This window comes from Leptodactylus fuscus, chromosome 2 (genome assembly GCF_031893055.1).
Source record: "Leptodactylus fuscus isolate aLepFus1 chromosome 2, aLepFus1.hap2, whole genome shotgun sequence".
NCBI classification, from domain to species: domain Eukaryota; kingdom Metazoa; phylum Chordata; class Amphibia; order Anura; family Leptodactylidae; genus Leptodactylus; species Leptodactylus fuscus.
This window is the reverse complement of record NC_134266.1, coordinates 145,213,051-145,278,740: the sequence shown is the minus strand read 5'-3', so window position 1 is coordinate 145,278,740 and position 65,690 is coordinate 145,213,051. Positions and strand designations below refer to the sequence as shown.

Sequence of the window (65,690 nt, the reverse complement as noted above, 5' to 3'; positions counted from 1 at the left end):
ATGTAAAAAGAAAGTTGATGTGTATTTTCTACAGCAGCTTGCGACAGAAAACTTAACTTGTGTTATTCCTCAGGTTCCAGCGGATGTGTATTGTTGTGTTCATTACTTTTACAAAAGTGCCATTGTCCATTATGTTGTTTTTTTTTATGAAGAGTTTTCATTTAAGATGCTGTTTTGTGAAGCAGACAAATTCATTGTTGATGATGCATTCCTGTTTTGTTTTTGTTTTTCTACCATTAAGTAACCCGAGATTAGATTTGGGGCAGTTGATATGATACAAGCCTCTTAGACATAACCGTGGAACATAATGTACTGCTGATGGATTTCACAATATAGAAATGATGATCAAATAGAGAAGTTCTCTTCACATCGAAAAGCACCCATATGTACAGTAACATACCGATATGGTAGATTGTTTCACTGGGAACTCAAATCCAACAAATAAGCTACATAAACCGCTCCAAGTAACTACTATGTAATATCACACTACACATAAGGCCTAGTTTACATGTTACAAAATATTACTTTCCACATTACAAAAAGAGGGAAACAAATGTGTCTGTTTAGCCTGATAGTCCCTCAGTATTATTCATTTTTGGGAAGGGGCATATTTGGGTTTTAATCTACTTGATCATTTATTGCCTAATAAATGAGCCAATTCTAGATGTGTCCGGCAGCATCTTATTACCATTCCACATTTCCATAAACTTGAACATGTGGCTGAATTCAGCATGACTGGTTACAAAGGATCCATTGGAGAGAGAGGTGACCAAAAGTACATCTGGCAGACCACCAACTTAAGCCTATGCCAGGCTTAAAGGGACTATATCATTATGACAATCCTTTACTGTCAGATGATTACCATAATAATGGCAACTAGAACCCTACTAACTGCTAAATTGTCTATGACCACCTAGAACACGATTCCACATAGTATGAGCCACTCTTAGCATATCCTTAGTTTGGCTCATAGAAGAGAGGTTCCTGATCAAAGCATGAATATGTCCTAATAGAATATATGGCCACGTGTTGTCCTGATTAAAAAAAAAAAAATTGAGGTATTTATTCGTGCCATGGCTTTGTTAGTTTACATAGATAAAGGTGAATACTTGCATTTTGCGCATACAAAGGTTACAGCAGTGCAGAAATATAAAAAACTTCACAAATGCCCAATTTTAGTGGGATGTGATTTTTATTTTTTTTTTCCTCAGTGAACTTCCCGAATTACAAAGAGTGCCTTTGTGTTACAAATCTTCAGTAACTGTATCAAAACTTTCTGACTGAACCTTGCATGTAGTCACTTGCATTCATTGTTCTGCTCACTTTTCCTTCTGCCGTTATGTTAACTAGAGGCAAAACTATGATGTTAAGGCAACAGAATCAATAGGATCCAGTCGCCAAGAGGATCTCCATTGAGGTTACTCCCCCTGATTATACCCATTCAAAACTGAAGTAATGGATGTAATTGCACCCATGAAATGCCTCAAATTGTCATGCGACCCCTGTCAGCACTGTAATATGACTGTGAAGGATTGCAGAAAGAGGGGGCAAATGAGCAGCATGGCTATTTAGTGAGTGCAGTTCTCCCTTCTGGTTAAGAGGTATTAAAGGGTGCAACTTTAAAGGGATTGTCCAGGCAAAATCAGCCAGGGGCTTAAAAAAATAAAATAAAAATCATACTCTCCTTTCCCCAATGTTCCGGTGTCCTCCCAGCAAGTTCCACTCCTGCTGAATAGGTCTTTTCTGGACATCCGCTGAAACCACTGATTGGCCTCCGCACTCACATGACCCACTGAGGCCAATCAGCGAATGGCATACGATGTCACTATATGTAACACAGGTCTCTTCCTGAGGCCACTGATTGGCCTCAGTGATCACGTGACTGCTGAGGCCACTCAGCCACTTAAGCAGAACTCTGAAAGAGACCTGTTCAGCAGAAGGCCCAGACTGCGCTGGGGGGACACAGGAGCTTTGGGGACAGGTTTTTTTTTTGGTTTTTTTTAATGCCCCTGGCTGATTTAAAAGTTAAAGGGGTTGTCCAGTTTTTATTCACCAGACAAACAAAGTATCAATTGTCAAGTTTTGTCTCTAAGAAATATTCACACTGCTTTTGTTACAATGCACCCAATGATTGTATAATCTAAGGATAGCTAGTTTGGGTGGCAAGGCCGGAACTAGAGAAGGGTTCAGCAACCTTCGGCGCTCCAAGGTGCTGTGAAACTACAACTCCCAACATGTTCCATTCACTTCCATTGCAGCGCCAAGAACAGCAGAGCAAGCATGCATGCTGGGAGTTGTAGTTTTACAACAGCTGGAGAACCAAAGATTGCCTACCCCTGCACTTAAGCTTCAGCAGCCTGACAGAACTGTCATTAAAAGCTTAGATTGTATTCAGCCACTTCCTTCCTATAGTGCCAAATCCATAAAGTATTGCCGTATTCCCTTATTTGAATTAGGACACATCATCTCAGTATTGATCCGTATAAAACATCTCCTAGAAACAAGGCCTTCATGCCATTCAGGTGCTTTATTGTTTAACCACATTTGAACTGGATGTATGTATCTTTGTTTAATAAATTGTCTGTATATGACTTTTTTTTTTTTATAACGTGTATATTGTAACAATTGAATGCTTCTATTCTGAGAATCTTGTGATAAATTGCAATTTTTACATTGTGTATTTTGGGTATTTTTTCACAGACGATACCTTTTTAGTATTGCTTTGTTTGGTATGTAGTATGAAATCTAAGCACTGGTCAAATTGTAGAGCCGGACCAAATAGTGTGTAGTAGCTTTGGCTGCCGTCTATAGCTGGGACAGGATGGTCAAGGCAAAAAATCTAGTTCTTGTATTTCAGCATAATATGAGGTCAGGAGAGAAAAATAACAAAAGAAATGGACAGCACCCACTAATGGCAAGTGATTGATAAGCCGTACTATACTCCTTAGAAGGTGTTACTGCTTTACTTGGCTTCTCCTTTCTTCAACTTAGGTTTTCTTCCTCCTTTGTATCTGAAAACCCAATTTACTTTATACCTAGATATTCAGGTTTCAAAAGTATTTATTGAAATATTGCAAGAACATAAAATGGAGCAAAGGAGAAGGCAGTTGCAACAGAAATGCAAAGTGATAAAAGCAGAACAAGGGTACTGCAAAACTTCTGACATCAGCATATAAATAAAATAAGGGAAAGGAGGAAAAAGGGTACCAATACCTAAAATCATCAAGGTGGTGTGTGTGTGTGTGGGGGGGGGGGGGTTAGCGCTATAGTATAATTAATTGAATTGGTGGTACCTGTCAAAGAGATCCTACCTGTAAGGGGAGGGTTTGGAAATTTACGTACACTGTCGTATCTGGCAATCAGAGCTGAAGGCAGTATAGCAGTATGACCTGCAATGAAATATCTGTTGACCCAGGGTTCTCAGACCAGATCGAAAGCTGGGTGGGTATTGGAGATGGAGGCATTAATTTTCTCATAGAGAAGAATGGTGTCAATTCTCCAATTAACATCAGCACCAAGAGAAAAGGTTTTCTCCAGTTGAAGGTGGTGTGAATTCGGGCAGCCATCCGCATGTATTGCGATTAGTTTACATTGGACATATTTGAGGCTGGTAGGCTTAAAGAGAGCCTTTCATGTCCTCAAGCACATGCGGTTTTATATACTGCTAGAACAGTGCTCTGAATTCAGCGCACTGTCGGCTTTCCCATTATGAGTGAAGAGCTATCCGTGCATTTACCGATAGCACTTCACTGCCAGAAGGGTGTACCTAACATCTAGCTGGGAACGCCCCTCCTGATAGTACTGTGTGTAGCAAAATGCTGTGAGGGGTTGTTCCTTACCGCCCAGCGTCATTGTATATAAAACCACATGTGCGCAAGGACGCGAAAGGTCCTGTTTAAGGCTAAGAAGAAAAATAGGGGCCAACAAAGGAAAAGACTGTTTAAAAGGCACCAAATGTGGAAGGTAATGCCTAAGGCATTACAATTTACAACCCCTAAAACAGAGGGGTGAGACTGCAGGGTAAGAGCTATGTAATCGATGAGGATTTCAGTAGATTCTGTGAAGGACTTCTTAAGGGGGTTCCATAATGGTGACCTGCCAACTGCCTTTGCTAATAGATGTACAGTACAACAGTCAATCCATTGGGCTGAGGTCAAGGTAGAATCTAGGTCTCAGACCATCATAAAATCAAGCTTAGTGTCAGGAGGTGGAGAGTTACTGTATATACTCGAGTATAAGCAGAGTTTTTCAGCACAGATTTTGTGCTGAAAAAGTTCCTCGGCTTATACTAGTCATTACGGTAATTTTCTTATAGGAGGCCAGGAACGTAGACCCCACCCACTGTTCAATCACACGCCAGGTGACGTGACCATGTAAGCTCATCCCCGCATCGGTGTGTGTCTGCTTTTTGACGTGCTAGCAGAAGTACCGTAAGTACTTTTGCAGTTTGAAATGTAAAGCATCGCCACGCTCCTGGCAGGAGCTTGGTGATCCTGCAGGCCCCGACACCAGCCACAGTGTCTGTATGCTGGGTCTGTAAGTGCAATGGCGCCGCTCTGCAGAGTGATCGCCATAGCAACCGGATGTAACGCTTACAGAGGTAATACCGAAGCTTATGCCTGCAATCAGAGATCGCAGGCACGAGCTCTGGCAACTCCGCAGTAAGAGTTAGGGTGCGTTCACACGGAGTAATGTGCCACATGATGTGGCACGTATACGGCGTGTGAGACTTTGCGCGCTGTATACGCTCCCATTGATTTCAATGGGAGCCTGGATCGTATAAGCCGCGTTATTTTGCGACCGCAAAATCACGGCCACAAAATAACGCGGCGTATACGATCCTGGCTCCCATTTAAATCAATGGGAGCTTTAACGGCGAACAAAGTCTCACACGCCGTATACGTGCCACATCATGTGGCACGTTACTCCATGTGAATGCATCCTTACAGCGGAGATGTCCTCTTTCCCCCACCGGCCCCATACCTTTAAAGTAGCAGGCCGACCTGTTCCGATGACAGCCGGGAGCTTAATGAGGGCTCCCAGTCCTGTCATCGCTATATTACTATTTCGGCTGGACTATGACCATCTGTAATAGTAATGTATAGAATCTCCCATAGACGGCAATACACTTGTATTGCCGTCTATGGGACTTGCAATCAAATGATTGCAGGTTCAAGTCCCCTAGCCGGGGCTAATAAAATAGTGAAAAAACAAAAAAGTTTAAAAAAATATATAATAAAAAAATCACTCCTTTCCCTAGAATACACATAAGGGCGGGTTCTCACCAGCACTTGATCGCCGCTATGCAGGTTTCTATTTTCTGTCAACATTCAATGTCCGCCAGTGAGTGCCCATAAGTGTCTTCTGCTCTCTGCGGCGAAACCTTTTTTTTTTTCCCCCACCGTCACAAAGTCCTGCATGTCCGACTTTGTGACCGGTTAAAAAAAAAAAAAAAAACCGGTTTCGCTGTAGAGAGCAGAAGACACTCACCTGCGGACACTTTTCAAACCCATGAATGGGTTTGAAAACTGCCTGCTAGTGTCCTTCTCCTGCCCAGTTTCTCGGGCAGGAAACGGAAACCTGCATAACGGAGATCGGGGGCTGTTGTGAACCTACCCTCAAAGTAGAAAATTACTGTGAAACACATACACAATAGGTATCCCTGTGTCTGAAAGTGCCCGGTCTATTGAATATAGGGTAGCTGCAGTGCTCCTATTCTGTAGGGAATGGGTTAATAGGAGCTCTGCAGATATCCTATATTCAGCCAGGCTGAGTTCCAAGTAGGGGAAAAAAAAAACCCAGTCCTCAAGCTCAGGGAAGAGGCAGACAGGCAACCAAAACACACACACCCCTTCCCCAGCATCTACTGCACCCAAAAACTCTGGTCATTTTTGAAATTTTCCAGTAGCTGCTGCATTTCCGCCCCTCAACTAATACTTGAGTCAATACGTTTTCCCAGTTTTTTGTAGTAATATTAGGGGCCTCGGCTTATATTCGGGTCGGCTTATACTCTAGTATATACGGTAAGTAAGTGATATATGAAAGAGAGACACCCCCCCCCCTTCCCCCATCTCCACTGCAATAAACAACTCCACTGCGATAAACAAAACTAGTGGTGAAAATCTCTGGGTTAAGTGGGGTGACGCAGCGTAGAAAATGGAAAACCTGTGCAGTCTCAAATGCCTTTGACGAAGGGAGAATGTAATAGTGAATACTCTTTGGTGAAAAACTCATCGGTTTCAAAAGATGTCATTGAGATAGCAAAACCAAGTGTATCTCCACCAAACCCACACTTCAGTTACACTTACAATTATTGCATGGCAAGGTTGCCTACTCCTGCACTATATGGAGAAAGTATTGGGACTGTGCTTTTATTTACTGAATTCAGACATTTCATTCAGTCCCATTGTCACAGCTGTATAAAATCCACCCATGGCCATGCAGTCTGCCTTTGGAGACATTTGAAGAACAAAGCCTCGTTCTAAAGTGCTCACTGAATCTCAGCGGCCTACTGTAATAGGATGCCACCATTGCAACCAGTGACATTTCTTCTCTCCTAGATATTCCGTGGTCAAATGGACTGTCTAGGGGGCCATTAAAAAAAAAAAAAGGAAGTGTATAGAAACCACAGCCATAAAGTGGACAAACAACTTTAAAGCTCCAAACCTCAGCACACAAACTACACCAAGGGCTTCATGGCATGGGGTCCCATAGCCAAGCAACTACATGTAAGCCTTACATCACCAAGCTCAATGCTAAACTGGATAAATTATTTAGGTTTGGAGAATGGCAGCAGAATGTTACCTGCCCAATTGCTTTGTGCCAACTGTACAATTCAGTAGTGGATAAAGCTATGGCTGCATTTTTTTTTTCCCCAAGTTGAGCAAGCCCAATTCCTTTTGTAGAAGATAAAATCTCTTGTGCCTTTTATTACCTTTGTTGCATTCCTTTGACCTCTATCCAGGTCTACCACCACCCGGATAGAGAGCAGGGTTCTAATTGTTTTTGTAGGTACCACTTGCCATACTGTTCTGATGCAGCATTCCAGATTTCACTTGATGGGATATGATTTTGCTGTTGACATTAAATATACAGCTTCCATTGAGAGAATGATGCAGAAAGTAGCGCTATGTGGCCAATAGAACTCCTAACTTTTTGGATTTGATTTTTGGATTTTGACCACGAAAAAATAAAGCATAACTCCTAAATTCTTCAGTGGTTTGTTATACAGTTCACCTAAATCGGTGCAGCGACCATAAACACAATCTAGCCTTCTGCTGGCTATAATAAGAATATTTTGTATATGTTTTAGGTCTTTGAGTACTTTGTCTTGGAACGTAACACAAGGCACAAGACAGTGAGTCATGAACACATACGAACATTTATTTTAAATATGCAATGTAGCTATTCATATTAAATACAGCATATAAGCAAATCTTGGCAGTAAAAACAGCTCCGGCCAACCCATCAGTCTAGTAAAAGCTGCATAAAATGTGCAATCTGCTTAAAAATAAGTTGTTTTGTGGCCCATTACAATTTACAAAAACATAGTAGATATTGTAGCTATTTGCCTTTAGTCTTCCCAGTCCCTTCCCACATGTAATAAATTACAAAGTTTCTTTTTAAAGGTAAAGATATTCACTTGCTGGGTGAGTACATATACTTACCTTTACAAAATTACTAAAAAAAACTGATGTCTTTAGACTCTCAAGTGTCAACCAGATGGCGTAAGGATCCGATCTTAGAAGGCTGTATGGACTGCGCTTTTGGGCACATACTATTTCCTAGGGAAAAAAGCTGCCAGCCTTTGCTTTTTGATCGGAAGGATGTGTATCTCTTGAGAATTCACTTTCTTTAGCTTCATGCTTCTGTTTTTCACTGGTTTTCGTAAGGCGTCAGTGTTTTCCCTTGCCTCTGCCTGACTCTTCACATCGTAGCTCTGCAAGACAGTGTCCTGTGGCGAATCTCTCTTAAAGGAAAAGTTTTTTGTTGAGACACCAGAAAGTCCTTTTATTTTTCCACAAAATATGGCGGGAACGGCATCCTTCACAGAAACGATGACTTTTGCGGTCTGGGAACTACTCACCAGCTCAATGTTGTTGGACATTTTCGGCTCATAACCAACTCTACTGCTTGGCTCAGAAACCCATTTTTGTTGGCGTAAAACTTCAATTGTGTTGGTGCAGATGACGCGACTGTCCTGTTTCTGGGTCAGTTCATTATGGACTACAGATGGGTTAAATGCTGTGGCAGAGAAGCTCTTGCTTGTGGATGGATTTACAGGATCATATTGAGATATACTTGATGTAGATGTGCCAGCTTGAGTACTGGTACTTGCACATCTCTTGTGCACAGAGACTGACAGGTCTAAAACCCCATCTTCCTGGAGTACCTCAGTACTTGTATCATTATTAAGCAGGGGCTCCATTTTCATAGAAAGATCAAGTGCTTCGTTTTCATTATTTATTTTGATGACGGAGTGTCGATGGAACTGAGGAAATTCTGTTTTTGCTGTGAATTCAAATGGTTTAACTTCTTCTTTCTCTAGGGTGGTTTGGGTTGCTTTACAACTTTTAAGGATTTCTACTGTAGGTTTAGAAACGTCCACATTTCCTTTACAGTCTTTTTCTGTCTGTGGCACTGGTATCGGGATTGGTATTGGTATAGGCAGAGGCACTGGTAGGGGAACAATGACGGGATATGGTACCAGGAGTGTGGCAGGTGGAACTAAAGGAGATAAAGGGGAGTTGAAGACTTGAGGGGGGACAGAGTTTATATTAGCAGATGCATAATCTGGAGATGAATGACAAGGAGAGGACGTCCCTAAACTTGGTGGTGGAAACAAATCTTGTAGCACAGCGGAAAATCCTGGGGTTTGGAAAACTGGTGGCAGTACAGTTTCCTGTATTGGACTGGAAGTCTTCTGCTCTAAAATTTGTGGCTGACCAACAGTTGTAGCAGTTGTTACTGGGAAAAGGTGGTTTTGGATGGCAGGACCAGAACATGGAGGAGCTTGAGGCAACACCAACGGGGAGTTCAAGTGCTGAAAAACATGCTGCTCTAAAAGCACAGGCAGTGGTACAGGACCTTGTGTTGTTATAACATAGGGTGTGCTGCTGTTGTTTGTGTTCATTTGGGGTGGTGTGCTACCTGCAACCTGCCAGTGTATTGGCAGTACAACAGGACTCTCACCTAAGCAAATAGGCTGAAGAACAGTTGCAGCCACCTTTAGTGCAACTCCACCCTGGGAATCGGAAGAGGGGCTGAGGACAGGGGCAGCTGGCACAGTTACAAGAGGGGAGAGTGCTTTTTTCATCAGACCTGAGGGATTGATATTCCAGGCCTCTGCAGTGATCAGCTGGGTTACCCCGTTCTCCAGTTTGTTTGGAATAGTCGAGGGGCTACTATTTAAGTCCATCTGCAGTTCTGGTGTTTCTTTATACAGTTCTTCCATTTTTATGCTGCTTTCCCACTTCTTTTGGGTTAATTTTTACTAGTGTTTAAATGACATGTAGAATCTTCTGTCCATCCAGCCATGCAGGAAAAGTGCATCATTTTAATGCCTTTAGAAGCAAACAAAAAAAATATATTAAAATTTTGAAATGTAAGTATTTCTGCAGTAATAAATACATTTATAAAAATAGAAGTAAAATTTGTTACACAGATTTCAACACAACATCCTATCCTATCCTACTAATATTATAAATGTGAAAGTTTGTATGTTTGTTACTCAATCACACAAAAAACACTAAACAGTTTGTAACCTCAATTAACACATAGGCTACTTTTTATCTCGGTAAATGACATGGCTTCACGACTGTTATGAATTTATGTTCACATACTATATTAAACTGCTCCTGCAGCAGCCTTATCTCAGATTCTGATAACACCAGGTCTGTTATCTCTCTGAGTAAACATTCAGATAACCCTCAGTGTGTTGTGTACATGCATTTGCATATTATCTGATCTTCTTCAGGCAGCATGCTGACACACTGGATGGGAAAACACCTTTAATCCAAATTGGTACTTTGGCAATTTTAAACATGCCGGGAAAAATAAAATCTAATTTGTCACAAAATTCTAAAACAAAGACAGTTATGAAGGTAGCCAGAAGTCAACAGAGTTCTCCTCAAGTGGAGCTTAGGGGGAACATCGATGCCAACAACATGCTCATTATATGACGTACCAGCGAGCTGCTGAGATGCCGGAACAATCTCAGGCACGGTGCAAAGAGAGAGTTCAGTGGTAGGCAAGCTTGAGAGCTGCCGAAACACCGGAGCTTGCGGATCATTGACACCAACAACACGCTTATTATATGGCTTCCCAGGGAGCAGCTGAGATGCCGGAACAATCACAGGCACAGCATGAGGAACAAGTTCAGCAGCAGGACAGTGTGAGAGCTGCCAAAACACCAGCAAACCATTGATGGCAGCAATTTGCTGAATATAGGCAGATCATTAACACAGACGAAGTAGCGGGCAGAGGCTAGTATATATAAGTAACTTTACAGCAACATTACATAAACATCAATCTTCAACTGTTATAGATCTACAAAACCTTCCCCTTTGTAAATGGAGCTGTAGTGTACATGCTTGGTCACCTACATCTAGGGAACTGATGAAGCACTGTCCTCAACTATCCATGTCCCTTTCTCTCCTGTATTCAGCCTATAGAATCACTCATGCCATGACAACACCATACACTAACACTACACAGATAAGCAATGTGAATAAATGTTCATCATGTTCACTGTCTAACATGTAAGCTGGAAGTGCTGATAACATTTATTAATCTGGCTGTATTTATGGCTGGGAACCAGGAAATTGAAGAAGGTGGCAAAAGCTTAACAAATCCCCCCCTTCCTTCATGTTGTATTATGCCGTCTGTTTAGGAACGTGGCTTTGTTCATACCTAATTTAATTCAGCTTTTTCCATCCCGGCAGACTTTGTGTATCTGTACGCCTTTACCACTTGAAATGCTTGTCCACACTTACAGGTAAGACGGCACTGTCAAGAAGCTCTCGTAGCATAACCCTGCACACAATAACCCGTGCAGGATCTTATTAATCTCCGGCAGAAAAACGAAGGCGCTGGCATATTAAACTTGACACATATCACAAATTAGCAGTGTTGTTACCACCAAATAACGTGTATGACGGATGCTGACAGGCCTCTTCCTGCAACAGAAACAAATGAAAATCTTAAAACTTGTTAGTGACCTTTTCAGTGTCAGTTTTTTAATACTGTGATGACCTTCAGTAAATGCTAATCTCGCTTCTCAGCTAATCCACACGTCACATCAATCCAGAGAGCAAGTCACTACTCCAGACACTGGGTCACCTTTATCAATCCAAGTCTGACACGTTCCTGTCTACATTTGCACCAGAATTCCTAGTGCACAGCATTTACAATATATTTATGACCAGTGTGCACCAGTAAGAAAATAAAAATATGCCCCAGAATGGGCGAGGTGTAAAATTGTCTCACTTTACGACGCATTTATGTAAGGCTGGCAGTGTCCGATGCTAATGTCCGCACAAGATTTTAGCATCAGACACTAGCTGCGTCTGTTTACAATTTGCATTATTTTATATTGGATATTATGTTGTGTCCTTTACTCTCTGTGGGTGTCCTTAAGTGTCCGTTTACAAAGATGTCCGATTTTTCAAGCGGACAGTTAAATCCTACATGTAGGACATCTTTGTAAACGGACACTTAAGGACACACATGGACAGGACACAACATAATATCCCTTTTAAAATAATGCAAATTGTAACTGGACACAGCTAGTGTCCGATGCTAAAATCTTGCACGGTCATTAGCTGTGGACACTAGCTGTCGGACACCGACGCTAGTGTGAACCCAGCCTAACAGAAAAGAATGAGTATGGCGCAGATTTCCTGTGCAAAGTAGACCAAGTTTAAAATGGTGTGAAGAATTTACAACAATTTACTTTGTGCACCAAAAATTCCTATCGTCACATATTTGTCTCAATAAGCGAGAAATGATTTGTGACTGTTTATGTTATGCTATTATGTCTTGCGCCAAATATTTGTCTCATGGTGAGAGAGAATTTTGGAGCTTCTAAAATACTCCCTATTTATGTAGGTCATACGACAGATTCATAAATGTGTCTAAAACTACTACTATATATATAAAATCTGTAAACCAAAGACGTAAAGTATAACTATGTTGTGGCCTGATTTACTAAAATATCACAGATGGGTACTGAGTAGATCAACAGGGGTCTATCAGCCACTGTTCCACATCTGTACATGTCCCTTAGTGTAGCATTGGTGTCTTACATGTGGACAATTGAAGGAGAATGACCTCTGCTCCTTGTCAGCTTCAATCCAAGACTCAATTCTATTCTGTACTGTACACAAGAGAGTTCTTTCTGTATTGGTGCGTGCTTAGGGCTGTGTATATTAATGGGACTGGCAATATGTCAATAGCACTGTGTGTGATGGGTCTGGCAGTCTCAATGCAGCAACTAAGCCAGCCCCCTGTCTATGTGTTATATTGCTCTCCATACTGCTGGGACATTGAGATGTAATTGTGCTGTTCTGGATCTGGCTACATAATTTTATGGACTTAATTTACATTGGGCTCAGAACTGTGACTATGACTGCACTGTGACGTTGTCTCAGAGCTGGAGGATGGAAATTAGAATCTATGATGTCTGCCGTGGACAAGACACAGAAATATGTCTTTCTCATAGTCAGAAGCTGCACCAGCATCCTATAAAACATTATAGAGAAGTGCTATTTTTCTGCTGGTTCTTGCTACAGCTGCTGTGGTTTTTAGGCTTTGTAATGGAAAAGTTGCAACTGCTAAAAATTGACATGTGGTAGATATAAAATCTGCAGCTCAGATGACTCTGCTGAGGGATTTAGTTGCAGTTTATGGATAAAATGTGTTTAATCTCATCCACAACGCTGCTATATCACAGCAGGATAACTTTTGGCAACTTTGCAGTGGCAAACCACCTATGATCCCTGCCCATGTTGCCCAGCCCTTAGGATCCATTCACACGGAGGAAAATGGTGAGGAATTTGGTGTGGAATTGCAGTGCCTCCCATTCACTTCAATGTGTTCCTTTTTTGCTAGCATATTCTGCTAGCAGAAAAAGAAACCCACTGAAGTCAATGTGAGGCTTTCTTTTCAGCACTGGGGCCGGAAACGCCTCGATTTGTCTGCGGCGAAAACGGCATGGTAAAAATCACGGTGTTTTACAGTACTTGCGAAGTAGATGGGATTCATGCAAATCCCATGCCCACTTTGCGGAAAAAAATCGCAGTGCAGACATGCTGCGGTTTCCAAAACAGTCGTGGTTTTGAAAATCGCAGCATGTCAATTATATCTACGGAAACGACTGCGGCTTCCCCGTAGATATAATTGTAACAGAAAGTCCGCTGAGGAACACACCGTGAACTTTCTGTTCAAAGTACTGCGGGAAGAACCGTGATGCATTCACGCCGCGGTTGTTCCCGCACTGCTTTAGCATTGCGTGTCCGGCCCGTAGAGCCTTAGTGATATATTGTTTGCTTGGAAATAATTTACAGGAAAAAAAATGTATTTACGGAAAATAAAGTTTATTATGTTCTGTAATAATGTCACCTAAAAATCACATTGGTGATTATCAGATTAAAATAATAGCTGTACATGAATCCTATGATTTGTAAAGTGCTGTGGAATATGTTGGTGCTATATTAATAAAATAAATATCTAATATTATAATTTAAATATCAAATACATTTCTCTGTGACACGCACATTTACACTGTGGCTCCACGTTACAAAAACATAGTGTTTTTGCTGCGGTGCAAATGATGCCGCAAAAACGCTGCATTTTGCAGTACCTGCAAAGTTGTTGGGATTCTGGCTCATCCCATCCACACATTGCAGAAAAAATCCTGTTTTTGAAAATCACAACATATCAATTATACCTGCGGAAAGAATCAGCGCTGATAAAAAAGACTCCCATTGTCTTCAATGGGTTCTGTTCAATGTGCAAGACACATTGAAATCAATGGGAGGCTTTTTAACCCATTGATTTCAATGTGTTCCGTGCGTTAAACGGAACCCATTGAAGTCAATGGGAGTCTTTTTCATCAGCGCTGATTCTGCCGAGAGTTATCGTGCCAGAATCAGCGCCACTTTACTCCGTGTGAATGCCCCCTAAGACAGACAGATACCAATCCGTTTTTACTGACCCACATACACCACACACTTGTTGTAAGCAGGAGGCCTAAATGGGCACAATACTTTCCTGTGGCCCTGAATCTCATATTGTTGCAGATTACATACTAAGGCTTTGGGCAGACAAAACCTTAGGTATTTTTGGCAGTATTATAATTGATATTTACACATATAGCAAGTGTACTGTAATACGGAAAAACAAATGGTCCATTTCCCAGATATTTTATTCTCCAAAAGATAAAGCATGCAAGTAATAAGCTTATCTGGAAATGTCAGCGTTGCCGAGCAGACAACTGTGCACTTTATGGCAGCGCTTTGAAGGTTATACAACACAGCACACAAGTTCATGTGAGGTTCAACTGTTCCCTCCTTGACCAAGCAACTAAAGCAGCTGAGAAGGAATTTTATTTTATTTGCAGGATAGATGAAACTGGCGGCAGGGAAGCTGACCTGCTTGCCAAGCACAAAGTAAAATGTGCTTGTTTACAACATTCACCTTCACAATATCTGGTTGTGGTTAAAAATACCCAACGCCCCAGAATACGGAAATGTTGTTAGAACTTACAAAAGACAGTTTTCAAATTACTATAAATAGTCCAATTTACTATCATAGTCCATTGTCATGACATTGGTTTGAGGGGGGATCATAGGGTCAGCAGGAGTCTCAGGTGTCTTTTTGATGCTGTTTTTTTTAAGCCAATGCCATCATAAGGATGGAGTAACGCCCGGCTCATTTAGACACGTAAACACGTGTCAGAGCGAGGTGCTTCAAAACAGATCCCATTGACTTCAATGGGTGCCGGCTCACGAGTGCTACAAATTGAAATCAATGGGTTATAAAGCCTCCTATTGATTAGTCATCATAAGTCATCTGGCCAGCTGTGCCTACAGTAAGACTGGTGTGTGTGTGTGTGTGTGTGTGTGTGTACACACAGTATATACAGTATAGACCAAAAGTTTGGACACACCTTCTCATTCAAAGAGTTTTCTCTATTTTCATGACTATGAAAATTGTAGATTAACACTGAAGGCATCAAAACTATGAATTAATACATGTGGAATTATATACTTAACAAAAAAGTGTGAAACAACTGAAAATATGTCTTATATTCTAGATTCTTCAAAGTAGCCATCTTTTGCTTTGATTCCTGCTTTCCATACTCTTAACATTCTCTTGATGAACACATATACAGGCAAATAATACATCACTGAATGTAGGACATCAATACATTTCACAAAGAACAACAACCACATTCAAAATCCATGAAAAAATTAACTTTTATCTGTACCCAAAAGTAAAAATTGTACGGACACACATACATAAATTAACAGTAGATATCATACGGGAACCCTTAAGGTTATAATGCCAGTAAACCATATCAGTATAGGTTAGGGTGAAACAAAATAATATAATAATGATCATCAGGGTAGTTCCCATCCATGTTACCACAGGTATCAAACAAGGTAAAAGCTTGTGGAGTGCAGGTATATAGAGGCTAGACCACACGTATAAACTTGTACTAATGCGAATGGAAATTTACATAATCTAGTCAAAAAAACTGCAAACCAACCCATACAATTTAGCCAGTTAGTTAATCCAATGGCAACATGATACGATGCAGATGTAATCACGCCTTACCCCAGCACTGTAGATAACTGTCCACTGGGTTTTGAATGTGGTTATTGTTCTTTGTGAAATTTATTCTCTTCATGAGCTTCAAGAGGTAGTCACCGGAAATGGTCTTCCAACAGTCTTGAAGGAGTTCCTAGAGATGCTTAGCACTTGTGCCCTTTTGCCTTCACTCTGCGGTCCAGCTCACCCCAAACCATCTCGATTATGTTCAGGTTTGGTGACTGTGGAGGCCAGGTCATCTGGCGTAGCATCCCATCACTCTCCTTCTTGGAAAAATAGTCCTTACACAGCCTGGAGGTGTGTTTGGGATCATTGTCCTGTTGAAAAATAAATTATTGTCCAACTAAACACAAACTGGATGGAATAGCCCGCCACTGCAAGATGTTGTGCAGCCATGCTGGTTCAGTATGCCTTCAGTCTTGAATAAATCCCCAACAGTGTCACCAGCAAAGCACCCCCACACCATCACACCTCCTCCTCCATGCTTCATGGTGAGAACCAGGCATGTAGAGTCCATCCGTTCACCTTTTCTGCGTCGCACAAAGGCACGGTGGTTGGAACCAAAGATCTCAAATTTGGACTCATCAGACCAAATCACAGATTTCCACTGGTCTAATGTCCATTCCTTGTGTTCTTTAGCCCAAACAAGTCTCTTCTGCTTGTTGCCTGTCCTCAGCAGTGGTTTAATAGCCGCTATTTTATCATGAAGGCCTGCCGCACAAAGTATCCTCTTAACAGTTGTTGTAGAGATGTGTCTGCTGCTAGAACTCTGTGTGGCATTGACCTGGTCTCTAATCTGAGCTGCTGTTAACCTATGGTTTCTAAGGCTGGTGACTCGGATGAACTTATCCTCTGCAGCAGAGGTGACTCTTGGTCTTCTTTTCCTTGGGCGGTCCTCATGTGAGCCAGTGTCTTTGTAGCGCTTTATGGTTTTTGCAGCTGTACTTGGGGACATTTTCAAAGTTTTCCCAATTTTTCGGACTGACTGACCTTCATTTCTTAAAGTAATGATGGCCACTCATCTTTCTTTACTTAGCTGCTTTTTTCTTGCCATAATACAAATTCTAACAGTCTATTCAGTAGGACTATCAGTTGTGTAATCACCTGACTTCTGCACAACACAACTGATGGTCCCAACTCCATTTATAAGGCAATAAATCCCACTTATAAAACCTGACAGGGCACACCTGTAAAGTGAAAACCATTTCCGGTGACTACCTCTTGAAGCTCATCAAGAGAATGCCAAGAGTGTGCAAAGCAGTAATCAAAGCAAAAGGTGGCTACTTTGAAGAGCCTAGAATATAAGACATATTTTCAGTTGTTTCACACTTTTTTTGTTAAGCATATAATTCCACATGTGTTAATTCATAGTTTTGATGCCTTCAGTGTGAATTTACAATTTTCATAGACATGAAAATACAGAAAACTCTATGTGGGGCTCACAATCTACATTAAACAAAAAAAAAACAAACAAAAAAAAGAAAATACAGAAAACTCTTTAAATGAGAAGGTGTGTCCAAACTTTTGGTCTGTACCGTATATATATATATATATATATATATATATATATATATATATATATATACACACACACACACCAGTCTTACTGAAGGCACAGCTGGCCAGATGACTTATTTAGAGGTGTTGACCTCTTAAACATTCAGATGTACTCCCGTACGCCAGAATTGTTATATGCACTAGTCAGGAACCAGCCTAGACTTCAGGTATATCTCATACCAGCATTCTGTGGTGTGTTACAGAAAGGTTGTCAGGCCGAAGGGTTCTCACCCTGGCTTTCCTTGGTGTCGGTCCCACATTTTGGTTACAAGTGTCAAGCAGGGTAAAGAAGGAACATTGAAGGCAACATTTGTACCCATCCGCACCAAAAAACTATACATTCCCTGCACTGTACCTGCACACAAACGTAATGACACTAGCATTTAGTCATTTAGAAACTGACACACACTTATTTACCAATACACTTTAGTATTTTACTAGTAATTTACCAATTTAGCAGTTATTTACTTCTACACTTACTGATACATTTACTGACATACCCATTTGCACTTCCTTATTTGCAGGTTTAATGACTGTGTTACTAACACAGTCTAAAGGTAGGTTTACACTATTGTTATATAAAGTCCATTTCTCTCATCCATTACAGGATAAGTGTAACGGACATTAAATGGCAGATGTAGATGGGGTCCCCTCTGTCTGGTAACCATCAGCATTCACCCCAATGTACAAAACATGGCAGACACTTTCCTTTATCCACTATCTGAGTTCATCAGGAGGGGTGGGTAGCGGTCTTAAAAAAGCTCCACTCAATCATGGCGAGCCTGAAGGTCTGTATAGCTACGCTGCTTCAGCGAGAGGTTCAGAAGATCATTCAACCTCTTCTCCATATCATACTTTAATGGCACTATTAACCATGTCCCCTAGCCTGAAACCCCCTCACTGACTTCCCCCCAAGCCTTAAATGGTCCTAGAATGTATACCTGTGTCTACTTTGCACTGCTCCGTACAATGAATGTATGTAATGAATGTACTGTCTTGTAATGTAAACCAATGTAATGATGAGCTGAAGATCAATATGTTTCCTATATATTATTCTATTCTCATGACAATAATAGAGAAAATTCCAGTCCATAGAGTACAATGTTCATTGTATTATTGTATGCAGAAAGATTTTTGCTCCTTGTAGGAAGCCATCATGTTATGCTAGGTTCATACTATTCCTGAGATTTTGCTTAAATAGACGTAGAGATAAGTCGTGCAAGCAGTATTTCAGTATAAAATTGGCATAAACTGAGCATAAACCTGGTGGACGCCATTATAGTTTCAGCAAGTAACAGCTTTTTTTAGAAGGACAAGGTTTCCATCCTTGGGGCAACACGGTCGCTCATTGGTTAACACTGCAGCCTTGCAGTGCTGGTGTCCTGGGTTTGAATCCTGCCAGGAACAACATCTGCAAGGAGTTTGTATGTTCCCCCCTGTGTTTGTGTGGATTTCCTCCCATTCTACCAAGACATACAGATAGGGGAAAAAAATTTACATTGTGATCCCTATATGGGGCTCACAATCTACATTTAAAAAAAAAAAAAAAAAAGGTTTCTATCCTTAGGGTCCCCATGCAGACCTGAGTGATGGAAACCAAGCACTAGAGTGCACCTAGTGTTATGTTATAAGTATATGTCTATGCAGCTGATTTGGAACTCTTTGTCAGTAAAACAGCTTTATCTGCCTGTTAAATATATCAATGCGCACAGTATTTTGGACCTAGAAATTTCACATTACTCTGGCTATACACACAGAATAGCCGTCATGTAAACATGTATTCGCACTGCCAGCTCTTTCACCCCACTTGCCATGCACATGCAGTCTCAATGGGGAGAGGAGTAAGCTGCAGCCAGACATTTCTGGTGACTATTTATCTCTAGAAAGAACAAAGGATTGAATAGGTTGAAATTTAGATGCAGGGAAATTGATGAGGAATTCACCATGGTTAGCTAATTTTTAAAGGTGAATTTTAGTTTGCTGGTGAGATATGAGACGTGAAAAATCTGTGTTCCCAGGCGGATTGATCTTTTTTTACAGTGCTATATTTAGCACTAAATTACAGGGATTGGTAATGACTGTAGAGCTCATTTCAGCAATGTGCTCTTCACATGAAAGACAAGCTAGCCATGGTTACTCTAATGTTTCCGTCTTATATAATGTCATTCAGGAGAAGGACTCTTCACATAATTATTAGTGGACAGAAGAAAATGTCCATGTGTATATCATAATACACAACCAGTAGACCTGCCTAATGTAGAATTATGAAGAAAATCAACAATAAATGGCTAGACCTCACCTGTCATCATCAATATCATGAGTAAATGACTATTTTTTACAGGCAAGTATATTCTGCTTACCATATATACTCGAGTATAAGCCGAGTTTTTTGCTGAAAAAGCCCCCCACGGCTTATACTTGAGTGGAGCAAAAAAAAAAAAAAAAATATATATATATATATATATATATATATATATATATACCGGATATACTCGAGTATAAGCCGAATTTTTCAGCCCAGTTTTTGTGCTGAAAAAGCTCCCCTCGGCTTATACTCGAGTCAGAAAAAAAAAAAAAAAAAATTATTTATTTTTTTTTTTTTTTTATAGGAGAGGGGGTCTATGACCAGCCACAATATTAATGTATAGAATCTCCCATAAAAGAGTGCAAAAGAAAAAAAAAAAAGATTTACAAAAAATAAAAAAATAAAAGTTCTAAATCATTCCTTTCCCTAGAATACATATAAAAGTAGAAAATGACTGTGAAACACATACACATTAGGTATCCCTGTGTCTGAGAGTGCACGGTCTACTGAATATAGGGGATCTGCAGCTTGAGGTCTGGGATTTTTTTTTTCCCACTTGGAATTCAGCCTGGCTGAATATAGGGGATCTGCAGTGCTCCTATTAACCCCTTCCCGACGGAACAGGAGCACTGCAGATCCCCTATATTCAGCCAGGCTGAATTCCAAGTGGGAAAAAAAAAATCCCAGTCCTCAAGCTCAGGGAAGGGGCAGACAGACAACCAAAACACCCCCTCCCCTTCCCCAGCAACTACTGCACCCAAAAACTCCGACCATTTTAATTTTTGAAATTTTCCAGTAGCTGCTGCATTTGCCCCCTAGGCTTATACTCGAGTCAATAAGTTATCCCAGTTTTTTGAGGTAAAATTAGGGGGGTCGGCTTATATTCGGGTCGGCTTATACTCGAGTATATACGGTATATATATATATATATATATATTTTTTTTTATTTTTTTTTTTTTGGGGGGGGGGGTCTATGACCAGCCGCAATAGTAATAAAATAGTGAGAAAAAAAAGGAAGCTTTAAAAAAATAAAATAAATAAAAGTTCTAAATCCCTCCTTTCCCTAGTATACATATAAAAGTAGAAAATTACTGTGAAACACAAACACATTAGTTATCCCTGTGTCTACTGAAGTGCCCGGTCTACTAAATATAGGGTATTTGCAGTGCTCCTGTTCCATCGGGAAGGGGTTAATAGGAGCACTGCAGATACCCTATATTCAGCCAGTCCTCAAGCTCAGGGAAGGGGCAGACAGACAACCAAAACACCCCCTCCCCTTTCCCAGCACCCATCCAAAATGTGGGGGGGGGATCAGTGAAGTCTTATAAAGTGAATGTGCTGAAAATCAAGCTGGCCAGCTCCGGCGCTAATCTTCTGGTTACACAGACGTCATGAATAATGTCAGAGACCACTGAGGTCTCGCCAGTCACATTGTTGTCATGATGCAAAATGACAATGGCATAACCCATGTGAACTCCTGAAAACCACAAAGATTCTATAATACTATATATAGAGCATTATAGTGTGTGGAGGGGTCACTATCGGACATCATACGGTGTGGACCGTCTACTGTAGGGCATCATAGTGTGTGGAGGAGTTACTATGGAACATTATACTGTGTGGAGGGGCTACTGCGAGACATCATACTGTTCGGAAGCCACTATGAGACATTATACTGTATGGAGGCCACTATGAGACATTATACTGTATGGAGGCCACTATGAGACATTATACTGTATGGAGGCCACTGTGAGAAATCATACTGTATGGAGGACACTATGAAACATTATACTGTATGGAGGACACGGTGAGACATCATACTGTATGGAGGATACTATGAAACATTATACTGTATGGAGGACACGGTGAGACATTATACTGTGTACACTATAGAACATTAAAGAGGTTGTGTAGGAATTGGCTTTAAATATTGAACCTTTTGGTTTAAAATATTTTTTTTTCTATTTTCCTCTTCTAAAACCTAGGTGCATCTTATCATCACGTGCGTCTTATAAAGCAAAAAATCCAGTAAGCATCACTGTCATCATCTTTCAGCACATCCGCTGACAAATAGTATATCTTTATGGGGTTTTTTTTATATAACAACTCCTTTAAAGGCAGTATAGTGCACGACTCTGTCTCACCAAGCGAAGGAGTTCATGAAAGCCATCCTATTAATATTATAAATGTGAAAGTTTGTGAGTTTGGATGTTTGTGGGTTTGTGTGTTTGGATGTTTGGATATTTGTTCCTCAATCACGCAAAACCTGCTCCACCGATTTGGCTGAAATTTTCCACAAACATAGTTACTACATAGGTTTGAGCAATAGGCTAGTTTTCGTCACAATAGCGCACATACGTTTTTCCCAGGATCCCCACAAAACCCAAACTCACATCACCATCTCTGCAATCTCACACACTTTGGACCATAGCAAGCCACAAAACCCCGCACAATCATATTTACATATACTTTACCACTTTCACCCTCACCTTAACGATACTCCAGGAGGCTACCTCTTTAACCCTCTGGAGCAGCCATGTTTGCCGTCCCCCACCGCTCTGACGATCCATGACACCGCCCACCCAGCCACTCCACTGTGTTGCCAGGAGCATGCGCATCTTAGCCACCTACAGAACGTGTTTCCAGCATGCCACCATTTTGCGCCTCCACCGTAGGCCACAGCACCTGAGCTACTCTCTCCAGCCCACCACACTCCCCGACGGCACTCTCACCTCACTGTTGTTTCGTCTTCACGATCCATCCACCTTCCCTAGGTCTCCACGCCAACAACACTGGTAAGTTCCGATAGCATGTTTGCATTGGAACTACTTCTGGGCTGTATACTCTGATGTACCCTTTCAACACACCACGGACACGTAACGGTCGATAATAATGTCACCAATCTGCCTTACTGCCCACCTTAGAATTACCCGGCATCCCTTCACATAAACTAGAACTCAAGATTGACGTCCCTGTTCTACTCATGCGTAATCTCGATGCACCCAGATTGTGTAATGGCATGAGGCTACGTGTCACACAACAAATATCACTGAAGCCACTATTCTTACAGGAGCAGCTAAAGGTGACAGTGTGTTAACCCCACACATTCCAATTATACCAAATAATTTCCCATTTCAATTCAAACGACTACAATTTCCCCTTAAGTTGCTTTTACAATGACCATTAATAAATCACAAAGACAAACGCTGAAAGTAGCAGGAATACATTTGGCCCCACCATGCTTCTCACATGGCCAACTTTATGTTGCTTGCTCAAGAGTATCCTGTGCCCAAAACTGACATGTACTGGCGGAAAATAACAAATCATACAATGTCGTATATCGAAGTATATTAACTGGAAATACCTCTGTCCCAAAGACACTATGTACAGTTTCTCAGAACACCATATAGCAGCTGAAATACAAATTACATTCAACACAAAAGTCTCACGTATTCTCAGAATTTCAGCAACAACAAGATACAAAGTTACATTTTATACCCCATACTTTATACACACTACTAAAACCTTACCCGCGCCTGTATATACCCACTACTACAATCACCGCAGACGAAGTCGCGGGTACCAGCTAGTTTGTTATATATTTACAACACTCAAATTCACCTGATAAGAATTATACATAATTTAATATTAAAGTTAACCTATCAGAAGGTTTTGAGCCAACCATATCCTTATGGCCTGGTGGTTTAGTGTCCCAAACCTGCATATGCTGAGTCTGTCTATCTGACCCTGGATTATTTAGAGAAAGCCACCAATAGTTAATGGGGAGATGAGTCTATGGTGCTCTTGATGTATGTGCATTTCTAAAGAAGCCGAGGTCTGTACAGCTCACTCCTCTGCACATGCATGGTGTTTCTTGCAGCCGTCCTGTGGATGTGACATCACTGCCGCAGCCATTCTGTTTACAAACAGAGCAGTGGAGGTGATGCTGTCCAGAGCAGGAACAGAACAGAGGATGGATTTACCGTAAGTATAAATGCATCTTTATTTTCTTTACATCCTCTGCTCTTTGCATTTATTTTTAAGATCACAGACAAAACTGTTAACTATATTTCACTCTGTAATGAATGACGTATCTTTTCCTAATAATGCAGGGTACATCATTGCTCCACTCTACCAGGATCAAATCTGTTGCAATCCCCTTGCCTAGTATGCCAAGACAACTACAGTATGGGTGAGATTTCAGTTGACCTTTTGATACCTTTTTTGAGTTTGTGTCTGAGAAGACTATTCAGACCTAAAAGCACGTATGTGTTTCTGTATCTATCAGCTAGTCAATACACTTTGACTCAGTATGGTGACATCACTAGAGTTGGTGGGATAGAAAAGACATTCAAATAACTGCTGCTGTTACACTCTACATTGCTTTCTTAAAGAGAACCTTTCATGTCCTCAGGCACGTGCGGTTTTATATACCGCTAGAAAGCCAACAGTGCATGGAATTCAGCTTTTCTGTTATGTGCCCTGGGGGAAGAGATATCGGTACCATTACTGATATCTCTTCACTGTCAGCCTCAAAATCCTGACCAAAAAAAACTCTGTGTGAACGCAGCCTTATACTTTTGCTTAATCCACTCCTGGCTTTGACTCAAAGGTTTGCAGCAAAATTTGCTGTTCCTTCATCCTTGTTCTGCTCCTGAACATCATGTAGTATTGCAATGCAAAGACACAAGCAATTTCAGTTTTCTTTTTTGGTCTGAGCAAAATTCGCAAGGTTTGCTCAACACATACACCAAAAGGGACGTGGCCTAAAAAAACCTATTAATTGTAATTGAGGTAAAATGCCTAATTAATTGCGATTTTGAGAAAGGTCTTAATCTGTGCATCTCTGAAATTGCACTGAGCCACAGCATAACATTACTTTTACTTTATATTGTACACCATAAAAATAAATTATCTTTAAAAAAAAAAAAATGCCACAACTGCATTTTTTTCCAAGTTTCATCCCATTAGTAATTGTTTCCAGCTTCCCAATACATTATATGATGTGATTAGAGATGAGCGAGTACTATTCGAAACGGCCGTTACGAATAGCACGCACCCATAGGAATGAATGGAAGCGGCCAGCACGCCGACTTTGCCGGCGGCTGGCCGCTTAACCGCCTGCGTGCCGGCTGCGTCCATTCATTCCTGAATAGTACTCGCTCATCTCTAGAAATGATAAATAGTGCCATTAAAAAATACAAGTTGTAACTCAAAAAGCAAGTCATAATATGTTTAGGAAAAGAGATAAATGTAAAAGTTATTGCTTTTGGAAGGTGGGGAGTAAAAAAAAAAACACAATAGTTTATTCTAACAAACAAGTGTGTATAACCAGGTTGTGAATACCAAGTCAAGTTAAGAATGGCAGCACTGTTTGTGATAAAAAAAAAAAATCTCACATTTAGAAATCTGGCATTTAGAAAACTACTGTTGTGTTGGCATCAACTGTGGAAAAACTTGCAGACTGATGAAAAATCCAGCTTTGCCCTGCAGTGAAGTGTTATAACTCAGCAGATTGCTTACAGGCGACAGGAGAAGTGACGACTCTTCAGAAACAAATATTTTATTGAGCAGATGTACCCTCTGTTATTTTTCTATGTAATACTGCATGCTGCATAAATGCTCAAAAATACAGGCACGCTATAGAAGATACCCCTTTCTTCATCTTCTTGGATACACTTCTTCCATCAATATTGCTTAACCCAAGTTATTGGGTCTTCAAAACAGACTGCATCCCCTCAGACCTTACAGGGGTTGTCCAGGATAAATATATATTTTAATCATAAGGCCCCCCATACCCTCTTCTAACATTCTAAATAACATTTATTATTATTTATTAATTTTTCTTAGTTTACTGTAATATATGTAGGTCATGTGGCCTACATATATTATTATACTTTTCCGCTGACTGGGGTCTTGATCTAACAGATACCTACACTCCGGAATGTCGCTGGAAGATCACCTCTTCAATGTCTATGCATGATTTTAAGGCAGAATCTGCCGTAAAGGGATTGTCCAGGATAAAAAAAATTTTTAAGCTTTTTTTTTTTTTTTTAAGTAGGCAGAGAGAGGTGGAAAAACAAAAAAACAAAAACAAAGCAACAACAACAAAAAAAACAACATATACTTGTTCCTGATAATTATTCATGCAGAATCAGGTTTGCTGTGTTTTTACTTTAGAGAGAAAAGTAAGTTGCTGTCATATACCTCTGGTGGGGGACAAAGGATCAGGCCTAATGTGTATTGGTCCTGTAAAGATTGGTTTATCACTGAGATGTAGGCAGCATACTTCAATAAAACAAGAGCTGGAGAGTAATGGGTATAGCCTGAAAAGTGGTAAAGATGAGCAAAAAAGAAAATGTTGCTATGGCCCATGTAGTAGGCCATAGCAAAAAAAAAAAAAATACTGCGGGAAAAACCGTGGCAGCAATGCATTGTGATTTTTCCCATAGCACTTTTCACAGAAAGTCCACAGAGGCTTCCTCTGTAGACTTTCTGCTTCCATTATACCTAAAGGGAAAACATCAGGTTTCCCTAGGTATAATTGACATACTGCGATTTCCAAAACTGTGATGGTTTTGGAAAATTTAAGCATGTTCGCAGCATGTATATCTCCGCAGTGTGTGGATGAGATTCACCATGGTGTCTACGCCACATGGGGCCACAGTCAAAGAAACAGTTAGACTAGATGAACTTCCTGTCATTTGCTATGCCATCACAATTCTTCTATGAATAGGCACTGATACTACGTGTATAAAGGGAATTGTGACAGAGGGGGGCTCATTTAATAAGCCTCTTGTGGCTTTTTTGGTATAAATTGCACCTTTTTGAGGTCTTTTTCTGCTCTATGGTTCATGGGGGGGATGGGGGAGGGGGAGTTTGCAGATTGCAGTTTTTCTCTGCAAATTTTCTGCCCCTATTATACCAATATGAAAAATGCCAGCAATTCCGCAGGTATAATTGACATACTGCGATTTTCAAAAACGCAGGTATTTTTGAAAACGCAGCTCCTCCACTGTGTATTTTTTCTGCAATGTGTGGATAGGGTTAGCCAGAATCCCATCCACTTTGAGACTGGGGCTCCATGTTGCAAAAAAACATAGCAGCAAAAATTCCTGTTTTACAGTACCTGCAAAGTGGATGAGATTCTGGCTAATTCCATCCACACTTTGTAGAAAGCAATATGCAGCAGAAATGCTGCAATTTCAGAAATACGAACGTGTTTGGAAATTGCAGCATGTCAATTATACCTACAGACACACTGGCGTTCCCTGTCGTCCGTACCAGCGGCACAATGTGGGGTATTTCTGCCCCTGTGTGCTGGTAGGACAGGCGGATTTTTAATTAGCCAATCAAAAGCGTGGCTGGCCCTATAAGAGGGCACAAGAACCTCCCCTCTGCGTGTTTTTTTCTGTCCTGTGTGGTCAAGGACAGGTGGGGAGGACTTGTGTCCTCTTAGTTTAGGCTCTAGGGGTTACCTACCTTTGGAGCATAATTCTTCTTCTTTCAGTTTCTGACCTTCTTGATTGAAGGTTCCCTTCCCCTGTCTGGGGAAAAAAAAAAGTTTTTTTTTTTTTTAGCCTGCGTGGCTCCTTTCCTTCCCTCCCTCCCTCCCTCCCCTCCTTCTCCCTCTGGCTCACCTGTCAGCACATCTCGTGCTGGTGAGTTGGCCCGGCACTCTGCCGCGGGGCTCTCTCGCTGTCGCTCGCGGACGTGCTCTGCCGGAACTAGGTTCCCGGCGGAGAGTTTCCTGCGTCCGCATTTGCCGGGCGCACACTTCCGGTTGTGCCCGGAAGTATAGCGGCGCCATTGAAAGTCCTGGCGCCGGCGAAGGATGTTTACTCCGGCTTTCTGCTTATTGCAGAATCTAGCCTGCACGCACGTCCGGGCCAGGAATTGAGGGGGTAGGCGCCCCTGCTGGGGCTGTATGAAGAGGGGGGGGGGTAACCTTTTTCTCTTCCTGGAGGGTACATGTGATTATGGCCCCTCCCATTTCCGGCCGGCCGGGTTAAAGGTCAGGCCGGCCGGTTATTAGTTACCTTCTCCTTTCTAAGGCGGAAGGCTGTGCATCAGAGGTTGTTGCTTAGCTTCAAGTCTCCTTTTGCCTCCAAACCAAACCTTCAGTTTCTTGTCACCTTGCTGTCCGGTCTAGGACACGGTAAGATCTACCCCTTCTTTGATATTTGGTAGAATATGTTGGTGACAATTTTGCATGGTCTATGGTCTCTCTGTAGGATATGTCTTCCTCTACTACCCCCCCTGGGGATTATAGGAGGAAATCTACTGCCAAAAGGAAGCACCTTTCCTGTTTTGACTGTGACACACCGCTCCCTGATGATAGGTAGCGGCTTAAGAAGTTATCCCTCTGGGGTACTACCGGCCCTATAACCCGCCTATTATTTTTAGGCTATGAGTGGGCCCGTTGTCGTGGTTGCAGAGGCCCCCCACCTGAGGAGCCTTCTCCTAGAGATATGATGGCCTGGGTCAAGGAGATGGTGAGTTGGGCATCGCTTGGGTAAGGATAATTCCCTTGCTTGTACTCTCTCTTTATTTTTGCAGGATGATTCCCTTAAAGGCATACAGTCTACCTTGTCTCAGCTTGCCAAGAGACCATGCACAGAGCATCGTTCCTCGTCCCTCCCTCCCCTGGAACATCTACGGGTGGCAGAGGATGTTTCCTCCGAGGACGACTCTGTAGTTTCCAGCAGACCTGTGTTCCACTATGAACAAACAGGCAGGCTGCTGAAGTCCATCCGGTCTACAGTGGGCCGAGATGTTGACGGGGAAGCCTCCACGTCTGCCTCTGGGGGACATATTGCCTTCCATGCGGACGCCACGCTGACCGACCTCATGGTGCAGCAGTGGAAGCAGCCAGAAAAAGGACATTCATTATCCAGGATCTTTAAGCACCTGTTCCCTATGGATTCAACTCAGTGGGATTCCTGGGGGCCTCCCCCGAAGGTGGATCTAGCCGTGGCGAAGTTGTCTCGTAGAACCCTGGTGCCCCTTGAAGATGGATCAAATCTTCAGGATCCTTTGGATCGCAGGGCTGACGCCACCCTAAAGAAGGTTTATTCTGCTTCCTCTGCCCAAGCCTCAGTAGCCATAGCCTCTACCACTGTGGGCGATTTTCTTCGTAACCGCCTAGCCACCTTGGAGCGGGATATTGATTCCGGTGTGGACAGGGATGACATCTTGGCTTCCATGAAGAATATTCATAGGGCCGCAGATTTTTTGGCAGAATCTTCTCGCCATCAGTTGAGAATTTCAGCCAATTCGATGGCGTTGTCCACTGCGGCCCGCAGACCCCTGTGGCTAAAGCCTTGGCGTGCAGACTTTGCATCCAAGGCTGCTCTTTGCGCGCTCCCTTTTGAGCCAGGAAGAGTATTTGGGCAGGGCTTGGATACTATCATAGAGGGATTAGCTGAAGGTAAGGGGAAGTCCTTACCTCAAGCTGCCAGGGGCAGACGTGCCCCCTCTAGAGGCAGAGGTTCCGCCTCTAATTATAGACGCCCAACCCAGCAAAGGCGTCCCAGATATCGTCCTAGAGGTTCCGGACGTGGTGCTTCCAGGGAGGACACCAAGAGAAAGCCGGAATTTTGATGCGGGGCAGCTCCCTGTGGCCCCCCTTCCTGTGGGAGGACGTCTTTCGGTTTTTTTCAGAGCTTGGGTCACCCATATTCAAGATCCATGGGTGCTAAGAATTATACAGCACGGTTATCTTATCAAATTCCACCTTCCACCTCCAGATCGGTTTGTTGTCACCAGAACCCTTCCACCTTCCCAACAGGCCAGTTTAGAGGCCTTGGTCGCCGAGTATGTCATCAAAGGCGCCCTGGAGAAGGTCCCAGCCTCAGATCTCGGTCTGGGAGTTTACTCCCCCATCTTTCTGGTCCCCAAAGTCACCGGGGGCTGGAGAATGATAATAGACCTGAGGTATCTCAATCGCTTTATCAAGAAGAGGTCATTCCGTATGGAAACCGTGGATTCCGTGTCTGCTTTTCTCCAGCCAGGAGACGTGATGGTTACCCTCGACGTGAAGGACGCCTACCTTCATGTCCCTATTGCTCACTCCCACAGGAAATTCCTCAGGATTGCCGTTTCTATGGCCGGCCACAGGGAGCACTTTCAATTCACAGCTCTGCCGTTCGGCATCACATCCGCCCCCCTGGTATTTACCAAGGTGATCGCTCCGGTTGCTGCGGCCCTCAGACTACAGGGCCTCTTCATCGTTCCTTACCTAGACGACTGGCTTCTGAAAGCTCAGTCTCCTGCTGCTCTCCTCCAGCAGCTCAACCTTGCCATCAGTTTCCTACAAGAGTTAGGATGGATCATCAACTGGGAGAAGTCCGAAATCGTTCCTTCCACACGGAGGAAGTTCCTCGGGTTCATAGTGGATTCAGAAACGATGCAGATCTTCCTCTCCAGCCCAAGGAAAGAAAGGATCCAGGCCGGTGCACGGTTTCTATTACACACCCGGCGGGTAACTATCCGCACCGCCATGAGGGTCCTCGGCCTAATGTCATCCTCGGCCAGAGCAGTCCCTTGGGCTTTATGGCATTTGCGTCCCCTGCAGATGGAAGTGTTGACAACCTGGAACAGGTCTCCACGGGGACTGCACAAGAAGATCTGCCTTTCTCCCGCTACCCGTCTTTCCCTCAGATGGTGGATACACCTGAAAGACGGAAGGTCCACGGTCCCAACATTGTGGACCCTGTTGACAACAGATGCATCCCAGTGGGGATGGGGAGCCCATTGCCAGGACAGGACTGTACAAGGACGATGGAGATGTCCGGAGCTGGGATCTTCCAATCTCAAGGAACTCAGAGCTGTGTACTTGGCCCTAGTGCACTTTGCCCCGGAGTTGAGAGGCAAGTCTGTCAAGATCAGGTCAGACAACATGACGGTGGTAGTTTACATAAACAAACAAGGGGGCACCAGGTCACCAACCTTACGGAGAGAGACGAATCTTATATTTGCCTGGGCAGAGAAGAACCTAGCCCAGTTATCCGCTGTTCACATAAAGGGCTCCCTGAACATAGTAGCGGATCATCTGAGTCGGGGTATTACCGTATCAGGAGAATGGTCTCTCAATCCAGACGTTTTTCAACAGATCGTCCAGAGATGGGGTCTCCCGGAGGTCGATCTAATGGCTACCCAACTCAATGCCAAGGTAGGGACCTTCTGCTCCCTATACCAGGAGGACAATCCCTTGGCAGTGGATGCCCTGTCCATCCCATGGAGGTTCAGGCTGTTTTACATATTCCCTCCAATTCCAATCATACCGAAGGTATTGATCAAAATAAGACAGGACCAAGCCTCGGGAATAGCCATAATCCCGTTCTGGCCAAAAAGGGCTTGGTTTGCTCAGCTCATACTAATGAGTCAGGGCATATATTGGAGGCTTCCCCCTCTCCCAGATCTGGTAACCCAAGGAGAGCTGAGATGCCAGGATCTGAGGAGACTCAACCTGACAGCCTGGAGGTTGACCAGTCCCTATTGAGGAATAGAGGACTGTCACAAGCCGTCTTGAAGACCCTATCCAGCGCCAGAGCGGATTCGACTAACAGGAATTACCGTCGAATTAGTAACATCTTTAATGCCTGGTGTCTGCAGCATCAAGTGGACTCCACTGGTCCCCCGACTGAGGCGATCCTGGACTTCCTTCAAGACGGACTAGACAGAGGTCTGGCTGCGGCCACACTCAAAGTACACGTAGCGGCCCTGTCCGCCTATCTGGGGAGGCGTTTGTCTCAGGATCCTTTAGTGAGCACCTTTATTAAAGGGGCAACTAGGCTGAGACCGGTGGTGAACACCCCTGTCCACCAATGGGACCTTATTCCGGTCCTGAACGCTCTTTGCGACCAACCATTCGAACCCCTGGAAGAAGTCTCACTTAAGTTACTAACTGGCAAAATGGCTCTACTATTGGCAGTTACAACTGCCAAAAGAGTTAGTGAGCTACAAGCCTTGTCTGCCGAGGAGCCATATACTATATTTTTTCCGGACCATGTGCAGCTTAGGTTCCTCCCAGGATTTCGTCCCAAGATTCCATCCGCTGCAAATAGGAACCAAACTATTTCTCTTCCAGCATTTTTTCCCTTCCCCTCTTCATCCGAAGAGGAAAGATGGCACAGGCTGGATGTTATCAGATGTCTGCAAATTTATCTGCAGCGTACTCGCCCTTTTAGGCAGGCCGAAAACCTGTTAATCAGTTATACGGGGAAGAATAAAGGCGCCAAGGCCGCCAAGGCCACGATATCCCGCTGGGTCTCCGATACCATAAAAGTCGCCTATACCGCCCAAGGGCGTCCGGTCCCATCTTTTCTTCATGCCCACTCGACCAGGGCAGTGTCCACCTCTCGGGCTGAGAGGAGTGCGTTGTCCTTGGATCAGATTTGTGCAGCTGCCTCCTGGGCATCTGAGTCCACGTTCATTCGGCATTACCGCCTGAGGGACCGGGTGTCCGATTCCTCTGCCTTTGCCCAAACCATTTTGAGCTCTGTCATGGAATAATCCCGCCCATCTTTGGGCCTACTTGCTATATCCCCACATTGTGCCGCTGGTACGGACGACAGGGAACAAGTGATTATGAAGATAATCTTGTTTCCCTTAGTCCTAACAGCGGCACAAGATTTCCCACCCTGGGAATCATATCTTATGTATAAAACTGTGTATAAATATGGAGGTACTTTTGTATTGACACGCAGAGGGGAGGTTCTTGTGCCCTCTTATAGGGCCAGCCATGCTTTTGATTGGCTAATTAAAAATCCGCCTGTCCTACCAGCACACAGGGGCAGAAATACCCCACATTGTGCCGCTGTTAGGACTAAGGGAAACAAGATTATCTTCATAATCACTTGTTTTCCGTATAGGTATAATAAAAGCAGAAAGTCTTAGAAGGTAAACTCTGCAGATTTTGTGTGGAAAAAAAACACTGCAGCAAAAAACGATGCATTTTTGCAGTGAGTCGCTGCATAGGGCCTTAGCCTGCAGGTACTGTAAAATGCAGCATTTTCACAAAGTGGGGCCCCAGCCTTAGCTTGTTTTCAAAATGTATCATGCTCTACGTATGATTTTTTTTTGTGGGGGTGTTTTCCTACTAAATCTTTATTACAAAAAACCCCAGAACAAATGATCATTAATCATTAATGATGATGCAATAAAAGCCCTATCACTCTAGGACAGTGTGGTAACTATAAATTATTATCAGTATTTATATATTGTAGTGTAATACTTAATATGCTTTCTATTGCTTCTCTAGTGTGAGCAGTGAATAAAACCTTCCTTCTACGATTATTTCCTTCTAGCTCATGTTTTACTGAATTTCAGTCTGCATGCATTATAATGTTATTCCACAGCTGTAATATTCCAACATAACACTAATGGACAATTTTAACATCAGCCTGACATTTAAGGACGTATTCCCATGGAGCTAATAATTTCTAATGATATGCTTGGCCTTAGCTTGCTGTAAACGCCTTCCAGAAAACAAAGCCTTCAAATCATCCTTGACAGAAGCCCAGGCTGAAATAATCCAGTCCCTAGTCATCAGCATAAAGCAGTGACACTGCCACAATGGCAATAACAGGGCTGCCTGGTACAAGCTAGCCAATGCTGCGTATGCTGCGTTATCGCTCTGCTTAGATCTTCTGTTGATAGTTCTATCATGCAATTGACTTTACAACCATTACAGTTTTACGCTAGTAAGCCTCTTTCACACTTGCACATTTTTGTTAGTATTTTGCATTAGTCTTTGTAATACAAAGAAAACAACCATATCCACAAATAAATATAAAAGTATATTTTATTACTATCCAATTAAAAAGTTTTTCACATGGACATACAATAATACATTACATAAATAACATAAAGTAAACGGGCTAAACCGTAAGGTTTATAGGTGCCAGCAAGCCAAAGTGATGTGGGTGAGACAAAGACATAGGTATTTGAAGTCAGTATTTAGCCATGGGCAGGGCAACTAACGGGTTAATTGAATAGTATACATGCATACATATATACCATGATAGAAAAAAGGACAACTAGTCCATTAATATGTAAAGTTACACATGGCATAATAATCAAAGATCACAGAACTCAATTATATCCCAAAGTGCCCACATATGAATAAGAGATATGCCTTAGCTCACCTTAACATCATATAAACTGTCCGACGCGCGTTTCACCCCTGCTACAGGGGTGAAACGCGCGTCGGACAGTTTATATGATGTTAAGGTGAGCTAAGGCATATCTCTTATTCATATGTGGGCACTTTGGGATATAATTGAGTTCTGTGATCTTTGATTATTATGCCATGTGTAACTTTACATATTAATGGACTAGTTGTCCTTTTTTCTATCATGGTATATATGTATGCATGTATACTATTCAATTAACCCGTTAGTTGCCCTGCCCATGGCTAAATACTGACTTCAAATACCTATGTCTTTGTCTCACCCACATCACTTTGGCTTGCTGGCACCTATAAACCTTACGGTTTAGCCCGTTTACTTTATGTTATTTATGTAATGTATTATTGTATGTCCATGTGAAAACTTTTTAATTGGATAGTAATAAAATATACTTTTATATTTATTTGTGGATATGGTTGTTTTCTTTGTATATATGAGTTTAGTCCCGTAACCACACTATGCAGTATTGGCCTCTTTATGTGTGTATATTAGTCTTTGTAAGTCAGAATTATAAATGAGTTCAAATGATGGAAGAGGTGCGCACTTTCCATTATGAGTCTGCTAGGTAAGGATGAAAGCATGGCATTTGTTTCCATCAATGTGGTGGAAGCGTTGCCTTTGGAGAAAAAAAAAAATATTTCAGTGTATATAACACATCTAGCCACAAAATCAGCCTCTAAGGCCTATTACAAAGCCAGAATTTGCAGTTTTAGGATATGGCCCCATATATCGAAACAGTGCGTTTTTTTTCTTTTACATTTTTCATTGAGTTTTTGCTTTGTTTTTCCACCTTTTTCCCATTAAAAATAGGGAAAACACTTACAATTCCGCATCAACTGTTTGTTGCTTTTGTATCAAAAAAACCACTGCAGGACAACCCACAGCGGCAACGCATCGCAGTTCTTCCGGCAGCGCTTTGCACAGAAAGTTTGCAGAGGTTTCCTCTGTAGACTTTCTGCTTCATTTACATCTTTAGGGAAACCGCCAGCATTTCCAGCGCTATTTTGCTGTAGACCGTTTAGTTCTCTACAATAAAATAGCACACGGGCATGCGCAATACCGCTCAGAACAGAGCGTTATTGTGCATGCACGGGATTTCAATCGCCCGGAGCGAGACTACAGAAGATATAGGTGTTTCATGACGTGTGGAGGAGGACGTCTTTTGGAGTACAAGCAACGGAGGGGTGTTTCAGAGGTATGATGCGGAGGGTGCTCGCTGGCCCTGGGGAACGCCCAAGGTACTCGGTGAGCATCATTGGCATATATTAGTTACCCATTTTTACTAAAAACTGGGGGGGTCTTTGGCAGAACTGGAGGCAGCACCTGAATAGCCTTTCTAAAGACTATTTAGGCATATGCTTACCTCAAAGTCACTTTTCTAAGTGATAGAATCCCTTTAAGCGCATACGATTTCCATTTTGCGGGATCCCAAAGCAGACTCGGAGAATGGAAACCTGAACGCTGCTGTGAACCTTGCATAATAGGGGTGTAGTAGTAGCAGTACTGTAGATAGGTAGATGTTACACTGGGGCCCAGAGGTTTCAAACTACCTCTGAACTCTATCAACTGTGTACCTAGGGGACTCTCGCTTAATACAGCTCCTTGGCACCTCCTACTGAGGAGTAAGTTGTGTATTTAGTCATTATTGAGGGCAGCCGTAGAACCCTGTAATCCTTGAGGCTTGTTTCTCTTGTTTTTAATGGGAAAGGTTAGCTTGTAGCCCATGACTAAAAATCTGTGTACAAGTGTAGGGACTTCCATGTCTTTGACCGGGGCCTCACGTAGTATAAATGCCGTGGTTTAGCAAATTCCATGCACACATTGCAGTAAACTATACGCAGCAAAAACTCTGCAATTTCCAAAATGTTGTGTTTTTGGAAATCATAGCATGTTAATTATATCTACAGAAAAACTGGCAGTTTCCCTATAGGCATAAATGAAGCAGAAGCTCTGCAGACTTTCCGTGAAAAGCGTTGTGGGAAAAATGTGTTTCTGCAGCGGTTTATCCCAGCCTGCTACGTGGGGCCTTAGCCTTTCCAAGGAATACAGGTGGAAAGTTCTAGACAAGAATGCTGTTTCCAAGCAATTGTGAGGTTTTTACGTTTACTACAAATACACAGCAAATAACGTGTAACAGTGTAATAAACCAATTTCACATAAATATAACCTGGCAATTGCAGTGTATGAACCTGCATTGATTTATTTGGCGTTGTCACATCATGAATCTACAGCGGAGGTGACATTTTATGTTTCTACATGTACACTGTCACTTCTGATAGATTCCATGTGAGTGATGCAGGATTGAAGCCGATTCTTACTGTTACACTGTAGTTGTGACATTTTAGAGGTCACACTCTTTCTGCATTTTTCTTTGGTTTATGAGTAGGGCCAGACAGGAAATGTATCTGTTTGATGCATTGGTAGATTCAGTTATAAAAGTCACTCAGCAGGCACATAGAGGAAATCATAAAATGAGATGTTTTTAATGGTTTGCCTATAAACCACACTTGTGAATGTTGTATGAAGGTCCACTAAATGTGCGCTGAAAGTTACAGATTTGGAAGCAAGTTGCTATAACAGAGAACTGCATGTCTCATAAACAGATACAGCGAGTCACATCTGGTTTTGTGAACAAGTCACTTTCAGTTTTACCATGGTATAAAATGCAGATGTCAGGTGACACTAAGCAGACAACACAATAATAAGAACACAAAGGTAGGGCAAAACTGCCATGTTGTTCTAAAGGAACATTTTCTGTCCTAATGATAAGAAATTAATCTCATAGAATAAAAAATTCCAAAAGTAATCTGAAACAACCTAGAGATAATTCATTAACCACTAGGTGTGAGGTGATTTGCACGACAACCATGACATGGCAACCATGTACAAAGAAGGTTCAGTACTACCCACTAGAATGAAGGAAGATGGCAGGGAAAAGAGCTATATATTGTGGGGAATCACTCAGGTAGATGCTCAGTAGCAGTGCAGGAAACAGGGACACAGACACTGGATTGCACACAAGTTCAGGCTTTATTCACTTGTTGTGCATTCACTGCCTAAGCAAAGGCACAAATAACCAAAACAAAAACCTTCTCGGCTAAGAACTAACTAAACATAAGGAAACCTTTCCTTGTCTATACAGAAGCCTGACTACCAGACTCCCACTTTGGCAACAACAACGGGTGGCACAGTACCTGCTTTGTAGGTTCGGTCTGGACAAGTCAGCTCTGTCAGTGTGGTGCCACACTCCTAGTTCTCACACACAGACTATTATCAGGCCTTGAGTCAGCTGACCTCCGTGATGTGGGCCTTTACCAAACACCCTTTAGCTGTCTGGCTGGGACATACCTGTCTTCCCAGATCACACCCTTCACTCTCTCATAATATGCAAATATGCAAAGGGACGAATGGTGCACAGATCTTAGGGATTTTTCTGTTTTGTACAACATAGAAGGGAAGGTCCATGTGACTCATCTCTCAAAAACCTAGAAAGATTATTATTCAGTTTTGAGCAGAAGTGCAATGGGGGACAGAATCCCTGAATGCAGATGTGAACCCAGCCCCAGTGTACTATGCTGTCTTTTCAAAATTGAATACGGAAGTCTATGGGGTCCGTGGGTTTCCATGGGTATCCATTTTTTAAGTGGATTGAGTTTCCATTTTTAGGGTCCCCAAGCAGACCTGAAGAATGGAAACCCAAGTGTGAACCTAGCGTTACATCAACATTTAGTACAAATATCTTGTAGCTGTTTTAAAGAGGACCTTTCATGAGATCGGGCACATGCAGTTTTATATACTGCTGGAAAGCTGACAGTGCACTGAATTCATCGCACTGTTGGCTTTCCCGATCTGTGCCCAGTGTAAAGCGCTATCGGTCCCGGTAATGTAGCGCTTTACAGTCAGAAGGGCGTTTCTGACACTCTGTCAGGAACGTCCTTCTGCCGAGCAGCGCCTATCGTGCTGTGCTCTAAGACTGGGGAGGAACGCCCCCTCTCCCTCTGCTCACACAGCTCGTCCATAGACGAGTGTTATCAGGAGGGGAGGGGGCGTTCCTCCCCGCTCACACAGCACAGCGCGATAGGTGCTGCTGGGCAGAAGGGCGTCCCTGGCTAACTGTCAGAAACACCCTTCTGACACTAAAGCGCTATGGTACCGGGACCGATAGTGCTTTACATCGGGCACAGATCGGGAAAGCCGATAGTGTGCTGAATTCAGCGCACTGTCAGCTTTCCAGCAGTATATAAAACTGCATGTGCTCGATCTGTTGAAAGGTCCTCTTTAACAGCAACTTACCTTCAATAACAATGCTGTCACCACACCACCATATCAACATCTTCTACCCACAATACTGTCTGTATCCGTATTCCCTCATAGATTGTAAGCCCAGGCAGGCAGGGCCCTCTGCCTCTATATACCAGTTGGTGACTGTTAGCCTGCTGTATTTATTTTTTATGGATTTTGTGTTTTATATGTAAAATATTAAATGTACACTACCATGGAATAATAAAAATAAAACTTAAAATAAATAAAAATAATAATTATTAATAACATGCCACAGATGCATCACAGAGCAGTGATAAACAACATACCTCTATTATGTATGTCACTTTTGTAGATTTGGAGAATAACAACATGGTATGCAAATTAGATAGCTGGTGGCCTCATTTCCATAGAATTTCAAAGTTGTTTTTTTTTTGTAAATCTACAAATGTGACAAAGATATGCTGTTTCTCATTGTAATATGCCCTGTGACATGATGGTAAGAATTAGATTTGCTTGGGGACAGTGGTAAATTCCCTTTTTATTAGGTAGAAAAATATATCCTTTACACAACCCATACCCCCACCCATCAAGAACTTGGAACTACGACACCACAGATAAGACACAAGCTGTAGGGTAGGAGAACAGCCCATCTCCATGTCTAAACCCAGTTTTACCTATGTGCTACATTTCAAAGTCTTTGTTGTAGACTGCCACACAACTCTGTTTAGCTCCATAAGTATATACTCGAGTATAAGCCAAATTTTTAAGCACAGTTTTTGTGCTGAAAAAGCCCCCCTCGGCCTATACTCAAGCCTATGACCAGCCGCAATAGTAATGTATAGAATCTCCCATAAAATAGTGGGGAAAAAAAGAAGTTTTAAAAAATATAATAAAAAAATAAAGTAAATAAAAGTTCTAAATCACTCCTTTCCCTAGAATACATATAAAAGTAGAAAATTATTGTGAAACACATACACATTAGGTATTCCTGTGTCTGAAAGTGCCCGGTCTACTGCATATAGGGTATCTGCAGTGCTCCTGTTCCATCGGGAAGGGGTTAATAGGAGCACTGCAGATACCCTATATTTAGCCAGGCTGAATTCCACGTGGGGGGAAAAAAAACAGTCCTTAAGCTCAGGGAAGGGGCAGACAGACAACCAAAACACTACTGAAAATTTCCAGTAGCTGCTGCATTTCCCCCCTAGGCTTATACTCGAGTCAATAAGTTTTCCCAGTTTTTTGTGGTAAAATTAGAGGGGTCGGCTTATACTCGGGTCGACTTATACTCGAGTATATACGGTAGATGGAAACACAAAATAGAAGTTCCAATAGAAACTACAAAGGAAAAATGGTTTCCAGTTTTGTGAAAGTTGGAATTTCTTTGAAAAAACCCCAGACTCTGTTTATTTCAATTTCCTGTTTTTGTCCACCCCGCTCAGTAGAGAAAGCTTTACTGTCCTGACATCACATAAACCTATTAAGCTATGTCTATTGTCAGAATGGAGAAGCCCCATTTCTGATATATAACTGAAATTTATTGTGAGCATGCACAAAAGCAATACAAGTCTAAAACCAATATTAATTTCATGCTAGCTGGATTGTGACTGCCTTTACTCAGCCTTGTCTTAAATCTAATATCCTCCATTGTTCTCTACTGTAAAGATTTTACAAATATGCTACATACAGTTTTACCCACTTGAGTATTGCATAGCTGTTAGAACATGACATTCTTAAGAATACTGCAAGTTACCACATAACTATGGAAAGGTCCTTTCTATAAAGGTGTACTTCTCTTGAACCCTGCAATTCTATAGTATGTGATATTACATTTGCATGATATAACATTAAAACAAAGTTAAAACCTCAGGTGAAATAATGGTAGAACAGCAATCTCAGGCAATATAATGTCCAAAGCTTCCTGTCAGCAGAAAGTGCAGTGTTGAACAGTAGCCTGCACAAGCTAAAAAGAATGACCACAGGGGACAGCAGCTAATGTGGTTACTGCATCAAAGTGAGGGAATACACTGCTTTGACCTCTACAGGTAGGGTTTGACACTACTGCTAAAGGATTTTTTTCATCTCAGGATTTCAGCAAGTCTCCTGTGTCCTCTCCCTCCACTTCCTGCTTACGCTTGTTGTAAATCGCTTGTTGTAGGGCTCAGTTATCTCTGTATTTACACTGCTAGAGAAACTTATCTAGCACTTAGCAGGGCTCAAAATCCAGAATGCCAAAAGAGGGAAAGTCAAGCAGGGAGTCATCATTCCGAACTGCAGCAGGTCTGTAGTTTAGGCAACCATCAGTAAACACTGAGGACAGCGATGTAGTTGTATCTAGCAAAGAGAGCAAGATAGATAAAGCAATATATTGGGTAAAATACTTCAGTTAGCTTAAAGAGACGTTCCCATCTCACTGTTTCAGCAATTTGTCCGCAGTCTCTTCCTGTATTTCTCCCCACCCCCTCCCAGCTTACTTAACTGGACACTATGAAGTATCATAATACTTATGCAGAGTTATCTGTGTGTGTTTACATAGAAAGATAACAGACTCACGGGCAGAGCAGTGAGTGATGTCACTTGTCCTATCACACAGGTCCATAGAGAACGAACTCAGTGTTATCTGTTTACATAAAGATATAATAGACTTGGCTTTATCAGCAAACTGCAATTAGCTGAACTCATTGTCCTAACTCAGTTTTCTTATCTCACAGGTCCATGGTTAAGGAAACGTTGTGTAGACAATAGGAGCAATACGTTCACATAGCAGGCAAACAAAGCAGCATTTCTAAAGCAATATGTTTAGGAAAAGTCTTCAATTTACATAAGCTACCACTATAGATAGGATCATTGAAATGAGAATACCACTTTGATATGGGAGAAGGGGTGTGAAAGATCTGCTATGACTACTGGGTGAACAGGAAGAGATACTATGGTGACTTCAGGGATAAAATTAATTTAATTTCCATTGTTAAACTGTGGCAGAGAATGGTCACAACTAATTCTGTGTCCGTTCCCATTGATACCAATGTAAATCTATCTTCCGTCCTATGTGTCTACTTTTGCAATGGAAGATAAAGTCTTGCATTCGGTTTAATGTCCGTTGCTGTCACTCTGTGACAGAAGACAGCAACGGACATTAAAAACAGTAGTGTGAATGCCCCCCAAAGGTTCATCAAAGTGAAAAGTAGTTTTTGTGGGGAATTGTTTTTTGTTTTTTGTTTTTTTATCCAAGATAGGTTTCTGTACATGATTCCATTTGGATTGAGTTTCAGATTTTGGGGAAAACATGCACATGAAGCATGGTTCTAAAAACACACCTTTGCTGGCTCCTAACCTTTAGCTGATGAAAGTTGTAATCCACATAGTTGTAATCCACATGTAAAAATGAAGAGCCTTTTTAGCTAAGGCCCCACTTTGTGGTAATGCAGCAGAAAAAAAAAAAAAAAAAAAAAAAAAACGCTGCATTTTACAGTACCAGCAAAGTGAATGCATTTTGTTTAATCTCAATCACATATTGCAGGAAAAAAAGCTGCAAAAAAAAAAAAAAAAAAAGCTGAGTTTTCAAAAACGTGTGTTTTTGAAAAAATGCTGCTTGTTTACCCTTTATATTTAATATGGTCTTACGGTTTTAGTATCTTCTATAGGAATTACTGGCCAGCTAACATTATTGCTGGAGGAAGCCATCTCTTGCCAAACAGAGGGAATATGTAAGATTATATGCTCCTAATTCCAGTTTCTTGCTAACTGTGTAATGCATGGATTGTCTGGGTTCACCAATGTGTGTGCCACGCTTATAGTATGTGAACCCCCTCTCTGTGATCAATATGACATAGTGCAGTATATAGACAAGAGCTGTTCCCTATTAGTGTTATTTGAGAGTTCATCGGAATATTTTTGCTAAGTAATGAATATTTTTTAATTTTCTATTCACTGTCACTTACAGGGTCTCCCTCTCTTAGACACAACAGACATGACTGAGTATTCAAAATATCTATTTTACATAATAAGCCCCAGCAAATATAATTGGTACATTAAAGAGTAATAGCTGTCAAGGGAGAAACTAAATCTACACGCAGATGCCGCAGTCTCAGATGGGCAGTTCAGAAACTCGAGGGAGCCAGCCGTGTGGAAATACTCTGACAAAACATATCTGCATATCTGTTAAATTATGAATGCAATGAACAGCGATGCATGCATGCTTAAAATGCCTATTTGTGCGCTTCTTTCTTTACACGTCTGTTGAATAATACAAGTAACAGATCACAATCTGCTCATGTATCAGCTAGTATAGCTCAGTGTGGCAACAGATATGTGATCACTAAAACCCTGAAGGAATCACTTACTGTATTTTAGGGACTATTTGATACATTAAATGGTATTGCAGCTCAGACCCTTGAATGGACAAGAGTAGTGTGGTTTCTGGAAGAAAGCAGAAATCTCCTATACTGTAACTCCTATAAGTGCTGACCATTCTAAACACAAGAAGGTGGAGATACAATTGTCTCTGTCTGGATGCCAGGAAAGAAAAGTTTACTTAATAAATATACATCTTTCATTTCAACCTTTAATTAAAGGGGTTGTCTGGACTTCATTTATTATGGTCTATCCTCAGTATAGATTTGTGTGAAAGTGTTGTTTTGTATGTTTTATGCTATTTTTGTAATGTAGGTACCGTGCCTTTAACTCCATTTGACATTTTAAGCTGAATTGGCATTTTAAGATGGTGTGGCATATCTGCTTCTCCTGCTTGTCTAGGGGTGCAACACAGATAGGTGTGGAGCTATTTCGGGGATCTTCTTTAGCTTGATGCTACAGGCTACAGTTTTACATGTCTAATCTTTTGTTGCACTTGAGATGTGTCAAGGTTATCTCCCTTCCTGCATAAGAAATAACTGGTCTATTTCACTAACCCAAACAGACTTGTTAAAGGGAAGCCGGAGAAGACTGTCGAGTGTATATAGCTAAGATCTATATCTATGGCCATTACTTACCATAATGGCTGAAAGACCACTATATGATTTTCAATTAATGGTACCTGGTTAGGAAAGATATTAACATAAGGTTTATCTCAGCTGCCATGCTTCAAATGAAGATAAGAGGCCCTTTCCTGAAACAAGAAGTCCCCCTTTTTTATCTAACCAGTAGCTTTAATTGTTCTTCAAGGGACAGATGAAAAATCTACATACAGACAAGATGAAACGACTACAGTGAGGTTGGGGGCTGTCTGGATATGCTTGCGGGTGCTCTGTAGTGGGCAGTCTATATTAAAATAATGAATCATTGAAATATCAAAGAAAATCACACTGAGTAAACGCTAGCTTATTTTGTAGAGTAAAATTACACTTGTAAATTTTGCTATCCCATTGACTTCAATGATATTTTTTTACAAGTGTAAAAATACGCCTGTAAAAAATACGCCTGTAAAAAATACACCTGTAAAAATACGCCTGTAAAATATCATTGAAGTCAATGGGATAGCAAAATTTACAAGTGTAATTTTACTCTACAAAATAAGCTAGCGTTTACTCAGTGTGAATGCAATTGTTTACATGAACTTAAAGAGATATTATATTGCTGAAAACTCAACCCATCCAAGTAACACTAGGTTCACGCTAACATTCGGGCTTCCGTCCTTCGGGTCCCAAAAGACGGAAACTCTATCTACTTAAAAAGCTGTTACACGTGGACCTCATAGACTATAATGGGGTGTGCATGGTTTCCACTGATTTTTTACTGAAATCATCCTAGATAAAAGGCCTCCTTGCAGGACTTTTCTCTTAATCAATTTTAGTGGAATCTAGGACAGAAACAAGCGAATGATAGCATGAACCTAGCGATATTGGGGTTATGGTACAAAGCAAAGTAATTGAATGGAGAATGCTGTTAGGTACTGCAGTGAATAAGCTTCTAAAAGGTCACTAAATAAACTATTTACCAATTAACTTTACCTTTTTATTGCAATTTGCATGCATATTTTTTTATAAAGGGGTTATAAATACAGCAACTGATATATATCGCATCTAGAGATGAGCGAACAGTGTTCTATCGAACACATGTTCGATCGGATATCAGGGTGTTCGCTATGTTCGAATCGAATCGAACACCGCGTGGTAAAGTGCGCCAAAATTCGATTCCCCTCCCACCTTCCCTGGCGCCTTTTTTGCACCAATAACAGTGCAGGGGAGGTGGGACAGGAACTACGACACCGGGGGCATTGAAAAAAATTGGAAAAAGTCATTGGCTGCCGAAATCAGGTGACCTCCATTTTAGACGAATAGTGGATTTCAAATCCGGGTCATATGAGAATGTGAACTTTGTGACTATGAGACAGGGATAGCTGTACAGGCAGGGATAGCTAGGGATAACCTTTATTTAGGGGGGAATGTTATTAAAAATAACTTTTTGGGGCTCTATCGGGTGTGTAATTGTGATTTTTGTGAGATAAACTTTTTCCCATAGGGATGCATTGGCCAGCGCTGATTGGCCAGAGTACGGAACTCGACCAATCAGCGCTGGCTCTGCTGGAGGAGGCGGAGTCTAAGATCGCTCCACACCAGTCTCCATTCAGGTCCGACCTTAGACTCCGCCTCCTCCAGCAGAGCCAGCGCTGATTGGCCGAATTCCGTACTCTGGCCAATCAGCACTGGCTAATGCATTGTATTGGCGTGATGAAGCAGTGCTGAATGTGTGTGCTTAGCACACACATTCAGCTCTACTTCATCGGGCTAATAGAATGCATTGGCCAATCAGCGCTGGTCAATGCATTCTATTAGCTTGATGAAGCAGAGTGTGCACAAGGGTTCAAGCGCACCCTCGGCTCTGATGTAGCAGAGCCGAGGCTGCACAAGGGTTCAAGCGCACCCTCGGCTCTGATGTAGCAGAGCCGAGGCTGCACTTGAACCCTTGTGCAGCCTCGGCTCTGCTACATCAGAGCCGAGGGTGCGCTTGAACCCTTGTGCACCCTCGGCTCTGCTACATCAGAGCCGAGGGTGCGCTTGAACCCTTGTGCACACTCTGCTTCATCAAGCTAATAGAATGCATTGGCCAGCGCTGATTGGCCAATGCATTCTATTAGCCCGATGAAGTAGAGCTGAATGTGTGTGCTAAGCACACACATTCAGCACTGCTTCATCACGCCAATACAATGCATTAGCCAGTGCTGATTGGCCAGAGTACGGAATTCGGCCAATCAGCGCTGGCTCTGCTGGAGGAGGCGGAGTCTAAGGTCGGACCTGAATGGAGACTGGTGTGGAGCGATCTTAGACTCCGCCTCCTCCAGCAGAGCCAGCGCTGATTGGTCGAGTTCCGTACTCTGGCCAATCAGCGCTGGCCAATGCATTCTATTAGCCCGATGAAGTAGAGCTGAATGTGTGTGCTTAGCACACACATTCAGCTCTACTTCATCGGGCTAATAGAATGCATTGGCCAATCAGCGCTGGCCAATGCATTCTATTAGCGTGAACTGAGTTTGCACAGGGGTTCTAGTGCACCCTCGGCTCTGCTACATCAGATTGCTACATCTGATGTAGCAGTGCCGAGTGTGCATCAGATGTGTAGTTGAGCAAAACTGACTCAGCACTGCTAAGTCTCTGCATTCGCATAGGAATGCATTGGCCAGCCTTCGGCCAATCAGCGCTGGCTCTGCCGGAGGAGGCGGAGTCTAAGGTCGGACCTGAATGGAGACTGGTGTGGAGCGATCTTAGACTCCGCCTCCTCCAGCAGAGCCAGCGCTGATTGGTCGAGTTCCGTACTCTGGCCAATCAGCACTGGCCAATGCATTTCTATGGGGAAAAGTTAGCTTGCGAAAATCGCAAACTGACAGGGATTTCCATGAAATAAAGTGACTTTTATGCCCCCAGACATGCTTCCCCTGCTGTCCCAGTGTCATTCCAGGGTGTTGGTATCATTTCCTGGGGTGTCATAGTGGACTTGGTGACCCTCCAGACACGAATTTGGGTTTCCCCCTTAACGAGTATATGTTCCCCATAGACTATAATGGGGTTCGAAACCCATTCGAACACTCGAACAGTGAGCGGCTGTTCGAATCGAATTTCGAACCTCGAACATTTTAGTGTTCGCTCATCTCTAATCGCATCCAAACATTGCAGAAAAATACACGCAGCGGAAATGCTGAGATTTCCGTTGTGGCTTTGGAAATCTCAGCATGTCAATTACATCTACAGAAATGCCAGCGGTTTCCCCATAGGTATAATTCAAGCAGAAAGTCCACAGTGAAAAGCATGATGTGTATCTACTGCTGTTTTTCCTGCAGCGCATTTTCGCTGCGGCCTGCTACATGGGGCCTTAGCCTAAGGCTACAGTCCGTTTATGCCACGCAGGGCCCTGGCCTTCAGAGGTTTTCACACAAATATACACTTATTCCTATCCACATAAAAGGAACTAAATACCTAGTCTCTGGTGATCCAACCAATGAAAGTGAACGTGGGATGGTAGTGTGTGTGACCATCGCTCCATTCACTTCTAAGGGACTAACAGAGAAAGCTAAATACAGCACCCTGTAGTCCCATACAGATAAATGGAACAGCAGTGCTCATACAGCTCACTACAGACCTGCTTACAAAGGACCTACTTTCTCATGCTCTTCGATAATAAACCCCCAAATAATAAAGACACTTATCCCCAATCCTGTGGAAGTGTGATAACCCAGTTAAGTTACTATTTCAACAAACTTAAAGAGATTGTGGCAAGTTTACAACATATTACCTATCCATAAGATAGGGGAGAAGTTGTTGATCATTGGGGGTACAATTGTTGGGACCCCCACTGATCACAATAATTGTGGCCCTCTGTCCCAACTGAATGGAGCGATGGTTGAACAGGCATGCTGCTGCTCCATTCATTCTTATGGGGCTACTGAAGAGAAACCTATAGTGCTTGGCTATCTGGCAGTATCTATCTCCACAGAACTGAATGTAATGACAGTATACCTGTGCAAATGCTTCTCCAGTCAGACAGGGGACAAAGGACCCTTGTTGGTGTGGTTGATGAGTGTTGGAGAAGAGGGATCCCCCCAGATTTACCCCCAATGCTGTAACTTGGTACAAGCCACTGGAGTTGTGCACCACTCCCTTCCCCACCTTTACAAAACTACCGTACGACACAGTGTAGCAATTTTGCCCAATCTCTTTAAGAGCTCTCATGAAAATTTTAATTTTAGTTTCTTGTATTATAAGAAATAATTTTCAGGTTATGTTTATCAGCATAAGAGGATAGATTTTAATGTTGGTTATTATTGGGAGACATTGGAGGGGTTTATTGACTCTACAAGTTCTTTAGATGTAAATATAGCACTGTATAGTCTTGCCCAATTGTTTTGAGACCAACACAAATGGTTCTCACAAAGTTTGGTGCTTCAGTTTTTTTTAGATCTTTTAGTCAGATGTTTCTAAGGTATAGTATACGGATTTCATGTGTTTCACATTTTCATTGATATCCATCTGTGGTGTTGGGGGGGAGGGAGTGTAATACAAGTTGAATAGGCAATTGCTGCTGTTGTATCCTCATACCATAGGGGTTCATCATACTTTATTAAGGCGCTGCCACACTCCCCTCTAAATACCTCTTCCTCTCCTACATTGCCTTCCTTATACAACCCTCCTACCTGATGCAGAGCAGCCTTATGCACTCATGTAATGACAAGATATAGTTCAGAATATCTTTTATGACAATTTATTCTTCCTGTCCTATGACTTTGTCTCCCTGTCCCCTTCCTCACACGTTCATGTTTTCCACATTAGTGCCTTCTTTCTCCCACGGTCCCTCCTACACACCTGAAGAAATATTGCAGTAGTGGACAGATGGACGTCAGACCACAGACCACATGACATTGCTACTGCCTCCAGTCCTTCAACTATATCTCCATAGTCCGTGAGAGGAAGACCAAGGGCTTGAAGCAGTCCTGCATTTATCAGCAGAGAGAAGCTCATGCTGTGCCAGGGGGATTATGCCTGACTATTCCTCTGTGTCAAATGAGCCCAGGATGTTAGAGGCTCCTGCCATTGAGCAAACACTCTCCAATGAAGAATTATGTTTGCCATTGAAGGCCCCAGACCAATAAATGCACATTTCCTATCAAGCTTCAGCCTATGCTATTAGCATTTTACAGTGGTGGCCAAAAGTTTTGAGACTGGCGCAAATTCTGGTTTTCATTAAGCTTGCTGCTTCATTGTTTATAGATCTTTAGGTCAGCTGTTTCTATGGTATAGTGAAGTACAATTATAAGCATTTCATAGCTTTTACACTTTTAATGAAAAATATATCAAGTTTACGCAAGGGCTGAATATTTACAGGGTTGAACCTTATTTCCCAAGATTTCAGCAATTTACCCTGGCATGCTGGATATCAGCTCCTGGGCCAAATTCTGAATGATGGCAAAACATTCTTTCCTAATCACAGAAAACAGCAGCTTTTGAGGACTCACCACAGGTTCTCGATGGGATTAATATCTTTCCTGGGACCCACACAATATAAAGCTCTCTTTACTCACCCCAGGTGATAAAACAATCTTTTTTTCTGGCCCCATATGGTATAAAGCCCCACCTTACCCCACACACTCTATATTGCCTACTTATTGGTCCCCATTTAGTTTGCTGCCTCCTTTACTGCCCCTCCACATAGTATACTGTATCTTTATTGCCCCATGCAGTAAGCGCCCCATTTACAGGCCTGCATATAGTAAGTGCTAGTGACATTAGAGCTCTACCTGCTTCACTTGCCTCCAGAGTTTGTCCAATTCCTGGACAATCCCTATAAAAATAATGTCCCATTGTGCACACAGTATTATTTCCCACAGTGGCCCCTCCACACAGTATAATGTTCCATAGTGGCCTCCTGTTAAAAAGTAAAAAAACAGCAGGGTCCCGTAAGGTCGCAGGCTCCATAGCCGACACATTTCAAGAAGATTCTCTTCAGGCTTTCCTTATAAAAAAAAAAAAGGGTGGCATTCTTTTTAGTTATAACTTATTTCACCACTGATAGAGTTAGTCCATTCACACATCCGCATTTCATGTACAGATTTTGCAGAAACCATACATGCCTATTCATTTCAGTCGGTTTATTAAGACATCAGTGTTTTTTTTGCAGACCATGGGTCAGCAAATAAACTGCAGATGCATGTTTGTTTGTTTTTTCTGATGCTGGTGCATCATAGACGCATCACATCAATGGAAGCTTATTGGTTGGTGAAAAAAAAAATAGATGACGCGTGTGTCATTCATTTTTCGCTGACCCAGAGACATATAGAATATATCAAATAAAACAAAAAAAAAAGTTGGTGTGAAAAGCCGATCAACCCCAGACAGCACCACAGCTGCAAATGAGAAGTGTTACAGCATTTATTAGCATTTTCTGTCATACAATAATGGCTTTCGTGACACCTTCAATACTTCCTCATTGTATCTACTGTTATTAAGGCAAAAAAAATTACACTTAAAGCTGGCCAAATAAATGAGATATCTGTCAGATAAACACTCCTTCCTGAGATTTTATCCTTAAAGGGGCTCTATCAGCAAAATCATGCTGAGAGCCCCACATATGCGTGAATAGCCTTTAAAAAGGCTTTAAAAAGGCTATTCAGGCACCGCAAATGTTATATTAAACTACCCCCCAGTTTTAAAATAATACCCTAAAAAAGAATGTGATCTACTTACGCATCGTGTACGTTGGGCGGGCATTCAGGGTGCGCCGTCTTCTTCATCCACGCCTCCTCTTCCTCCGATGTCCTCGGGTCCCGTCCTTCTCCGGCGCTCGCGAACTGACACTGATATAAAAAAATGGCCTGGGCGCATGCGCAGTAGCATGCGGCTTCTACTACGGCTGCTGCGCAGGCGCCCAGGCCATTTTTTTTTTTATCAGTGTCAGTTCGTGAGCGCCGGAGGAGGTCGGGACCGGAGGACATCGGAGGAAGAAGAGGCGTGGATGAAGAAGAAGACACACCCTGAATGCCCGCCCACCGTGCACGATGCGTAAGTAGATCACATTCTTTTTTATAAGGCCAGGTTCACACGGAGTATTCTGGCTCGTCATTTGGTACGTAGGCGCCACGGGAGGATTTGCGGGCCATATACGCTCCCATTGTTTTCAATGGGAGTCGGTACCGTACAGGCGGCGCTATTTTGCAGCCGTGATTTTGCGGCGGCCGCAAAATAGCGCTGCGTGTACGGTACCGGCTCCCATTGAAAACAATGGGAGCGTATATGGCCTCCAGCGGCATCTACGTACCAAATGATGAGCCAGAATACTCCGTGTGAACCCGGCCTTAGGGTATTATTTTAAAACTGGGGGGTAGTTTAATATAACATTTACGGTGCTTGAATAGCCTTTTTAAAGGCTATTCACGCATATGTGGGGCTCTATCAGCATGATTTTGCTGATAGAGCCCCTTTAATAATATGGCTAATACGATAAAGAAATGGAAAATCTATGTCTATTGTCAAGTTTTTCTCTACTTTTTTCCTTCCCCTATTAAATCTATAAGGAAAACACTTGCAATCCTGCAGCTAAAACTGTGTACTCTTGAAATAGATTTTTGGGTGTATATCACACCATTGTATTGCATGAAACAGTCATATAATAACACAGCACATTATTCTAAGCACCTCCTAACAAGGAAGGCTTTCCAGACTGAATTCATTACTGGTACATCTCGTATAGCCTCCTCCCGATCTTCATGATACAGGATGCATGAATACTTAATTATTGTGCTCCAAGGAGGCCAACAACTTCTATGGTCAGAAAACGCTATTTCATCCCTCTGCTTTGAAAATCCTCCATATTGTCTTCTGCATGACACAAAGAAAAATAACTGCAGCAGAACAAAATTGTTTTGTCTGAGTCTGGTTCATCAAAATCAAATGTGAATGGTTACAGTCTTACAGAACTATATGCTGAAGCTGCTAAGGAGTGTAATGATCATATGAAAGCATGAAGACTCACGCCTGGCGAAGAAGAAGAAGATAATGAAGGGGGAGACAATCAGTCACTGTCATCAGATGTCATTCAATAGCTGACATGAAGCTTCCTGGTCTCAAAATGCTAATGTAAGGCAACCTGTGACTGCGTGTTTTTATCTAAAAAAAGAGGTTCTGTGGCAGCTTAGGATACATATTATGTAGTCATCATCCTTTTATAAGCACCTGTCACCTCTCCTGACATGTCTATTTTAATAAGTATTTGATTTCCTCATTAAATAAACAGTTCTGGGTAGCCTTCTCTAAGAACGTTGCAATGTGCCATTCCTCCTAGATATTTGATAATAAATTGACAAGTACTGTAGGTGTTAACATTTGGGGGGTGTTCTTACATAGTCTCATATTGTAGTAGTATACAGTACAGTAGTATATCTTACTTTGCAGAGACACATCCCCAACTGGTAACACCTAGTATTCCATTTATTCAGACAGTTCTAGGAGGAATAACAGAGAAATGGTAACATTTAGTTATGGGAGAGGGTTCTCCAGAATAGTTTTGTCATGGTCACGGAGAATACAAGTATTTATTTAAACAGAAAAGTCAGAAGTGAAAGATCTTCTTTAAGGTACTGCGGAAATACAGTCTATTTTGTTGCAGATTTTGCTGCATTTTTTCGGAGTCAAAAACAGGAGTGGATTAAGTAGAAGGTAGAAATAGGACTTACTATACATTTCCCATTCCCTTTGTAGCCACTCTTGGCTTTGTATAAAAAAAAGCAGCAAAATCTGCAACAAAAAAGCTGCGCTTCTGTAACGTAAAAGGGAAGACATCAACTGGGCTGAGAATTAGAAACAACTAGGACAGAAGGATAAAAAAGAGAAGAATGTTTGTGGGATGTAACAGACAATGAAGAAAGGAACTATATACACTATATGGAAAAAAAAGTATTGTTATCCTCTTAAGCTGGGTCCTCACATGGCGTAAGGTGTGGTTTTCCTGCAGTGTTTTTATGGGGTCTTAGCCTTACTCACTGAATTCAGACATTTCATACAGTCTCATTGTCACAGGTGTATAAAATCCACCCATAGCCATGCAGTCTGCCTTTATAGATGTTTGGAGAAGAATGCCTTGTTCTAAAGAGCTCACTGAATTCCAGAGTGGTACTGTAATAGGATGCCACCACTGCAAGTCTGTTTGTGAAGTTTCTTCCCTCCTAGATATTCTACCATTATTGAAAAGTGTTTGGGAACCAAAGCAACTCAGACATGAAGTTCCAGAGTGGTGTCGCCATGTGCATAGTAAATAAAAGAATGGTCTCCTGACTCCTGACTCCTGGATGTAGTGCTGTAAAGTACATTGATACTGAACTTCACAACGGAAACATGTTTTGTAGAGAGACGAATCATGCTTCTCAAACCACGTGCACATGACCGTGTGCGTGCCGCTGGGACATGATTGAACGGCACATGGATGACAGGGGGGTCAGTGAGCACGGGTTGCAAATGGACAGGAATAGGACCTGCCCCATACACTAGACCATGAAAATACATGGTTGTATGTTTGGAGCCATAGAAATGAATGGGTCAGTGTGCTAGCTGTGAAAAACACTGATGGTGCACACGGTCGTGAGCATGCGGCCATAATCTGGATTTGGCAAATGTCAGGAGAGTATTACTGGCCAGACTACACTGTGCTAACAGAAGGGGTTATGCTATGGGGTTGAATTTCAGGAGATGGCCTGTTCCCCTAGTTCCAGTGAAGAGAAATCTTAATGCTTCAACATACCAAGACATTTTGGACAATTGTGTGCTTTCTCCTTTGTGGGAGCATTTTGGGGAAGGCCCTTTTCTGTTTCAGCATGACTGTGCCTCAGTGCACAAAGGTCCATAAAGGCATGGTACAGTGAGTTTGGTGTGACCTAACTGAACACCTTATGGATGGACTAAAACAGATTTTTAGCCAGAGACTCTCTTTTAATATCAGTGTCTGATGTCTGAAATGCTCTTCTAAATAAATGGACAAAAAATCCTACAGACTCACTCCAAAATCTTGTGCAAAGCATTCACACAAGAAAAGAACCTGTTTTAGCTGCAAGGGAGGGAGTGGTGGTGAAAACGTCATATTAATGCCTATGGATTAAGAATGGGTGGCCCTAAAAGCTCCTACAGGTCCAATGTGTAGGTATCCTAATACTTCTGTCCATATAGTATATCTATCTAGTTACTAGATCCTATAGGAACTGAATATCAGTTCCATTCATCTGCATAGGTTTGTTTTAGTGTCAAGTGCATGAATTTCCACAACGTATTTTAGCCCTAAAGCAAGTGCTCCACATAGGGAAACACAGCTAAAAAATTCTGCAGAAAAAAATGTAGCAAAAAAGTATTGCATTTTTTCCCGCAGCATTTTTTATTGCATTTTTGCCGCGTTCTTCTCTGCTGTTTTCTTCCCTTTTTAAAGCTACAGGGGAAATGTTTGCATTCTTACAGCTAAAATTGACATCCTGTGTTTTTCAAAAATGCATCCGTTTTTGAAAACGCAGCATTTTTTCCCACAATGTGTGGATGAAAAGAGCCAGAACGTCATTCACTTTGCTGGTACTGTAAAACACAGCGGTTTTTTTGCTGCATTTCAGCACCATCCAAAAACGATGAAGTTTCGACAACGTGGGGTCTTATAGCCTAGTAGTTCCTATCATTAATCTCCATGGTGAAATAAGTTTTTTACAGACTGGCTATCAATGTTTGGCAATCTGTCATACCAACCTATTATAAAACAATACAGCCTTGTAGCTACTACACAATTCCATTATTGCTTACTCTACTGTTTATATACACAGTAACACACAAATAAAAGAAAAACTATTGGTGCAGAGGACAATAAAACATTCATAAATAAATCTATGTGACTCCTGTGAATTAAATCATCTTCCTTACTTCCCTCCACCCCGTGCCTTATTATGGAACCGCCAAATATATCTGGCTGTCAAAAACACACCTCTGGGATTTGTGACTGTGAAGCACAAGGCAGCAGCTGTTTGGCAACATTGCTAAATTCTGTAAAGAAACTGCAGATCCTTACTGGGAAGATCCCAACTGATCCAGGCTGGGTTCTAATGGGGGTTTTTTTCATTGGAAAAGGGCATTTATACAAAAATATCTGGCAGCATGCACATGATCTTCCCTGTGTAAAAGCCATTCATATATTATTGTATCATTTCATTGGCTACACATTTATTTGTCTGGTACAAAGACATCACTGACAACTGAGAACAATATTCGGTCCAGAACATGTAATAAGAAGTGTTAGTAAAATCTTTTGTATTAAATGGGATGTCATAGCCAGATAACTGCAGTCCACATACCTTATTGAAGCTTATATATATGTCATATAAAGGCTCCTTTATTAACCGAGAAAGAATGTAGCGAATCCATGTATTACATGGTCATCCATACACTTCAATGAGCACCATATAAAACTACAATTTCAGTGGCACGAGGGACTGCCCACATTTCCCCTTGGCAATAGCATTTCAGGGATTGTGAAGCTAGAAACATGGCAGACATCCTCTGGGTTCCTTTATTTACTCAGAATGATAACAATGATCATCCATCCATGGTCAGCTTTACTGAGAACGCTTTTGTATGGCAGGTCGTGGTCTAATTGTAGTTGAAGGGTTAACTAACGTAACATTATTATAAATTGAATTATCAATAGTAAATCTTTTCTAGGATGGTATCTGGCTATGTGCCCATAGTAAGTCATGGTCTCCCAAGGACATGTTATTCTCCTACAGGTATAAGCCTTACCCAGACTGCAGCCATGTGACCTGAGGTCACACAAACCCATAATGGGTTAATGTAAGGTGTATACAATGCTCACAATGCTTCCATAACACATAACACCCATCCTCTCAAGTGCTCTGCCAATCATTTCTGGTATATTTAGTATGGATTCTTATTAGAAATGATACATTTGCTACATATTGCCCCATTTCATCCTTTCCATGGTAATATACAGGTACATGTATCCGTGCTGCCCTGCCAGGTGCCTGCTATATACCCATGAGACAGACAGCCCCTCCTGGTAACACATCTGCTCAGGCTCCTGGTCCACATCCACTGCACATAATGACAGAGCTGGAGACATGATACAGAGCCTGCTGTATCCTCCCGTAACCCTTCACTCCCCTCCGGGGCTCTGCTGTGCTCTTGGGCATCATGCTGGCTGCTCTGTCACTGGAGGGGCCATTCATAGAAAGCACCACAAATTCAAGCCAGCCTCCCCTGCCATGATATGGCATTCCCTGCCGTGCCAGTCAGTGGGCAGTGCCCTCCCTTACCTGCTCGGTGGCTGGCATGCACTAGTATCCTGACAGGGCCCTTCACAGGAAACTACGGAGTGTCTTGTCCAGGAAGGAAAGCCTGTGGGCTCCGGGGCAGAGTAACGTGGTGCCCGGGCTAGCAGCAATGTTCCGAGTCCATTATGCCTGCGCTCGGTCCCCAGCCTGTGTGGATGTGTGCGCTCCCGCCGCTCCGCCCTCTCCTGTCTCTCGGTCTCTGGCACCGCCCGGCAGGCAGTGTGACGACTCCCAGGCGGCTGCTCCCTCCTCCGGCTCAGGGACTCCTCACACAGAGGGAATGTGAGTGTCCGGCACCTCCTGCCCTTAGACAACCCTCATGGTGGAGAAGAGCTCTGGAGCAACTGCTTTAGTGAAGGTTGCTCCTGTATGCATGGACATTACCACATACATGCCCTCTCACTGTCTTATTCTATCTATCTATCTATCTATCTATCTATCTATCTATCTATCTATCTATCTATCTATCTAATCGATGGATCATCTAGCCTCTCTGCTGTCTGAGGTGAACTATAGAAAGGCGCTCCCCCCAAAAAAAATCCCCAACCCAGCTATCTTTGGTTGCATGATGGGGCCCCTATTTGCAGATAAAGAATATCTCCTTATCTGGCCCCCACAGTATATGAACTCCCTTTTTGTGGCCTCCCAATAGTATATGACCCCCTTTTTTTCCCCCAACACAGTATATGATCCCTCTCCTATGCCCCCCCCCCCCCCCCACACACACACACACAGTATATGTTAGGCTGCTACCTACTGAATTATTGCTATAGGTAGTGGCCAATAATTTATTCACCTAGCCACGCTCCTGTCCAGTCTGGCCATTGCTGTCACCTCCAGGGAGTTCTGTAACCAATGCTAAAAAAACACCAGGACACTGACATAGCGGCCTGACATTCTTCAGTGTCATGATATAACTGCAGCACAGCTAAGATGAGGTGGTGGAGGCTGGTCTGGACAGGAGCGTGGCTAAGTGAGTAAATTATTGGTCACTATCTATTACAATGATAATACAATAAAGAGTGGGCGATTAAAAAATAATGCTGCCCCACAGTTTATTCCATGGAAGATGCACCCCTACTATCATGTAGCTATCTATATCTCTATCTATCTAGATATATATGATCCGCGATATGCAAAAAAAACATGTCTGCATGTCATCTGCATTCACGGATCCATAAAAACACTTTTATGATAAGACAGTTAGAGTAGTGGGTGTTCAGTTTAAGAATCCATGGAGTCCCCTGTCTGAAATGGAGCTGCCTCCAGTCTCCATCCCAGTCTCCATCGACCAACTGATCCCTACCACCCCCCTCGGCGCATTTCTTCGCACACTATAATGCCCCACAGATGCCCCTGCACATGGTATTATGCCTCATAGTGGCCCCTGCACACAGTATTATGCCCCATAGTGGCCCCTGCACACAGTATTATTCCCCATAGTGGCCCCTGCACACAGTATTATTCCCCATGGTGGCCCCAGTACACAGTATTATTCCCCATAGTGGCCCCTGCACATAGTGTTATCCCCATAGTGGCCCCTACACTCAGTATTATTCCCCATAGTGGTCACCCATGAACAAGTATTATACTCTAGGGTCTTTTAAAACCCCAGAGTATAATAATTATCGGAGACCCAGAGGGATACAAACATAAAAAACTACTGTTACTTACCTATCTCCCAGCTTACCATTCTCCGCCGCTGTCAGCCATCTTCCAGGACGTCATGTGACGGGGGCCTGCGTCGCGACGCATATGGACGCAGGACCTTGGTCATGTGACGTCACACGAGTAGGCCCGGATCGCAGAGAGGTAAGTAATACAGTTTTTTAAGTTCCCTTACCTCTGCCGGGCCTCCGATCGTTATACTCGGGGGTCCGAAAAGACCCCCGAGTATAATAGTGCTTATGGGGCCCGCGGCGTCACTTACCGATCCCGGCCCCTGCTAGGATCAATAGTAAGTAGGTAGGGCTGGTAACGGCCTATTAAAAAAAAAAAAAACACGGCAGTAGCGGCTGTTGCTGGGCCCCTAATGTCCTGGGCCCTGTGGCAGCCGCTAGACCCGGCTACCCCGGTATTTACGCCACTGTATGCATATATATATATATATATATCTATATATATCTATATATATATATATATATATACAGTCCTATGAAAAAGTTTGAGCACCCCTATTAATCTTAATCATTTTTAGTTCTAAATATTTTGGTGTTTGCAACAGCCATTTCAGTTTGATATATCTAATAACTGATGGACACAGTAATATTTCAGGATTGAAATGAGGTTTATTGTACTAACAGAAAATGCGCAATATGCATTAAACCAAAATTTGACCGGTGCAAAAGTATGGGCACCCTTATCATTTTATTGATTTGAATACTCCTAACTACTTTTTACTGACTTACTGAAGCACAAAATTGGTTTTGTAACCTCAGTGAGCTTTGAACTTCATAGCCAGGTGTATCCAATCATGAGAAAAGGTATTTAAGGTGGCCAATTGCAAGTTGTTCTACTATTTGAATCTCCTCTGAAGAGTGGCATCATGGGCTACTCAAAACAACTCTCAAATGATCTGAAAACAAAGATTGTTCAACATAGTTGTTCAGCGGAAGGATACAAAACGTTGTCTCAGAGATTTAACCTGTCAGTTTCCACTGTGAGGAACATAGTAAGGAAATGGAAGACCACAGGGACAGTTCTTGTTAAGCCCAGAAGTGGCAGGCCAAGAAAAATATCAGAAAGGCAGAGAAGAAGAATGGTGAGAACAGTCAAGGACAATCCACAGACCACCTCCAAAGAGCTGCAGCATCATCTTGCTGCAGATGGTGTCACTGTGCATCGGTCAACTATACAGCGCACTTTGCACAAATAGAAGCTGTATGGGAGAGTGATGAGAAAGAAGCCGTTTCTGCATGTACGCCACAAATAGAGTTGCCTGAGGTATGAAAAAGCACATTTGGACAAGGCAGCTTCATTTTGGAAACAAAAATTGAGTTGTTTGGTTATAAAAAAAGGCATTATGCATGGCGTCCAAAAAGAAACAGCATTCCAAGAAAAACACATGCTACCCACTGTAAAATTTGGTGGAGGTTCCATCATGCTTTGGGGCTGTGTGGCCAATGCCGGCATCGGGAATCTTGTTAAAGTTGAGGGTCGCATGGATTCCACTCAGTATCAGCAGATTCTTGAGAATAATGTTCAAGAATCAGTGACGAAGTTGAAGTTACGCCGGGGATGGATATTTCAGCAAGACAATGATCCAAAACACCGCTCCAAATCCTCAGGCATTCATGCAGAGGAACAATTACAATGTTCTGGAATGGCCATCCCAGTCCCCAGACCTGAATATCATTGAACATCTGTGGGATGATTTGAAGCGGGCTGTCCATGCTCGGCGACCATCAAACTTAACTGAACTTGAATTGTTTGTCCAAAATACCTTTATCCAGGATCCAGGAACTGATTAAAAGCTACAGGAAGCGACTAGAGGCTGTTATCTTTGCAAAAGGAGGATCTACTAAATATTAATGTCACTTTTCTGTTGAGGTGCCCATACTTTTGCACCAGTCAAATTTTGGTTTAATGCATATTGCGCATTTTCTGTTAGTACAATAAACCTCATTTCAATCCTGAAATATTACTGTGTCCATCAGTTATTAGATATATCAAACTGAAATGGCTGTTGCAAATACCAAAATATTTAGAACTAAAAATGATTAAGATTAATAGGGGTGCCCAAACTTTTTCATAGGACTGTATATATATTTATATATATATATATATATATCTTTGAAGAGTAATAGATTGGCTGCTTTAAGCATTTTACTTTCAGCAGTCAGATCTTTGCGAGAAGTTTTCAATATCTCTCAGACAATCCTTTTAACCACAGCTCATATTTGAACAAGATGCCTCAGAAACCAAACTCTTTGGAATGTTTTGTTTCTCATAGTACTGCATGTAAATTATTATATTTTTTTCATTATACTTTTAGTGACAACCTAGTCAAGTGGCAGCAACGTCTACCATTCCCATGATTTGTCTGAAGCCCTCTCCATACATGGCCTTTTGATGATTTAAAAATCACAGAGATAAAGCAAATGTAAGTCCATAGAGTTTTCCTTTGCGGCCTTTCTGCCCCTATTATACATTTCCGTAGTTATATTTGAAGTACTGAGTGTTTTTCAAATTGCAGTATTTCCACTATGTATTTTTTTCTGTGGATGTGTGAACGGAATTCGCAGGTACTGCTAAGTGCAGTGTCTTTTGCTGCCACTTTGGCCAAAATGCAGCCTTTTCACAGCATAGGGCATTGGCCGAACTTTGACTTCCACACAGTGAATATTTGATCAATATTCTGGATCAGCATTTGTAATTCAAAGGCAGAAGTGGAACCTGCGGAGAAAAATAATAATGGAATGATTTGTACTTTTTCCATGTTATGGACCAAGTAACTTTAGGTTAGAAATACTGACAAAGTGAAAGTGCCGTAACCTTCAAAAAACAAAATTACCAAATAGGTACCATGAAATCCTTCTCTGATGCTAGGTTCACACTAGCGTTCATCTCTTTGTTGTCCAGGTCCACAAGGGGATCCGAAAGACAGAAAGCTCATCCTCTAAAAATGCATTTACTATAATGGGGCCCAATGGGTGTCCATTGGGTTTCCACTGGTTTTATGTATGTGTACATATGATGTGAAACGTCTTATCATGTGCAACTTTTAGTGCTGGTATAAGATAACTACACATAGATTGAATGCTCTAACAGTAAAGAAAACTACCTATGCTGGTGATATCTATTTTTCAGTTAATTCACTTTTACTGTGACCAGAGAGATAATCTGTTTAATCCTGAAAAACATCATCAAGCAGACAAGCTGATGTAATAAATTCTTGTAATAACTATATTTTAATTATCATGTGTGCAAAATTAAATTCACAGGTTAGAATATTAATGCCTAAATAACCAAGCCATGTGAATAATATCTAAATGTATTGTTCTTCCACCATTTATTGAAATGGAAATGAGCAGTGTTGAAAAGAATATTCAGGTGTTAATGAGCCATTCCTAGGCGCAGCTCATGTTTAGGGACTCAAGGTGCTAAATAAAGAGGCATAATAGGACCTCATGCACATGACCTTGTGCAACACAATACATAATACTGCAACATGTTGTGCTTGCACTGCAGTCTTTATGGTTGCATTGTGTGTGTGCCTGTCTCATTGTATTTCATCATATAAACATTTACTTTTTATGTCAACTGTGAATAAAAATAAAACTGTATGCTGCTTACCTCTGAAGTATTACAGTACTACCATACAATACTATACTACCATATTTGGGATACATTGAAGTAAAAATTTGCTGAAAAATAAGTGAAATTCACAAAGACAAAGGATGAAAGGCAACCGCTCCTATTTGGCCACCTTCGGTGAGCAACTGTAGATGGACATGTACAGCGCCCCTGCCCAAGACAGACTAGAAACTCATGTGACAGTATATATTCATTGTTATGTTTCTTGGATTGTTTTGTTGATGTCCTTATATACCATGTTACTGCGTGATAATATGATGTGTTGATTGCTGTGTTTCTTTGTAGGTGCAAAGTGTAAGACTTTGTAAGAACTGTAACTGCACCTGGGTGTTGTATCTCAAAGGTACAAGGGCATAATGCTTGGGTTATGCCAGGACAAGGGCTTATGCTAGGTTCACACCTGCATCCAGGTTTCCACAAACGGACCCCCGAAAGAAAACCTAATCTGCTTAAAAAAGTAGTCTAGACCAGGCATGTCAAACTCAGGGTACCCCGAGGGCCACATGAGTAACAAGAGGTTGTTGCGTGGGCCGCACACAGCAGCTAATGGCTAACCTGGCATTTCTATTGCAGGCTACATAGAGTAGCCTACAATAGAAGGTATAGAATGACAGGCTGGAGCCTCACAAGGCTCCCGGCTGCCATAAAAATGCACGCAGGCCCCGAATCTTGCTCCGGGTGCCTGCGATTGCCGGTAAAATGGCACCTCAGTTAAAGCTGGCAGACCATTATTGTGTTGGAGTGCTGGGAAAGGGTTGGAGTACTGTGGGGGGGAAGGGGGTGCTGGGGAAGGGGGGCTGGGGGAGGGGGGATTCTGGATGTCTGGCCCTTCCTTGGGCCTGAGGACTGTTTTTTCCAACCCACTTGCAATTCTTGCACTTGGGGGTTAATAGGAGCACTACAGACTGTAATGCTCCAATTGACCCCCAAGTGAAAGAATTACAAGGTGGGTGGGGAAAAAAACAGTCCTCAAGCCCAAAGAAGGGCCAGACAGACATCAAAAAGCCCCCCTCCCCCAGCACCCCAACCCTTCCCCAGCACTCCAACCCCCCCATCATCCTAAATCTAGTATTTATCCCCTATCCATAGGATAGGGGTTAAATACTTGAAAAATCACAATTTCTTCTGCAGAAGCTTTCCTGCTTCTGCTCTTCAGCCTGCGCAGCGGTCTTGTAAGACCGCGTAGGATGCAGGCACACGTCGGGTGCGGGCCTGATTACGTGGCTACATCACCCGGCGTGTGGGGAGGAGGGGGCGGAGTGGATGGAGGAGGGGGCGGAGCAGGCAGGGAGACCTGCTCTCTGCGAAGGGTGAGGGGCGACCGCTGGAGCAGCGCTGCGTCCAGCAGGGCTGCCCCAATCCACCGCTCACTTTCCTTGTACATCTGCGGCCCGCACAAAAATCTCAAACTTTGTCTCTAAAGTTTAGAGACAAAGTTTGAGACTTTTGGGCGGGCCGCAGATATGCCTGTAAAGGGCCGCATGCGGGCCACATGTTTGACATGCCTGGTCTAGACTATAATGAGGTACACCAGGTTTCCACCCAAAAGGGGTGTAAACTGGTGTAAACTGAGCCTTACTATGTAAGAGTAGCCTTTCCTCCTTTCCATTCAGTTGGTGTTGTCCTGGAAAACAACTGCAATGTTACGCTAGGTTCCGGACACAGAGTACTGCATGTCCGACTCTGTGTCCGGATTAAAAAACCCGGTTTCGCGGCGGAGAGCGCAAAACGCTCACCGCCACTCACAGCCGGACAGCTTTCTCACCCATTCAAATGAATGGGTGAGAAAGACTCCTGCAGGTTTCCGTCTCCTGCTCTGTTTTATGCAGGAAATGGAAACCTGCAGTACGGAGAGCACAACGCAGATGTGAACAAGCCCTTAAGAAGAAAAAAGAAAAACCAGATAAACCCACAGAACTGAAAGGAGCAGCAAAGCTCATGCACAACCACTGTTTACCTATAGGGGGGATTTGGGACTTTCGATCTTATAAGTGCTAGGGATCCTAACAGTTAGACTACAAATTGGACACCTATGCTCTATCTTGTGGAAATTACAACCTCTCTAATGGCTATAAAGTCAGTGCTCACACGGATAGGCAAATATTATACCCGTAGGATTATTAGGCCAATACTGTATCTTCATGTGTCACTACTGTAGTCATTAGCATATTCTATCACCTACCATATTATAACCAGAATTCTGCAATAGAGACATTTCTTCTATGGGAAAATATGGCTGAAATCTGAAAAGAAATCCATTAGACCAGTCAATCAGGACGATGAACATAATTCATGTCTAACTGTTTTATCATAGTACCCACTCCCACTCATTTTGGAGGAGCTCCCATTAAACAGTAATGTGTTGTTAAAATGTCATATGACCTGATTTATGATGAGATTAAATGATACCGGGTCTTTAAAAATATGCTGATCACGGTGATGGGATTTTCCAGTGACTAGATATTTTCTTTTACCACTAGGATTATTTGTGTGTATTCATTCCAAACTAATTTCTTCTGCTTATTTCTGTGGTTTGTCTTTTTAATCTTTTCTTGAAAGGAAAAAAAATAAAAAAATTTCCTATGTATTGAAGAAAGTCTAGCTGTGTTTCTACATAACTGAATAGCACAATCTAATAAATATGTAAAAAAATGACAAAAGTTTAGTAAAAAAGAAAGTTAACCCATTCCAATTCCAAAGAAGGGATTAAAGGGTCTCTATCACTAGATTTTCATGTTTTTACCTTCTGGACGCCCACCGCTGCCTCCAAGCCCTCCTCCTCCTGCTTATTCACTGCCTCCATCATCAGCGGTTTCTATTGAAATCACGTGTGTTCGCAGTAGCGCTCCCTCCTGTGCAATACTGCGCACGCTCCAGCGCCATTTTCCTGCAGAGAACATTGCGAGCTGGCGCTGGACCATGCGCAGTAGCGCGCCAGCGTGACTTCAATAGAAACCGCCAACAATGGAGACGGTGAATAAGCAGGAGGAGAAGGGCTTGGAGGCAGAAGTGGGTGTCCAGAAGGTATGACGCAAGGGGGTGCATGGAATGCCCACCGTGCACAGTGAAACTGATTTGCATATCGATTTCCACGGTATTTAACATAAACGGGGGGGTCTTTCTACAAACGATTAGCAGCACCTTTTTTAAAGCATATCTTTAGCTAAAAACACGTAAATCTAGTGATAGAGCCCCTTTAATGTTTCTATTACTTTGTCTAACAACAGAAGCATTTCTCTCCAGATTTGCCTGGAACAGCATTAACCACAAGCTTCTGCTAAGTATCCTGTGCTACCAATAACAAAGCATCTGGTAACAGAGCCTTTCTCGGGGCATTGTGCTTCAGGTACCAAGCTGCAGGGCATATTCATCTTACTTATGGCAACAATTACAGTGGCAGTAAAATAACATAGCAGTTATATCTTCATCTTCAACTATCCCTGCAGGCAGAGGTGACTGTAGGCAACAATTTAAAAGCATATGTTTAAGGAAAAGTCATTTTATCTACTTTTGTTTTTTTAATATTTCAAGTGATTTTTGCTATAGCCATGTGTATGCATCTCTTATCCTTGACACTACAACACCAAGGGGAGAATTGGAATTATGGAAATTACAGGATCGATGGACATCGATTAATGATATATGATTAATGATATCATTAATGATATGTTAAAAAATAAAAAAATAAATATTCAAAATGTCTTGGTTTAATATGTATTAATTAGGGTATGCTATCAGTGAAGTTTTTAATGGTTGCCTCAGTAATGTTATTCCATTCTGTGTTTACTTGGGAATGCAAATTATCAGGATTGGCCAGAATTATCAGGCCAATGACGTCCCAAATGTTCTCTATGGGAAACAAGTCCGGAGATGCTGCAGGCAATGGTCCCATATTCAGGTCATGCAGGTTGTCACAGTAGCAAGAGCGATATGTGTCCTAGTGGTGTCCTCTTGGAAAATGGCATCTGGGACGCTTTGGAGAAATGGCGATACCACCAGTTGCAAGACCAAATCGATGTAATAGTGAACTGCTAGTGTACCTGAAATGGAGACCAGAGGAGTCTGTCATCCTAGACAAAAGCAGGACTTATCCATAAAGAGGATATAAATAGACTTTTTTTTCTTTTTTTTTCTTTTTTTTTTTTTTGCTGAACACACAGTTATTGTTTATAAAAAGATAAGATAGCCAATGAATACGTTACTCGATACCTCTTTAATCTTTTTCTATCTCCTGTTTGATATATGTTATATGATGTCAGCATAAATAAAGAACATAAATAGGAATCCAGCAGATGTCCAACTCAAATTCCTCTTTACTTCCAAAGTCTGAACAGATGCTATGTACATGCATGGCATGGACTGTATTTCAGTTCACTCTAGTAGGTCTGCCCCAGCAAAAAATGGTTGAACCGTGACTTAACAGAAAAGGGACATGACTTAGTAGGAATTGGGCATAGCTTTAAAAGCACAAACGTAACTGTAACTGGTTTTCCTGTACTGCTCTTTTAAAGAGTATCCGTCACCAGGCCTGAAAATAACATACCCCATCTGATGTTTCTGTCGCCCTGAGCAGTTAGGTGGTTTATTTATCTAAATTCATTCATCCAATCCAAAGACATAAACCTTTTTAATGTTGATGAAATCTAGAGTATACTAGCCAAGTAGGCGGTAACAATACATGTTATACAGCACCCTGCTCCCACAGAAACTACAGTGATACCGCCTCCTTGGTTAATATACCTTAATATGCAGAAACATGTTGGGCTTATATATTTGGAATGGCTAAACAGAGGGATACACAAAAGATTAAAGTCCTATGATTGATGTCATTGCGATTTTCAGACCTGGTAACAGGTTCTCTATAAGATTCCTAAAGTAGAGCTCATAGAACCTCACAGCTCCCCCATAAAGGCTAGTTCACATGTAAATTACGTGT

The 65,690-nt window shown here is 42.2% G+C and overlaps 1 protein-coding gene across 2 annotated transcripts; it reads right to left on the bottom strand.

The window, feature by feature from the left end:
* Positions 1-7,429: 7,429 nt before the first annotated feature.
* RAI2 (retinoic acid induced 2) lies at positions 7,430-55,578 on the bottom strand. 2 transcript variants are annotated; one of them, XM_075264829.1, is made up of 2 exons: positions 55,421-55,578; positions 7,430-9,563 (listed from the first exon to the last, which is right to left on the bottom strand). In XM_075264829.1, the coding sequence occupies exon 2, from the start codon at positions 9,452-9,454 to the stop codon at positions 7,778-7,780; it is 1,677 nt and encodes a 558-aa protein (XP_075120930.1). In that variant the 5' UTR covers positions 9,455-9,563; positions 55,421-55,578; the 3' UTR covers positions 7,430-7,777. The 2 variants fall into 2 exon arrangements, with proteins under 2 accessions (XP_075120930.1, XP_075120931.1); XM_075264830.1 differs by lacking the exon at positions 55,421-55,578 and adding an exon at positions 10,912-11,032.
* Between the last annotated feature and the right edge of the window lie 10,112 nt (positions 55,579-65,690).

Excerpts from the sequence above, each read along its gene's own strand:
- RAI2 (XM_075264829.1), bottom strand. The coding sequence starts at position 9,454 with ATGGAAGAACTGTATAAAGAAACACCAGAACTGCAGATGGACTTAAAT.